At 51.9% G+C, this 70,112-nt stretch overlaps 1 protein-coding gene across 1 annotated transcript; it reads left to right on the top strand.

Moving 5' to 3' along the window:
* Nucleotides 1–15,230: 15,230 nt before the first annotated feature.
* On the top strand, nucleotides 15,231–64,924 carry TCERG1L (transcription elongation regulator 1 like; the record flags this gene model as incomplete). Its single annotated transcript, XM_082286103.1, has 13 exons — nucleotides 15,231–15,500; nucleotides 17,044–17,190; nucleotides 18,052–18,232; nucleotides 27,471–27,635; nucleotides 45,971–46,096; nucleotides 50,126–50,220; nucleotides 51,293–51,381; nucleotides 53,676–53,830; nucleotides 57,047–57,116; nucleotides 57,919–58,054; nucleotides 60,972–61,061; nucleotides 63,201–63,319; nucleotides 64,768–64,924. 13 exons carry the CDS (start codon nucleotides 15,231–15,233, stop codon nucleotides 64,922–64,924), a joined length of 1,800 nt encoding a protein of 599 aa, XP_082142229.1.
* Nucleotides 64,925–70,112: the final 5,188 nt, after the last annotated feature.

Here is a 70,112-nt window from a genome sequence, read left to right as displayed (position 1 = left end):
GCAGAGCTATCAGCACTAATCAGCTCTCTCCTATCAGAGTATGAACATCCTCCCTCCCAGCTCGGCTCCTCAGCGAGCGTGGGCCACAAACCACGGGCTCAGCAGGCTGCTCCCTGCCCCACAAGCAGGCACTGATTACCTGAGTGATGCCTTTCCACAGCCTGCCCCAGTGTCTAATGAACTCCTGGATAATACTGATTGCAATCAGTTCTCTGTCCACAGCTCCCAAAGTGATGGCTCTGTTCTCCTGCAAAACAACCCAAGATGTGAGCATACATCTTCTGCCAACTGTCCAATGAATATTAATCTGCTCATAATAAACTGTCTCATAAATAATTCCAGCTTCACAAAATGAGGGAGTTTAAGATATTGCAAAGTTAAATGAACCATTAGTGATGTGTCTCTTCTAAGTACCAGTGATTGGATGTTGTTTCAGAGAGTTTTCCATCATGTACTTTTATTCGTTTATGAACGTGTGACAAAGAACCCTTAGCTTTTGTTCCTTATCTATCTTTTTATTGTTTCTATTGAAAGGTGAGATGGGTTTATTTGGATTGCAGTGGTTATGGCCCATTCTAAGTATGAAAAGGCTGCAATGCTGCCAGGCAGTGAGGAACACAAAGCAGGAGATGGCAAAGCAGCTTCATAAAATGAGGGCTACGGACGTCTGAGTGGAACTTTTTGGATCTTAAATTCCCTGCCTTAGCCAGGACAAGACTTGCAGCTATCCTCAGTTCCCCATATTACAGACTAAGGATGCCATTCCCTATTATGTTTGAAAAATCCTTTCTTGATGAGAATTCTTGGGCATGCCTGCCCTTTCTGCATGAGTGTGGGAAAACTCAGGGCAGGAAGTTCTGTTGTGTGATTTTGTTAATACCAAAAAGTTGGCCAAGTTTAATCAACTTAAGCTTAGATAAGTAAAAAATGAAATAAAAGCCAGAATGGTTTGGGTTGGAAGGGACCTTCGGGACCATCTCATTCCACCTCTGCCATGGGCAGGGACACCTTCCACTGTCCCAGGCTGCTCCAAACCCCATCCAGCCTGGCCTTGGCTTCCAGGACTCCAGCCCTACCCTGGGCAACTGTGCCAGGCCCGGGCAGCCCTTTCCATGAAGAATCTTTTCCTATTCTTCCCATGTTTCCATTGTTCTCTTATTTTGAAATAGAACACGTTGTTGTAGGTGAGCGTCAGGTGGGCGAGATGAAGATTTGCCTTTGAAATCACAGGAATAGTCAAACCACACGAGCTTAATTATCAATCACAGAGAAAAAATTGTGAAACTGCCTCCTCCAAAATAAAAGGTCTAATAAACTGTGGAAAAAGCAATTTTAAGGGAAATGTTTATCGCAGTGAGATGATTTATTCCCTGGGAACCACTCTCAGCTTGACTTTTTGGAAGCTCTCAGTACAAAACAATAAATTGCTACTTTAAGCCATGAAAAATTTTGAAGTAGACAAAGTCACAGTGACAGTGGCCTACTTTAATCTGCCATTTAAAGCAAATTAAAAGCTACCCTCTTTGTAGGTGTAGGTTTTAAAGCTGTTGCCATGTCTGATTCCAGGAATACCTCCAGGATTGCTGGGATTCTCCCCTTTTCTGCATGGAAGGACATAGTGTCCATGTGGGGAAGGAAATGTTCGGGGTTTTGTTTGCAGGGTCTGATCCCAGGATGGAGAGAGGTTTTCCTTGAGTGAGCATGGAGCAGGAAGGTGCTGTGTCAGCACATTCCCTCCTCTTTCTGTGCTGCCTGGGATTCCCAGGGAATGTCAGAGCCTGGCTCTGTTCTCCTCACACCTGGAGAGTTGATATTGTGGAGAGTTCATCAAACCCAGCTGGCTGAAAACCTCGCACTAATTAGGAGGCAGCTGTACAGTGGCCGTAAATCCATTTCCTCCAGGAAACGAGGTGAGACACGAATCTCTGGGCTCCCAAACTGTGAGTGGTTAAGGAATTCAGTTATTTATAAAAATATGCAAGCTGTACTGAGAGAGATAAGCCTTGCTTATGAATAACATTACCCTAAAGTGCTCAGCTGAGCTCTCATCCCTTCCCTGCCACTGCTACGCAGATTGGAGAGGAGATAACGACCATTTGTAAGCCCAAGGAAAGGGTTTGTATAAATTATTCTAAGATTTCAGCTTGGATTTTCCTTTCCCACGTTGTGTTAATTTGGACCTTCTCCCAGCACTCTTGGTGAGGTGCCCATCTCTTGGTGCCACCTGCCCAGGAGCCCCCAGGTGCCACAGGTTGGGGGTGCCACGTGTCCAGTGGGCTGTTGGGAGTGACCTCTGGAGAATCTGGGCATGAACAGCAGTTCAGGGTCAATCCCTCTTTCCAGAGGATTGGAACTTTATCCTCATTATTCCTCCCTGGGAGGGTGGGCAGGCCCTGGCACAGGGTGCCCAGAGCAGCTGGGGCTGCCCCTGGATCCCTGGCAGTGCCCAAGGCCAGGCTGGACATTGGGGCTGGGAGCAGCCTGGCACAGTGGGAGGTGTCCCTGTCACTGGCACTGGGATGTGAGATGGTCTTCCAGGTCCCTTCCAACCCAAACCATTCCAAGATTGACCTTGGAGGATGCTGGTGCTGGGCCTGAAGAAAGAACAGGTCACAACTCCATAAACTCTGCACAAACCCAAACCCTGCAGCCCAGCTCTGGCCATCTGCCCTGGCCTGGGGTGTTTGTCCATCCTCCCTGAGCGCAGCCGTGGGAATGCTGGGAAGCAGCAAAGATGGACTTGGTTTGTGGAGGTGATTTTTCCACTTTGTTCTCTTACAGAAAATTAATTAGGCCATTATCAGGGCTCAGCAGCAGCAGGTTGCCATGTGGCTCTCGGGTGTGTGGGTGTAGTCCTGGAGGTTTTCTGAATCTTTTAATTACCAGTCATGAGTGTAGCAGAGCCTGGAGGAGATTTGTGCCCATGGAGGGAAATGTTAACGCTGTCTGCATGGGGGGCTGTGGGAATGTCTCCGTGCCTGCAGCCAAACCTGCTCCAAACAGGCTCAGGGAGAAATAAACCCAGAAAGAACAATTCCAGGGCTTTGAATCATCATTACAGAAGCAGTGGGGATATGTACATTCTGCTTTTAATTTTAACAATCCTATCAAATCTGCCTTCCACACAGGGGGGTTCACAGGGCCTTTAGCACTGCCAATATTTTTTCTCCACTAAAAGTAAACTTTTATGTGTTTCTTCCTGAAAAAAACCCCTTCCTGATTTCACTGGGCTCATCTGATTTCTTATACAGATTTTAAAGGTTTGTTGCTTGCTTGGACGGGGCTTGGAGCAGCCTGGGACAGTGGGAGGTGTCCCTGCCCATGGCAGGGGTGACACTGGGTGGGCTTTAGGGACCTTCCCTGCCCAAACCCTCTGGGATTCCATGATTATCCCTTGTAGTGTTCCCTGTGGTGGTGTGGAGTGTCTGGCAAATCCTAAATGCCACAAAGATTGTTGAAGTTGGAGGTTTTGAACAGCATTTGCTGCCCTGAAAACCCCACCGGCTCTTTTTGTTTCTTGGCAATCTCTAGATCATCCCTGTGCAATTGTGGAGAGAAATTGCTGCATATAATTTTGATTCTGAAGACAGGCATTAGTTAACAAAAGAAATGAAAAAAACCTCCTCTAATAGCCTGTAATAACTCATAATGTCAACCCCTAAATTGTGTTTCTGTGGCATTGAGATTGGCATTGAGATTGCACAAAGGTTTTCTCCAACAGAGGCTCTGGGAGACCTGAATATTCCATTGTGTTGATGAAGACAAATCCTCCCCGTGCTCAGTTGCATTAGGTTAATGTCTGAGTGTGTTTCCTCAGCACTATGATGATAAATTAAATGGGTTGGTGTTGGGCAGGCGTGTGCAGCTGATCAGGGCAAGGTTCTGGGATCACACACAGACCTTATCTACCTGTAAATATATTCTGTATTTAACGTGCTGCTGCCATCACCTCTGCTGCTGTTCCTCCCTCTCCCAGTTCAGCTGTGGGGTTGGAGCTTTTCCAGACCTGCCTTTGCCCAGGAGTTGGGCTCAATCCTTGTGGGTCCCTTCAAACTCAGATATCCTGTGATTCACCCCTACTGTGCAGAGCTTCAACTGACTTTGAAGATGCCTCTGGAACTTTCCAGTTCTGTCCAGCCTGGGTTTCCTCATGTAAGAAATGTTCATTTGTGAGATGGTTTAAAACTTGTTTTTCTTTTAATTGAGTTTTCTTGTTCTCTGTGTTTCATTACTTTCTTCCCATCATCTCTTCTCATGTGTTTTATTCATCCATCTTCCCCCATGTTTTACTTATCCTTTCTGTTCCTTACCTCTCTTGATGATAGGACAGGACACAGGGGAATGGCTTTAAGAGAAAGAGGGTGGGACTAGACTGGGTTTTAGGAGGAAACCCAATCTAGGGTGAGGGTGGGCAGGCCCTGGCACAGGGTGCCCAGAGCAGCTGGGGCTGCCCCTGGATCCCTGGCAGTGCCCAAGGCCAGGCTGGACATTGGGGCTGGGAGCAGCCTGGGACAGTGGGAGGTGTCCCTGCCATGGCAGGGCTGGCACTGGGTGGGCTTTGAGGTCCTTTCAAATCCAAACCATTCTGGGATCTCCCAGCAGTCCTCTCTCTCTGCCTTTTCCTATCATTGCTCTCTTTGCATTTCCTTTTGACACCATTTTTCCAGCACTACTTTCTGGATACACAGTTGGAAAAGCTGGGAGAGTGCCAGGGTGGAGGGAAGTCCTTGGAATGAGGTTTCATCCACTCCCTGTTTTCCATCCAAGCAAAAAGCCAGTTTCTGCTTCCAGCCTTGAATCCAGCTGTGCCTTCCACAGCCTTGCAGCCCCCCAGGGTTCGGATTGAGAGGTGAGCCTTGGTGGCAGTGTGGTGACCTTAGTCCCATCCAGGCTCTTGTGGGGTTGGAAGCAGGGAAGGGTGGCCCTGGTGCTGCTCCTCTGCACTGGTCAAGTGCTGGCCAGATGTTCATGGAATAATTTCTCCTAATGTCATCTCCTGCCATCAAAAGGAGGGAGAGAGGGAGAAAAAAGTGATTCAGAATGGGTTTGACTCAAGAGAATGCTGCTCCTGCCTCAAACACAGCTTGACCATCTATGGAAGAATTATGATCTATTTAGTTTAATATTTCAGCCTTCTTCACTTTCAGCAAGTGCAGCAGTAATGAATCACTGACCCTGGAAAAATATCACTGATTTGATTAATTAGCACTTAAAAAGGACTCCTCAGAAAGGCAACTTTCAAAGGTTGGCAATAATGCTGGTATTTTATTTGTCCTTTCATTAGCTGGAGCACTAAGAAATTCTGACAGGAGTTTTATGTGATCACTTTCCAGTTGGTACAGTGCAACCCCTGAAATATTCCTACACGTAGATCAGAAGGAAAATTCAAAGGGAAAAAGGTTTAATGTCTCTTTAAATTCAACTTTTTAAAACAAGGAAGCAGAGGATTATTCAGGGTGTGTAATGGACACTTTTCTGCTCTGCTGCCCCACCAACCCTGGGGTTGGTAACATTATGGGCTGGTTTGGGTGGGAGGGACCCCAAAGCCCATCCAGTGCCAGCCCTGCCATGGCAGGGACACCTCCCACTGTCCCAGGCTGCTCCCAGCCCCAATGTCCAGCCTGGCCTTGGGCACTGCCAGGGATCCAGGGGCAGCCCCAGCTGCTCTGGGCACCCTGTGCCAGGGCCTGCCCACCCTCCTTGTAAAACACTTCCCTGGAGAGTTCCCAGAGTCTCATCAGTGGATCCAATGAATTGATGAGGCAGGAAAAGCTTCCTTTGAGTGCAAGAGCAGCTCTGCTCCGGGGAGCCCGCGGGCCTGGCGTGAGCCCGTCACTGCGTGGCCCGGGAGTGCTGCTGGCAGGGAAGCGTCTCCCGGAGCACCTCGGGCTCTTCCCTGAGGTGGCTGGCCTGGCAGTGAGATTTAGGTTTTTCCTGCTTTCCAGTAGAGCAGAGCAGGATTTTAAAGGGACCAGTGCTGGGGATTTGGTCACCCTTTAGGACACTGGACTTGGATCGGGTCCGATCATCCAAGGGGGATGAGCCAGGGAGGGCCGAGCCCATAACCAGGCCTGGGGAATATTCTCATGTCCAATTCCAAGCACTGGTATCAGCACTCAATGATTCAAGAAGCCCACAGATGGTCTTGGATTAATCAACACCTCTGGATTTCACGAAATCCATAAATTCACCTAATGAATTCTGATTTCCAGCCTTCTGCCTGTGCCTGTTCTTGGAGGCTGCTCGGAAGGAAAGGGAGAAGAGCAGCTTTCCCTTTGGTTCCATCTAGGCCTGGCTGTGCTCTACACTAATTTAGGATTTAATCTGAAAACACTTTACAGCGCTATCATTGCGTGATGTAATGTTATTGCCTGTTAATTAAATTAATTGGAATGTGCTCCCTGGTGATTAGCCAGGCACTCTAATGGGATAGATGGCGTGGGGGCACAGGGGATAACGGGGCACAGGCGTCCTGCAGATCCCCACCTTGGGCTGGCAGTGTGAGCAGGAACAGCCTCGGCATTTGCTGTGCTGAACTTTACCCGAGCGCTCCTGCGCCTCTGGGGCCTCCTTTGATCCGTGCTGTTTATGTTTGATTGGATTAAAACTGCTTTAATAACTGCGCAAAGCCCTGTTTGGATTAAGGAGCGAAATTAATGCTACGAGGAGGGAAATAATGAGACTGATCCCATGCCTCGTGCCTCTGCCTGCAGCCTCCTCGCACGAGGAAAGGGAGCTGTGGGGAGGGAGGGGATGGGGGGGCACCGGGGTGCTGCTGGGTCACGGCTGCTCTTGGAGGGCTCTTCTGAGCTGAACAGCTCCCGGATCCTGTGCAAGGCTGGGCAGGCTTGCCTGGCTCCTGCAGGGTGTCACAAATCAGAAAAACGAGGTGTTTGTTAAAGTTTTCTGAACTCTGCAGAGTTTGTCACTTGTCATCGGGGCAGGAGTCAGGGCAGGGTCTCTGCCTGTCCTGGGCAGCTGGGCCTTCACCCAGCATCGCTCTGTGTTTGGGGAGAATGGGCAATTTCCAGATGCAAACTGTACAAACTTACATTTTCCACAGTGCTTGGGTCCAGCAGGTCCCAGTTCTGTGTGCTGCTTGAGAGTGGAGTTCAACCTGGGGAAGAGAAGGATCCAGGGAGAGCTCAGAGCCCCTTGCAGGGTCTAAAGGGGCTCCAGGAGAGCTGGAGAGGGACTGGGGACAAGGCCTGGAGGGACAGGACACAGGGAATGGCTTCCCAGTGCCAGAGGGCAGGGCTGGATGGGATATTGGGAATTGGGAATTGTTCCCTGGGAGGGTGGGCAGGCCCTGGCACAGGGTGCCCAGAGCAGCTGGGGCTGCCCCTGGATCCCTGGCAGTGCCCAAGGCCAGGCTGGACATTGGGGCTGGGAGCAGCCTGGCACAGTGGGAGGTGTCCCTGCCATGGCAGGGCTGGCACTGGATCCTTCCAACCCAACCCATTCCATGACCCTGTAAGTCTGGAGGAGCAGAGTGAACTGCTGTCCAGCCCAAGGCTGATGTGGGATGCTCCATCACGGGATCCATCAGGATCAGCTGCTCCAGGGGCAGACTGGCCCCACATCGATGCCCACCCAGGACCAGCAGTGGAGCACGGGGGGCTCAGGGAGCTCGGGGGAAATCCTCCTGCTCATCCCCATCCCATGGGAAAAGAAAAATCCCCCATGTCCCCTGTGCTGGCCCATCATGGCACATCCTGCTGCAGCAGATGAAAAGTGTTTTTTTAAAGCTTTTATTGGTATTCAACAAACAATAATAATGTAATCAGAGCGATCAAATCCTCAAGTACTGTCAAATTATTTCTGTGAGATGAAAGCATGAAATGTTCTGTGCTCCTGGCAGTTTGTGCTACAGAAACTGAGCAAACTGGAGAGTTTGATAATGCATTAACGGCACTGGTTTTAAGAGGAGCTGCCTGAAATGCCACACTTCCCTGTCACAGGAGTGCTGGGGGTGTTTTCCTTTCATTTGATGTGTTGGGGGTTTTCTCTCCCATCTCTGACCAACATTCTCAGGCCTGGCACAGGGTCCTGAGTGTTCCCAGCAGTGCAGCAGCATCCCCTGGTCCCCTCGCCCTGCCCTGGGCAGGCTGAGCTTCACTCACAGCCTGGGCAGGCACAGAAACTGCCCCTCATGGGGACACCTGAGAGACCTGGGGAACCAAACCCCGCTGTGGTTGAATGTTTGGGTATTTTTTATATTGAGTTTTCTCTGAAAAAGCCTATGGAAAACCTTAAAGGAACCAAGAAAAAGCCCCAAGCCAAAGCCCAAAAGAGCCCACAAAAGACTGCGATACCTCAGGGACCTTCCCCCCACTTTCTCGAGGGTCACAACAAGGGACAGAGAACTTCATTACTAAGAAGAATTCCCGTGGCAGCTGGAATTGTCATCTGCCAGCAGGATCCTCTGGAATTGATTCCCTTTTCCCTTTAGGATTTTGCTTGTCGATTGAGCTTTGCCTGCATTGAAACACTTCTTTTTTCTTTCCATTTTCATCTGCTCAAAAATACCCTAAAAAGAAACTCAGTTGTTTTTTTCCTCTCTAGTAGAATGGCACTACCAGCAGTTGCTCAGGCTATTTTTAAATTAAACAGAGCAGAGGAATTTTCTAATAGGAAGGGAGGATTTTAGTCATTATTAGTCCCCCTTCCAGCCCAGGCCCAAAGCAGGCAGCTTTCCCCATCCCCAGCTGTTCCATTTGGAGAGGGAAGGGGCAAATCTGTCATGCCAGGCATGGGGTTGGCTTGGGGTGCTTTTTATTGTAAAACTTCTGTGTTAAATTTGCAGAGTTCAAGTCTGGAGAATCCAATGCTTGAGGTCAATCACGAGTCTTTGCTGAGCAGTAACAGCAACTTTTTTAGTGGCTTTAAGGGTATTTCCTCAAAAAAAAAAAAAAAAAAAAAGCAGTAATTGTTTTTTAAAGTTGCTTAAAAATCACAGAACCAGAGAATGGTTTGGGCTGGAATGGACCTTAAACAACATCTCATTCCAGCCCCTGCCAGTTGGGACTTCCAGGGATCCAGGGGCAGCCCCAGCTGCTCTGGGCACCCTGTGCCAGGGCCTGCCCGCCCTCCCAGGGAACAATTCCTGCCCAATCTCCCATCCAGCCCTGCCCTCTGGCACTGGGAAGCCATTCCCTGTGTCCTGTCCCTCCATCCCTTGTCCCCAGTCCCTCTCCAGCTCTCCTGGAGCCCCTTTAGGCCCTGCAAGGGGCTCTGAGCTCTCCCTGGATCCTTCTCCTCTGCAGCCTGAAAGTCCCTTCTCCTCATGGCTGAGCCCCAGCTGCTCTGGAGCCATTTCCTCTGCCCAGCTCGGGGCTGTGCCCTCCTGCCCGTGGCTCTGCACGGCTCCACAGCACTTTGGAGCAGGGGTTTTGATGCAAGTGTTTGTTTCCAGGAGAGCTTTGGGTCCTTCCTAATTCCTTGATGGATGGCTGAGCCCTTCCCAAGGTGCTCAGCCCCGGGCTGGGGCAGGGGACTGCCGTGTCCCTGTGTCCTGCAGCTCATCCGGGAGCCCACCAGCCCCTCCAGGACCAGGAAAGCTCCGGATCAGGGACAGGGAAAAGGCAGTATCCAGCCCTGCTGCAGGGCTTGCCAAGCCTGGATTGCAGGAGAAGGGACTGGGGTGGGATAACTGGCCTAAGCCAGAGCGACTGCAAAGGAAAATCATCCCTGCAGTGGGTAATTAGGCGAGGAGGAAAAGTGGCTGCAGTGAGGAGAGGCCGGGAAGCTCCATCCTGGAAATGCTCCTGCGGGAACAGAGCAGAGCCCATTTCAGCTGAGTGGCTGTGCAGCCATTCCGGGGGTTTAGTGCCGGGGAAATGAAATGGGAAGGGTTCCAGATGGAATAATTAGTTCTTGGTACCTTTTTTTGTAACTTGACACTGCTCTTCCCACATTTGGTTCCTGCAGTGGTTCTGGAGGAAGTGTGGTGTGTGATTTGGGGCCCTGAATCCAGAGTAATGGTGATGTTACTTAACAGCAATAATCTGGGAAGGGAAATAATTAGGAAACAAAAGTGTATTAAAGTTACTGCAAAGAGGATAAAGCCCATAAAACTGTAATTGCTCGGCTGATAAAGTGAAGTTTAAAATTTGCAATCAGCTTTGACATAATCGCGTTAATGTGGGGAGGTAAAAACACCTAATTAAGGAGCCAAAGCCATGTGTTCTACCTTGGGATAATGGATGAACTGCAGAGGTGGGGATGATTCCCCCCCGCTGTGTGAGGCACAAGCGCCCATGAATCCCCTCCCTGCACTCATGGATTTAACTCCTGAGGCTGGGTCTGGGATCCTGGGGCAGCTCTGGGCCCCACCTGCCAGGAGAGCCCTGGAGGGGCTGGAGCGTGTCCAGGGCAGGGAACGGAGCTGGGGAAGGGGCTGGAGCCCCAGGAGCGGCTGAGGGAGCTGGAAAGGGGCTCAGGCTGGAGCAAAGGAGGCTCAGGGGGGACCTTGTGGCTCTGCACAAGTCCCTGACAGGAGGGGGCAGCCGGGGGGGTCGGGCTCTGCTCGCAGGGAACAGGGACAGGAGGAGAGGGAACGGCCTCAGGCTGGGCCAGGGCAGGCTCAGGGTGGATATTGGGGAAATTTTCTATCCAAAAAGGGCTGTCCAGGCCTGGCAAAGCTGCCCAGGGAGGTTTGGAGTGCCCAGCCCTGGAGGTGCCCAAGGAATTCCTGGAGGTGACACTCAGAGCTCTGGGCTGGGGACAAGGTGGGGATGGGGCACAGCTTGGACTCGGTGATCCTGGAGGGCTTTTCCAACCTCAGGGATTCTGGAATTGTGATGACATGACCATGGCTCAAGGAGCAGCAGTCCCTGTCCATATTGGAAACAGCAGGATGTCTGGGGCTTCTCACACAAATATTCTGCTGAAATTCATGAAAGAGTTAATTTCCAGATGAGTTATTTGGAGTGAACTCATTGATCTGACTCTACTGAGAAGCTGCAATGCTCAGAATTTCTTCCTTAGCTCCCTGAGGTTCCTGGAATGCTTATGAGATGAGTGGTGGTGCAGAGGACCAGTTCTCCAGGCTTTCAGGGATGGCTGGAGAATGTAAATGAGGGAAGCATCCCTGGAAACACCCGGGGCTGTAGCAGCTGCAGACCGTCTTTTCCTCTTGATGCCACACTTGTGTCTTGCTGTTTTGGAGGGCTGAAAGGTGCAAGTCTGACTCTGAGAACGCTATGTTTCTGCAGTGTCTCCTTGGAGATCCACAGAGTCCTCCAGACAGTCTGCTGGCTCTGGAAAGATGGGAGGGAATGAGGAAATTTGTCTCTTTCTGCTGTGGGCAGCAGTGCCTGCCAGGAGTGTCTCCCATGGAAAGGAGAAGTGTTGGCCCCAGGGAAGCCCTGGGGGCCCTTCTGGAGCACTGGACCAGCCCCAGGGCAGCAGATCTATGGAATCAGGGAACCCCAGACTGGTTTGGGTGGGAAAGGACCTCAAAGCCCATCCATCCTGCCATGGCAGGGACACCTCCCACTGTCCCAGGCTGCTCCCAGCCCCAATGTCCAGCCTGGCCTTGGGCACTGCCAGGGATCCAGGGGCAGCCCCAGCTGCTCTGGGCACCCTGTGCCAGGGTCACTGGCATCAACAATGCCCGTGTTTGAGGGAGGCACCCACCTCCCTGGCGTCTCCTCCCTGAGGGCATCCCTGGGTGTACTTTGTGAATTCCAGCTGGGAATTCAGGGTGGGTTTAGCCATCTCTGTCTGTAGAGAGGAGCTGAGTTGCTGCATCTACCGATTGCTCAGCTCCCACTTGAGCACGGAAACTTTTCTGGAGTCTTTTAAGTGGATGCCCAGATCCAAAAGATCTGTGTGTGCTCTCAGGAGCGCTCTGGTACAAAGGGGGCAGAGGCAGATATCTTTATCCTGGTTTTCTTTGATCCTTCTGCTGCTGTGGAGTGGCACTGGGACTGCCTCCCCAGAAGGGTTAAATCCCTGGACTGGAGGCGTGTTCCAAGGAGCTGTTACAAAGCAAACCCTCCCTGGATTGACTGTGCTCTTTATTCTCCAATTCACAAAGAGAATGTTTCCAGCCTCTCCGTCTCTCTCTCATGCACACACAAAAGATGTCTTTTCTTTTTTTTGTATTTCTTTTGGTTTGAATGTTTTCTGTTTCTTCTCACAGCTACCTGAAGTGATCTTCCTGTGTGCAAACCCTGCCGAGCCTCACCCTGCGTCTGGACTGGTTTTAAAGAAGAAAGGTGTCTTTGACTTCTGCATCCAACAGGATTAGAAGAAATTCAGGGTCTGAGTGAATGAATTTAGATGTTGCCCAGAGCAGCTGGGGCTGCCCCTGGATCCCTGGCAGTGCCCAAGGCCAGGCTGGACATTGGGGCTGGGAGCAGCCTGGGACAGTGGGAGGTGTCCCTGCCATGGCAGGGGTGGCACTGGGTGGGCTTTGGGGTCCTTTCAAACCCCAACCAATCTGGGATCCTGTATTTGCCTGTGCCCTCTTGTTCTGCCTTCAGCTGGCCAGGAACTGAAGGGCAGTGATCCCTCGATTGTTTTTCCTTCCTAAACTACCAGAGGTTGAAGTTTTGGTATCAATAACTCCGACTTTGGATAAAACCAGCTTGTGAATATTGTATAAATACCAGAAAACAAATTGATTGAAGTCCAATAGAATGGAAACAGATATTTTACAGAAGGAATTTTACAGGAGGAATGCTGCTCCATCCTTTTCTCCACCCAGTTTGCCAGAGGTCACCTCCTGCCAGAGAGGGGGGAGAGGCTCCCGAGGAGCCCAAGGCAATTCCCACCATCCCAGAGACTGAAAAAGGGCTCCTGGGGAGGCTGAAGTCCTGCATCACACAGGTATTCCTGCGGTGATTTTTATTGCATTGAAGCTACTCTTCATTTACCTCCTCTTTTTTTGGTATCTGTTAATGGGGTTGTAACAGGGCTCGTGCAAATCAATGGAATTCAGCAAAAATCACATCAAAGACTGGGTATTTCACATGCCAGGAGCCAAAACAAGGGGTCATTTGATGTCAATCTTTGATTTGATGTGTTTGCCTGGGGCTCTGCTCAGTGGAGGCTTGACTTGTGCTCCGAGGAGCAGCGGGAGCTGCTGCACCACCCACCACGGAGACCCTCAGCAGCCACGGATCCCACGGGAACCCCGGTGCTGGCACCTCCAGGCACCTTCAGAGGCTCAAACGTCCCTGGCCACAGGTGCACCTGCACTCAGGGTGTTCCACGGGATGCCTTTGGAATGCGGGGTGGGATCTGGGCTGTTTGTGCCACCGCACCAAATGACATGGATCCCTGGGGACGGCTGCCGATCTACAGCAGCCCTTCCTTGAAACAGCTCAGTGCACCAACATCAGCAAGTTTGGTCATTACCCGAGACTGTCTCACCACACAACCGCGGCATGAGGAAAAGTGGTTAAGAGTGTCCTCAGGGAGAGAAATCTACAATGCAGATATGAACAAAAAGGATGTCTCTTTGGAGTGCTCAGACCCATTTTTTAGACTTAAAAATGAAGATGGTGGGTCTAAACCTTTTATTTCAGTGCTAAATTGGCTTTTTGGCTGCCTAAAGTGCTCTTTGCAGTATTCAAGGGCCAAGGTGTGCACCAGAGGTGACGCTGATGAACTCTCTCAGGTGCTTTTTCCCCCCATTGCGTTCAAACCCAGCTCCTCAAGCACCAGTGCATTTCATAGGAAGCAGCCCTTTTTCTGTTTGGTGTTTTTTTGCTGTTGATTTTGTCATTGTGTTTCTGTTCCTCTGCTCAGTCCCAATTACCAGGATGTGGTTTTGAGTTGTACAAACAGCCACACACTAAAACATTTAGCAGTGATCCTCTGCTCATCAGATTTCTGCTGCTTTGTGCTTTACTCCAGTCTCCATTTCCCAGTGTCTCTCAGGGTAATTAGAAGCACTGTATTTCCCTGATCTCGTGCTTAGCCACAGATCATCATCATTTGATTCTAAAACTTCTTGGGTATTACCTTTACTGAGGTATTACCTTTACTGAGGTTGTTTGCTGCCATGGGAGATCCAACTCCTCTGCAACGATTTTAAACCGTGAAGCTGAAACATTTGTGAGTTCTGTGAACTCAGGCTCAGCCCATTTTGCTGTTATTCATCCCTTTAATTTTTTGCTGGAGCTGCTGGAAGCTGTGATGCCGTCAGCAGAGGCTTGCTCATCTCCTTCATTTCACAGTAGAGAGGAGATGGCAGCAGAAACAAACCCACAGGTTGTAAGGGAACATTGCTGACCCTGGGGCGCTCAGCCTGGAATCACCTGGGCTGGGCTGGGCTGGGCTGGGCTGGACTGGACAAGACAGGACAAGGGAGGTGCTCTCAGGCAGCAGCAGCAGCACCAGGCTCCTCTCCTCTGGTCTGCCAGGAAATTCCCAGGATCCCGGACTGGTTTGGGTTAGAAAGGACCCCAAAGCCCACCCAGTGCCACCCCTGCCACGGCAGGGACACCTTCCACTGTCCCAGGCTGCTCCCAGCCCCAATGTCCAGCCTGGCCTTGGGCACTGCCAGGGATCCAGGGGCAGCCCCAGCTGCTCTGGGCACCCTGTGCCCCTGCTCACAGGGAAGAATTTCCTCCCACTATCCCACCTAACCCTGTCCTCTGGCAGCTTAAATCCATGTCATTTTCATTGACGGCAGAAGGGTCTCGGCTGAGGGGGCAGCCGTGGGATACCCGACCCTGCTGCTACTCTGACTCCGTGGCACTCGCACGGCCTGGGAAAGGGGGAGATTGGGGGGGTCGGGAAGGTTTGGGGGCTGCGGCTTCTGGGGACGGCGAGGAGGTTGGGGAGCTTTGGGGGTCGGAGGTGTTGAGGGGGTTGGGTGGTCCGGGGGATTTTAGGGGTGAGGGGGGCTCCGGAAGGTTGGGGGTGTCGGCAGTGCCGGCGCACCCCAGCCGTCTCTGCCATCCCCACGCGTCCCCCGCGGGCAGGGGCTGCCTCCCGCACCTGCGGCCGCGGGGGATGACGCCGAAAATCCCACTCGTTCCTCCGCCGACCCCCGGCAGCGGCCGCGCTCCCGCCGGAGCCTGCCCCGGGGCCGGGGCTCCGTCCCTCCGCCCGTCCCTCCCCCATCCCTCCCCTCCCCGGGGCGGCCCCGCCGCGCCCCCGCCCCGCTCCCCCCGCGCCGGGCGGAGCCTGCCCGCGGTGCCGCGGGCTCGGAGTTGCGCCGGGCGGCGGAGGCGAGCGGAGCGCGGCGCTCCTGGCCCGGGCCATGCAGGATGCTCCCGGCCGCCGCCCCGCGCCCGCCGCCGCTGCTGTGGCCGCCGCCCGCCGAGCCCCCCGCTCCCCCCTGGGCCTGGGTGCTGCCCGCGGCCGCGGGGCTGCTCCGGGTGGGCGCTGCCGCCGCCGGGGCCCCCCCTCCGCCGCCGCCGCTGCTGCTGCTGCCGCCCCCCGCGCTGCTGCGGCCCGGGCCGGGCTGGCGCGGCCCCGCCGAGCCCCCGCTGCTGCCGCTGCTGCCCGCGGCCGCGGAGCCGCTCCTGCACGGCCAGGTAAGGGCGGAGCCGCCGTGCGGGGACACAACTTTCCCGGAGCCGCCGGCCACGGCACCGAGACCCCCGCCCGCGGCGAGGACGCGCCGGGCGGGATGGGGGCGGCGGCGGGACAGACCCCGCGGGGCAGGGGGGGCTCCCCGGGCGCTGCATTCTCCCTTTCCGAGCTCTGCATCCTCCCCTTCCCCGGGCGCTGCATCCCCCTTTTCCCGGGCTCTGCATGTCCCCTTCCTGGGTTCTACATCCCCCTTCCCCGGGCGCTGCATCCCCCCCTTCCCAAGCTCTGCGTCCCCCTTTCCCCGGGCGCTGCATTCCCCTTTTCCCGGGTTCTGCATCTCCCTTCCCCGGGCTGTGCACCCCCCCTTCCCAAGCCCTGCATCTCCCCTTCCCCAGGTTTTACACTCCCCTTCCCTGGGCTCTGCATTCTCCCTTCCCCGGGCTCTGCATCCCCTTCCCGATGCTCTGCGCCCCGCGGGCTCGCTCGCCGGTCACGGCCCCGCGCGTGTTGGAGCGCGGCACTTCCAGCGGCTCTGGAAACGTGCGGCGAGGATTTCTCCGGGAGGAGAGGAGCTGCCAGAGGGGCTGGGGGTCCGTTCGGTGCGGCCGGGGGTCCCTCCGGCGGGGCTCGGCTCCTTGCTGGCTGCAGGATGCGCTTTCCGCAGAGGCAGCAGGAACGGGAGGGATGCTCCGGGCGCGCTCCGGCAGCCGGGGCAGCATCGCCGCTGTGCGCTCTGTGAATATTTATAAAGACGAAAGTTTTGAGCCGTGTCACTGGAACCAACGTGTCGCGCCAGTGCTTTCCCTGATGAATATTTCAATTATTAATTGCTGCCATGAGGCTGCTCGCAGTAGCGGAGCCTGCAGCCGCGTGTTCGTCCCGTCACAGCGGAGGGGTCGGAGCTGTGCGCGCAGTTTTGCCTCGGCTTCATGTTTTTTGGTAGACAGAAGTAAAAATAAACGCGAGCTGTGAGCGCTGTGGTGTCCGCTCGATTCGGTGTGATGATTTCCAGCCTTTTCGAGCTCGAGCGTCTCTTGTGGTTCGGGAGAAAACAGTCGGTGCTGCTCTAATGAAACGGGAACATCAATTATTCCCCAGCGGGAGACCACTCGACGAACCTGCAGAGGTGGTTTTGCTGTGGGAACCCACTTGCCAGGCGAATTTAAGTTGAGAAAAAAAACATTTCTGCCGTTCCCTTTGGTTCTCCAGACGCGTTTTAAGGCACTTTACGGTGCTGTTTTGGGTTCGGTGTGAGGTTCAGTGTGAGCAAAGGAAGCCCCGCTTGCCTGGCGGCTGCAGCCATTGCCGGTGCTGCCCTGCTCCAGGTTTTGGGTTCGTGGCTTCCCGAACCGCTCTGTGCCGCCAGTGCCGCTCGCTGCTCACCCTGCGATGCCCAAAGAAACACAAACCCTTGGGCTGAAGGGACATTCCTGACATTCTCCGTGCTCATCCGTCACGTAATTAGGAAATCATGGAAAGCATCGGTTACTCAGGGTAAAATCCTTTTGTTAACTCCTCCTCCTATGGTTTTTTTTCCCTCTGAAGTGGCTATTTGGAGCTCACTCCCCGGTCGTAGGATTTTCCCCTTCTTCCAGCGTGGAGTTTGTTCCGGTTTTGCCGCCCGTGTACACAGCCACGGTGCCGCCTCACGCCGGGAAGAGCTGGATTGATAAAAGGCTGCCCAACTGCAAAGTAAGTGCGGTCCTGGCGTGCTGAAGGGTTTTTAAGGCTGGAGCATATGAAGTACCTAAGCTGAAGAGTGTTGTGGGCTCAGTGAGCTGGGGAGGGCTGTGAGAGGTCGGTGTTTGTCAGGAAAACCCTGCGGGGGAGGAATGTTGGAAGGGGCAGGTGATGGAGCAGCAGTTACAGCCTCACTGTTCCCGAGTTTTAATGAGACTAAAATGTCTTTAGTATTTATTCCTTTGAGTAGAATGTCTTCATTTTCCTACAAGACGTGATTATGGGGGTTTTCCATCTCCCCTTTCTCCCTGGTTTTCCCACTGTTTGTCCCTAAGGGGTGCCACAGTCCAGCGCTGGCAGAGCGGTGTCACCGTGGGCGCTGCCACACCCCCGGTGCTAGGGTGTCCCTCGGGGGGTCCCGTGTCCCCATCCCACCTCCGTTCCCCACATCTGCCCATTTGCCAGCTGTGTGCTGAACACCTGGTTTTGTGCCTTTGTCCCCTGCTGCACCTCAGCTGTTTTGTGCCTTTGTCCTGCCCTGTCCCTCATCCCCATGTCCCGGTTGGGGACGTGACCCTGGAGCTGACGGGGTCGCTCAGAGCGGCTGTGTCAGGACAACGCTGCCCTCAGTGATTCCTTGCCTCCTGTGCTGCTGCAGCAGCTGATGAGTCATGTCAAAGCCAATTAATTTTTAAGTGGTCGCTTCAATTCAGCCTCTGCAGGGAGGGAGCAGAAACCCCCCTGGTCGGGGAAGTTTGTCCCCAGCAGAGGCACTGCCTGCTGTAACATTGAGTTAAAGACACTTCATTCTCACTTGTATTTCTGAATTTTGGATCTCAAACTGTAACATTTTTCTTTCTTTCTGTTGGACAGATCTACTTGAACAATGCCTTTGCCCTGGATTCGGCCTGGATCCAACCTGAGGAGTCCAGGCTGTTCCAGGGGGCTGAGAAACCTCTGCTGCTGAGCAATCAAGTAGCCATGGCTGTAGCCAGGCCAGCTGCTGCCTCCAGGCCACTGCCCACGCTCGTCTTGGCCCCTCAGCTGATCCCAGGTCAGGATATAAGCGCATCAATAATTAAGTACCTGCCTGTTTCTTGGTGTTTTTCCCTTAATGCGTCCCCCAGAGAGGCAAAGCTGCTCTCTAAAGTGAAGGTTTGCTTCCATTCAGCTGAAAATCTCTTGCTTGAGCAGACCCTTGATGGCCAAGTGCAGTTCATCCTCTAAATGACTCCGAGAGAAGGAAAAGGCCATGTGCAATTATGGCAGATTGTGCCAGGCTGTTCTGTAGCTGCTTGGTGACCTCTGCAAGGAGGGGACCAACCACTCCCCATCTACTGAGTTTATTTTTCAAACAAGAAATCGCTGACAGCCTGAAAGATCCTGTGATTCTGTGGCACAGCCCATGTAGGATTCTGCTGTCTGCTCATTTTAAGAGTTTGGTGGGGTCTGTGCAGACAGCCAGCAGGAGAGCAGAGCAGTGGATCCGTCGTCTCATTACAGCTCAGTCATTTGTGAAATAAATTCCATTAATCTGCGTGACTTAACAGAAGAACTAAAAGCTATAAATATAAATATGAACTGTGTAAATATTCTGTGATGCTTTAGGTAACCAAGATTTATACCTGGAAAAGAACATTTACCCTTGGCCAAGAGCAGACCATGCATTCCAGTAGGGTTGGAGCTCTGTTTTGTTGCTGCAGGAGTAAATTAAAATAGCAGTTGTTCTATACAGAAGATTGAGGAGTAAAGTGCCACTGATGCTTCAGCCCCTAAATACACTCTTAAAGTGGGAATTAGAATTACTGATTGCTGCCAGTTGTTCCTGCCCTCCTCAGAGCGAAGGTGCTGTCCCTGGGGTTGAGAGCAGAGGGGTTGAGGCTCCCTTTCCGTGGCCTTTCCCCAAAGTAGTTTGTATTTCAGAGCTGTGCAGCACTCAGGACCTTGTGTTTGCCATCAGTGCTGAGGTTTGGAGTGTGCTGGAATAGATCCTGGCTCCTGGGCTCGTTAGCCAGCCTGATTAATTAGCAGGGAATGCCCTGGAACGTGTTGGCCCATTCAGTCTGGGTCCATGTTTTGGTGTTTTAGCAGAACTGTGGCTCAGCTGTCCTCTCCTCCTGCCAGGACTGCCTGGGGCTCAGCTGGAGGAGGCACTGCTGTGACAGGGGAGACCCTGTCATTAATCCATTTCTATTTATTAGAGTATTTATTGGTATTTATTACCCATAAAAGCATCTGTGTGCCCGGGCTGCCTGGGGAGTCACTGAGCTGTGCTCCCAGGCAGGAGGAGCAGGGGCTGTAAGGATGGGTGTGCTGGTGAGGGAGGGGGTCTGGGCAGGGGACCCACAGCCCCTCCTGTTTCTGCATGTTTAAAAAAGTCAGTATTTTAAAATATTTCTATATTTTAAATGTGCACAAGCATATTTTATCACGTGCGAAGTGTCAGATGTAAGGCAAGAGCATTCCTGGGAGTGGCTCAGGGACAGTGCCAGGCAGAACAGGGACACTGCCAGCCTGGTGCCACGTCTGTGGGCTGCAGGGAGCACTGGGAGGGGAAGGGTTTTATGCCTGTGCCCATGGCTGTTTGCTCAGGAGCCCTGCAGCTGGATCCTGCTCTTCTCCCAGCAGCAGGTTCAGTGCTGGCTTCCACCTCTGAGGTGGGAGAAGGGCAGGGAGAAGCACAAATCCCCCCAGCCATCTCTGTAAATAATGGAATCACAGAATCATGGAATCCCAGACTGGGTTGGGTGGGAGGGGACCCCAAAGCCCACCCAGTGCCAGCCCTGCCATGGCAGGGACACCTCCCACTGTCCCAGGCTGCTCCCAGCCCCAATGTCCAGCCTGGCCTTGGGCACTGCCAGGGATCCAGGGGCAGCCCCAGCTGCTCTGGGCACCCTGTGCCAGGGCCAGTCAAGAATTCCTTCCCATCCTTCTTGAGATCTCCTCTCTGGTTGCTGTGGTTGGTGCCAGTCCAACATCCCAGGCTGTCAGGGGACTCCAGAGCTCGTGAGGGACAAGTGGCCATTCCTGCAGGGTGGTCTGGTCCCTGCCCTGCAGCCACAACCGGGAGCTGCTTCTCCAGGTGTTATGGCAGCACTGGAGGTATTTCCTGTGGAATCCTTGCACTTAATGTGAAGAGTAATAAAAATTGCTCGGTTAAGTGGGATAAAAGGGAAGTTAATCAGGTTTCTGTGCAGGATTCATTTCGGGAGCCGCTCCTACGGCGGCTCTGCCTTCCCCAGTTATCAGTAATGATATAATTGTTTTCTCAATGGAGCTGCAGTGCTCCTCAGATAAAGGAGTGAGCACGGAGGCTGGCGAAGGGTAATGTGCATAATTTAACAGCTGCAGCTCCAGCTACTCCAAGGTGTTATTTACTGCGAGAAGCAGCAGTTATTATTCTCTCACAAACTGCAAAACGTGAATTTATGTACTCTGTGTTGAGTGTTTCTGAGGAGAAGGGTGGCCTTTTCCCTGGCAATGATAGCCTGGTTTATGTGTGCAGGGGGAGGCGCTTTGGGGAGGAAGGCAGCATTTAGATGTTTCTGCAGAGAGAGGACTGTAAGAAAGGATTCAGATTGCTGTGATTGGTATTTCTGTAAAGAAAGGATTCAGATTTCTGTCTCCTGCCCTGCGCTCTCGGCTGTGTGGGTCAGGACTGGCCAGGTGTGTCCCTGTGCCCCCCGTGTGTCCTGCACATCCCTGTGAGCTCAGGGCTGCTGGATGGGGTGAGGGAGCACTGGCAGGACCGCTCGGTGGCACCCATCAGGTGAAAGCAGGAGCGCTGTGGTACAGGACACTCGGTGCTTTCACTGTCCCTGATGTCATTCGGAGGTGTGCTGGTGCAGTTTGGCACTCCTGGCTCTCAGGAGCATCACCACCAGTGCTCCCTTGCCAAGGGGGTGTTCCTGTGCGTGTGTTTGGGAAGGGTTTCACGGAACCATGGAATGGTTTGGGTTGGAATGCACCTTAAAGCTCATCTGGTTCCTTGTCTGTCCTGCTTAGAGACAAGGATGTAGGTGTGGGACGTCCCAAGGATATGGACATTTGGATCCTTCTCATTAATGTCTTTTCTTTCTCTTAATGCCAGTACCCTTTACAGAACCGAGCCAGTGTTTCTTGTAGCCAGTACCAGCGCTTGCTTTGATATGCAGATACACATCCAAACACAGAAAAAACCAGTTTGCTCGGTGATTCCAGTTTGGTAATTCCAGTTTGGTAATTCCAGTTTACAGATCTATGAATTAAATAGGGCTGCTCTGTGTTAGATTGGGGTTCTATTTTCTCATGAAATAAGTGACCCAGGACCTCTGACCTCCTGTATTTCCTAAGCCCAGCTCAGTGTTTGAAGCACATCTGCATTTACAAGCACTCAGATTTTGGCTTCCCAAATTGGATTATCTTGTAGTTAAGTGTGTGTGCTTCTCCCTGTTTGGGGACCAAGAATAGCACAGCAGGACCCCATTCATGTCCCTGCAAAGCCATCAAACCTCTCTTTGTTTGTGGAGCATTCAAGCACAGCCGAGCTGAGCACTTTATTAGCTCTGGGAATGCTTGGCTTTAATCACAGCCTTCACAAAGTTTTTGCTTTGCTTAGAAAGTTTATGGGTTTTTGGTGCTTTTCCTGTTATCTCTTCAAATCAAGAGAAACTTTGAGTGACGGTTGTTTTCCCACTTAAATGACAGAAATAAACCCACGAGCAATGTCTTTATGGGCTGGGCTGGTGGTTCTGACCTTTCCTTAACATCATCCTACCTGACCCTGAGACCTCCTGGTGAATAAATCCAGCTCTCCCGGTGCTTCCAGGGCAGGGGGTGTTTGTGAGGAGCCAGGGATTTGCATTTATTGCCTAGGAGCAGAAAAGTGAGCGGGCTGTTCCTGGGTTTACAATGGCAGTGCCATCAGCTGTTTTCCTCCTTGGAAAGCAGGGATATCCAGAAAGCAGGGATATCGGGGTGTTCTCCTTTGCAGGGATATCGGGGTGTTCTCCTTGCAGGGATATCGGGGTGTTCTCCTTGCAGGGATATCAGGGTGTTCTCCTTGCAGGGATATCGGGGTGTTCTCCTTTGCAGGGATATCGGGGTGTTCTCCTCGCAGGGATATCAGGGTGTTCTCCTTGCAGGGATATCGGGGTGTTCTCCTTGCAGGGATATCGGGGTGTTCTCCTTTGCAGGGATATCGGGGTGTTCTCCTTTGCAGGGATATCAGGGTGTTCTCCTTGCAGGGATATCGGGGTGTTCTCCTTGCAGGGATATCGGGGTGTTCTCCTTTGCAGGGATATCCCTGTGTTCTCCTCGCAGGGATATCGGGGTGTTCTCCTTTGCAGGGATATCGGGGTGTTCTCCTTGCAGGGATATCCCTGTGTTCTCCTTTGCAGGGATATCGGGGTGTTCTCCTTTGCAGGGATATCGGGGTGTTCTCCTTTGCAGGGATATCGGGGTGTTCTCCTCGCAGGGATATCCCTGTGTTCTCCTTGCAGGGATATCCCTGTGTTCTCCTTTGCAGGGATATCGGGGTGTTCTCCTTTGCAGGGATATCGGGGTGTTCTCCTTTGCAGGGATATCCCTGTGTTCTCCTTTGCAGGGATATCCCTGTGTTCTCCTTTGCAGGGATATCGGGGTGTTCTCCTTGCAGGGATATCCCTGTGTTCTCCTTGCAGGGATATCGGGCTGTTCTCCTTTGCAGGGATATCGGGGTGTTCTCCTTTGCAGGGATATCCCTGTGTTCTCCTTGCAGGGATATCGGGGTGTTCTCCTTTGCAGGGATATCCCTGTGTTCTCCTCGCAGGGATATCGGGGTGTTCTCCTTTGCAGGGATATCCCTGTGTTCTCCTTTGCAGGGATATCCCTGTGTTCTCCTTGCAGGGATATCGGGGTGTTCTCCTTTGCAGGGATATCCCTGTGTTCTCCTCGCAGGGATATCGGGGTGTTCTCCTTTGCAGTGGGATGAAAATCCAGATTGATCCATTGAAACTCCGCACACCCTCCTGTCTAATGCATCGTTATTACATCACCTGCAGAATCGTGGCACTGGTACAGCCTCACCTAACGCGTGTCACTGCCCCTGCCCGGGCCCTGTGGGCGTCTCTGGTGTCGTTTGGGAGGTGCCTCCCTCTCAGTTTTGAGCCAGGTTCAGCTCAGAACCCCAGGTCAGTGCAAGGAGGAGGTGCCACGTTCCCTCGGGCTAGTGCCAGGCAGGTTGTGAAGTACAAGAGCTTTCCATAAACATTGAGCACCCCCTGTTTGACACCCCTGGGAACATCTGTTTGCATTCAGAAGGGGGTTGAGGGTGACAGGGGCACCACCAGGCTCCACCTGCAACCAAGGTCAAAGGAAGGGACAGCAAATGCTGCTTTAAGTCCTGGAGCTTAAAAATGCAAAGAATCCTACTTAAAAATACAGAAAATTCTGCTTAAAGCCATCAGGTGGGCTGGGGGGGCTGTGAGGAGCTGGGCTGGATGCTCTGGGAGCTGCTGTTCAGGCAGGACTGCTGTCAGGGGGTGCTGGTGACGTTTGGAACAGAAACACTGGAAGTGCCCAGGGAGCTTTGGAGTGCCCATCCCTGGAGGTGTCCAGGGAAGTCCTGGAGGTGGCACTCAGGGCTCGGGGATGGGGCACAGCTGGGACTCGGTGATCCTGAGGGCGTTTCCAACCTCAGGGACTCTGGGATTCAGAGGACAAGTTTTCACCTCACTGCCAGGAGGTACCATGGCCTGGCAAAACCAGATCTGTGGAAAACACCACTGCTAGAAAAAATCCTGCATTTTCCCCCTCATTGGAATATCAGTGATAGTATTTTACTCCTTTTTTTCATGGCATTTGACTTTTGAAATTCCCCCTGTAAATGCAGGATGATTAATAGTAACTCTCAAATCCTTTCAAAGCCTTTTTGGAAAAAAAAACTTACAGCAAGACCTGGTTTGTTTCTGAGGAGCACTTCTCGCATGGAAGCCCTCAGCTCTCAAGGAGTCCTGGGCCAGCTTCCAGAGGCTTTGGCAAATCCAGCATTGTGTTTGAGTGGATGAGCTGTGGGATGCTGCTGAGCTGAGGCAGAGCAGGAGCGTGGCCCCGCCAAGCCCTGCCCGTGCTCCCTGTCCAGCACTGACAGCCACAGGGATGGTCCTTCCTCCCCAGAATTATTCAGCAGGAGAGAGAACTTCATCAAAGGAGGGGAAACCACCCAAACTTCTCTTTCAACTGAGTGATGAAACTTTAATAAGGGACTGATGAAAGTTTAATAAGGAAGCCCAGCTCCAGGAGCGTTGCTCATCGCAGGCTCCGGCTGGCCAGGCAGCCCAGGCTCACATTATTTTCCTGTTTTCCTGCCCTCTTTGGGGAAATCGCATCCTCCTCTCCAGAATAAAAGAATCAAATGAGAAGTAAACAACCTTTCTGCTCTTGTGCCCTGCAGGAAGCCACAGAAAAGTCGTGTTTGCAGACAGCATTCATTTTCACAAGAGCTACAGGAGATGTTTTGTGGGTTTTTCCCAGCAGCAGACAGCTGGAATTGGGAATGAGCACAGGCTCTGGGAGGGCAGGTGTTTGACCTCACTGAAGGATTGTTCCAGCTCCCAGGTGAATGAACAAGAAGCTTGTATTTAAGCTTGGATTAGTTGGACACTGATCGTATTTTGTTTTTTTAATTTCCATTGTCACTCTGGCAGAAAATCTGTTTTCATTTATCCATTGCTGAATGATGAAAACTTAAATATTTGTGGGGTTTTGTGGCCTGTGTGCCTGTTATTTAGTGCACCTGCAGGTGCTCCTTGGCATGGAGGAATACTGGAGAAATAATGGACTTTTTTGGTGACACTGAAAATATGTTACTTCTGTTTGGCTAATGCAGGGCTTATTGTTGGGAAATAATTGTTTGTAAAGGGTTGTGACAAAGCTGGGAGAGCTGGGGGTGCTCACCTGGAGAAGGGGAGGATCCAGGGAGAGCTCAGAGCCCCTTGCAGGGCCTAAAGGGGCTCCAGGAGAGCTGGAGAGGGACTGGGGACAAGGCCTGGAGGGACAGGACACGGGGAATGGCTTCCCAGTGCCAGAGGGCAGGGCTGGATGGGAGATTGGGCAGGAATTGTTCCCTGGGAGGGTGGGCAGGCCCTGGCACAGGGTGCCCAGAGCAGCTGGGGCTGCCCCTGGATCCCTGGCAGTGCCCAAGGCCAGGCTGGACATTGGGGCTGGGAGCAGCCTGGCACAGTGGGAGGTGTCCCTGCCATGGCAGGGCTGGCACTGGGTGATTTTTAAGGTCCGTCCCAACCCAAACTATTCCCTGACCTTATCCAAGGTCTCTGCTGCACTTCTGCTCCCTGGAGTTGTTGTAGGGGGCTGCATCCCTCACCCCACAGTCACCCTTCCCAAGCAGCCACTCCCTGTGCTCCTTGCCAGGATACACAGGGAAAGAGACACCTCAGGGTGATGAAATGCCTGGAGTGAGGAGTGGGACCAGATGGGGATTTGTGGGGCCACAGTTGTCTCCCGTTGCCTGCAGGATCTGTACCCGAGCTGGGAGCTTTGCTGGATGCCATAATAAGCTGATGATTGCTTAATTTTTGAATCCTGAGCTCGGCGTGGAGGGAGGAACAGCTGCTGTTTGTCAGATCTGCTTTGCTGCTCAAGAGTTTCACAACTCCTGTTCTTGTTTATTTAAATATTTAGCTCTGAAGGTCTTCCCTGCCAGTGTCAGACTGGGGAGTGAATGGGGCAGGGCCTGAAGGGTGATTGAGCTTTGAATTGGGAGATTCCTGGGTTCCATTGGCAGGGGCTGCCCAGGGAGGTTTGGAGTGCCCATCCCTGGAGGTGTCCAGTGAAGGTCTGGACGTGGCACTCAGAGCTCTGGGCTGTGGACAAGGTGGGGATGGGGCACAGGCTGACTTGATGATCCTGAAGGTCTTTTCCAGCCTCAGCAATTCCATGAAGTGCCCTGTTGTGTTTTTGGGATGAAGGAGATGAGATGTAGAGCTTGGTTTGTGTGCAGGACACGGGAGAGCAGCCAGGCAGGTGAGGGAAGAGTGGGTGCCTAATACAGCAAGGAGTAAATTCAGATTTGACATCAGACAGTTACACTTAGGAAAGTTGAGAATATTTGTGTTCCATGTGTTCAAATATTTGGCTTTTTTATTAAGTTTTTTCATTTAAATTTAATAATCCTGCACAGTTTGTGTGTGAGTCACTGCTGCCTCGTCCCTCAGGGTTGTGGTGATGTGTTCACATCTGTGGGGTTTAATGGCTGAAAATGCTCCAGCCACGAGCTGGGGCTTTGGAATCACAATTGGCAAAGGGGCTCTGGGAGTCCTTCAGAAATATCTCAGTGACACAATAGCTGGGGTTGGAAGGGACCTCTGGAGATCACCCAGTTCAGGGCGCTGCCCAGGCAGGGTCACCTGGAGCAGGGTGACACAGGAACGTGTCCAGGAGGGTTTGGGATGTCTCTGGAGAGGGAGACTCCAGCCCCTCCCTGGGCAGCTGTTCCAGGGCTCTGCCCCTCCATGGAAAGAAGTTTTTTCTCATGTGGGGCTGGAACTTGCTGTGGTTTAGTTTCTGGCCGTTGCTCCTTGTCCTGTCTCTGGCACCGCTGAACAGAGTCTGGCACCATCCTCTGGCAGCCCTTGAGGATATTTGTATGGATTGATGGGATCCCCTCTCAGCTTCCCTTCTGCAGACTGACCAGGCCCAGCTCCCACAGTCTCTCCTCATCTCAGAGATGCTCCAGTCCCAAAATCATCTCTGTGGCCTCTGCTGGACCCTCTCCAGTAGCTGCTTGACTTCCTTTCTTCGTTTCTTCTCCCAGGCAACCAGTGACAGGATGAGAGGAAACAGCCTCAAGACGGGGGCCTTCAAGGGAAGGTTTAGGTTGGACATCAGCAGGAATTTCCCCATGGAAAGGGAGGTCGGGCCTTGGCAGGGGCTGCCCAGGGAGGTTTGGAGTGCCCATCCCTGGAGGTGTCCAAGGAAGGGCTGGAGGTGGCACTCAGAGCTCTGGGCTGGGGATAAGGTGGGGATTGGTCAAGATTTAGACTCAATGATCCTGGAGGTCTTTTCCAACGTAAATGATTCTGTGGTTCTGTGGTTCTTGAGCTCTGGAGACCAGAACCGAGCCCAAAATACAGCTATATTCTATATAACCCCAGCTCAGGCTCTGGTGTCTCTCTGAGGGGGTGCACAGGCCAGGTGGGACGTGCTGCATCTTGTTCCATTTGGTGCCAAAATTCAGCGTGCTGAGCACATCATTCTCCCCAAGCCTTTGCTCTCCCCTCCAGCTCACGCTCACTGTGTCTCTCTCTCTCCCACAGGTGGTTGCCAGAACAGCCTTAAAGCAGCGGCTGGCACTCAGAGCCTGGCACTGGTGTCCCTGGAGCCCGAGGCCCCCCAGGGCCCCCTGGGGCCGAGCCTCCAGCCCTGCCACCTCCTCACCTTGTCCCCCATCAAAGTCCCGCTCCTGGCCTCGCCCTTCCCAGGTAAGGTCCCTGCCGTGGCCCTGAGGAGCAGCTCTGGGCTGCTGTGTGTGGCTGTTGCTGGGTGCTGAGGGCTCGGCTGGCAGCGCTGCAGCCCAGGGTGGAGCTGGGGTTTTGGAGGGGTTTGGAGGCGTTCTCTGGGATTGGGTGTCAGGAGTGGGTTCCGTGGATGTTTGTCATGGTCGTGTCCCGGTCGCATTTTGGGGCAGTCAGTGAACTGAGCTGGTTCCTCCCTCATCTCAGGGGGTTCTGTGGGAAAACCATCTCTGAGCCCCAGCAGCACATCCTGAGCTGCATTGGGCACTCACAGGCTGGCTGTTCAGCGTGGTGAAGTCCCAAGCAGATTCTCTGGGTGTTTGGTGTTACAAACGTGCTGGGAGAGCGCAGCCTGGGTCTTTTCCCAGAGGCTGAGGTGTGGTTGCTGCCTGGAAAAATCGCTCTTTTCTGGATGTTGAGTGAAAACTTCCTGGAGGTGGCAGCTGAGGAGGCACTGGGGCATCCCTGCCTGGCTGGGCAGGTCTGGCTGACTGGAAGCCGTTAGGGTGATGTTTGTAACTGTGCTTGGAATGCTTGAGGCTATTTTTAGAACAGTTATATGCCAATTAAGTTAAAAATGTAAATGAGGGTGCTTGTTCCATCTTTTTGGTAATTGAAGCGTAGCACAGCAAGACACAGGGAGAGTGAATTCTGCAGAAGGTGCAGTTCTGGCTTGGTGTTCATGGGAGAGCTTTTAATGAGAAATGGGTCTCAGGGATTCTTGTTCCTGCTGAGGAGCCACCCGGAGAAATCCCAGGGGTGTGAGCAGGGCTTTGGGATCAGGGCTGGGAAGAGCAAACTGACCCACAGGAGTGAGGGGCAGGAAAAGGAGCTCAGGGGGGACCTTGTGGCTCTGCACAAGCCCCTGACAGGAGGGGGCAGCCGGGGGGGTCGGGCTCTGCTGCCAGGGAACAGGGACAGGAGGAGAGGGAACGGCCTCAGGCTGGGCCAGGGCAGGCTCAGGGTGGGCAGCAGCAGGAATTTCCCCATGGAAAGGGAGCTCAGGCCTTGGCAGGGGCTGCCCAGGGAGGTTTGGAGTGCCCATCCCTGGAGGTGTCCAGGGAATTCCTGGAGGTGGCACTCAGGGCTCTGGGCTGGGGACAAGGTGGGGATGGGGCACAGGCTGGACTCGGTGACCCTGGAGGGCTTTTCCAGCCTCAGGGATTCTGTGGAATGGCTGAAAATGTTTTGTACTTAGTCCAAAAAAGGCTGGTGCTGAACTTAGAGCAGAAAGCAGGATTAATGCTGCTGTGGGACAGGGAGTTGGTGCTGCTTCCCAAAGAATATCCTGTTTGACCCCTAGAAAACATTTTGCCTGTTTAGGAGTATTTTAGAGGGGAAACCAAAGGAGGACAAAATCCCTGTTTATCTGGAAAGCAGGATTCCATGTGAGACAAGTTCTCAGTGTGGGGAGGAGCTGATGTGCAGCTGGGGGAGCTGGGCACAGTGGGCATGGTGATTCCAGGAATCTCTGTCCCTCCAGAACCTCCTGGGCTCTGGGACAACAAACGTGCCCGGCCAGGAGATTGTCCCGGTGCTGTCCCTGGGTGTGCGATGGGCCATCACACACCGCACCCTGAGTGCCTCAGCAGCCGTCCCATTCTCAGTCACTCACAGCAAACCCACCCTGGGGGTGTTCTGTCCTGCACGATGGAGAGCAGCTTTTTAGGAAAGAAAGCTTGGGAGCGCCTGATCCACGAGCAATAAACCTGAGACTCGGCTCCTGGTTTTTCTCTCTTATCCCATCTCTGGAGGGAAGGCTGGGGCCTTTGCAGAGCTGCCATAAAACAATTTTATAGGATTCATTTTGCTGTGCTGGAGGAGGACAGGATGAAAGGTGTTAGGGTTGGATTTTGTCACCACCAGCCTGAGGCACAGCTGCCCTGGGAAGGAGCCTTGGGGTGCCCTCGGGGCAGGGACCTCTCTGTGGTGTCCTTGGCCTGGGCAGGTCCAGCCACAGGGCCTGGCAAAAAGGGCTGAGGGTTCAGAAGGTCTGGGGAAGGGACCAGGCTTGGGACAGGGAGGGAAAGCAGGGGAAAAGCAGGTGCAGAAAGCCTAAATCCAGCCTGGGCTGCATCCCACACCCACAGTTTGGGACAGTGCTGAGGCCAGGTGTGATGGGACGAGGGGGATGGTTTTAAACTGCAGGATGGTCCGTGTAGATGGGAGACTGGGAAGGAATTCCTCCCTGTGAGGGAGGAGAGGCTGCATTTTCCTCATCCACGTGTGACCCAGAATGTGACATTGGGGTTAATGATCTGTGGAATTGGGGTTAACGACCTTCCCACATTCCCCTAGCCTAAAGTTTATGAAAGGCCATGTTCACACAGTAGCAATGAACTTCAAAACCCCAAAATTAAATTATTTCCAACTTCAGCCTCCATGTTTATGGGTGCCTGGAAGGCTGAACGTTGTGTGTGTGATTATCCCCAGTTAATTGATTCCATTAGAGACCAGTGTCCCATTCCTACCTTGTATAGTCCAGTGTCCCTAATCACAGGGATTTGCTCGATCAATAGTCTTAGAAGTGAATACTTGTTTTTTAGACCTTTGATTATGGTCAGTTTTGCAGCCTTACAATTAATTTCTGGCAGCCTAATTAGTAACCCTGGGAACAGCAGGGCAGTGCCACAAGGGGGGAGGTGTGGGAAGGGCCCTGGGCAGGTGAGGCTCTGCTGCTTTGCCCCCTCACAGAGGAAATTCCTTGGAGCTCCCTTGAAGCACATCACCAGGAATTCAGGGGAACTGAGAGTGTGCACAATGCAGTGGTCATTTTTATAAGTTCATTTTAATACAATTTATTTTACATTTTGTGAAGGAGAATCAGAAGAAAGCTCTATGAGAGAGCACAGGATATTTAGGGAATTTAAAGCCACGTGCAGCCTTTCCCTGGCAGGATGCTGTGAAGGATCCCAGCTGGATTCCTGGGAAATGGGGCTGAGCAGGCAGGGATGGGATGTGCTGGCTGGTGCAGGTTGCTGTGCCTTGGCTCTGCAGTCAGTTGTGCTCCTGGGGATTATTTTGTCGCTGTGCTGATCTTAGAAAAACCTGTAATGATGAAATAAACGTATGGGAAAGAAGCAGCATAAAAACCCCGGCTTTAATGGCAACATAAAACACTGTTTTATATGGAATAAAACATTGAAGCTTGAGGAACCTGTCCATGGAGTGATGTGTGGCTGGACATTGGAAGGCTCCAGCTCAGGCTCTGTGCAGTGAGAGGGCCCTTGGCCCAACACTTCTGTGCTCTCTGCTCTCCCACCAGTGAGGCGAATGGAGAAGGTTCCAGCACTGCTATTTCAGCCCCATTTTGGGTTGGTATCGCTTTTATTTCCTTTCTTCATTTTGCATCTACTGGTGGTGCTGCTTGTGCATCTCCCAGGCAAATGTTCCCTTAAATATTTAATGACAGCCTGGCCGTGAGTGTGGATTTTGTGCCAGGTTTAACATAAAGACTAAAGAGGAGCTCGTGGAGCTGCAGCTCCTCACTGTGCTGCATCTTCCTGCGCTCTGCTGGGGGAGGAAACTGCATTTCCCAGCACTGCCACGCCAAGGCTTTGAAAGCGGTCTCAAAGAACCCCTAAATGCATTAAACTTTGCGAAGGCGAGCACTTACCTGCAGTAATTAAGGAATGGAGTGTCTGGTAATCGCTAATACCACTTTGCAGCTACTGCAGAAAGAAGTGGGTATTTATTTTGTTCACATGCAGGTTTTTAGTGATAGGAGTGAAGAAGGTAAGAGATGAGTCTGTGGTTATGAACTCTGTAAATTAGCAGTGAGCACAAATATTAAAAAAGGCACCATCTGCCATATAATCCATTTGCCACCTGTTCCCTGGCTCTCAGCATTATTTAAGGGTTTAAATGTAGCAGTTTAGGCTGCCACAGAACAGCTGGGAAGTGGCTGAGCCTTTTTCCTCTCAGCACCTTAATGCTGTGTGTTGACCCCAGCTCTCGGTGCCAGGGTTGTGTCCGAGCTCTGTCTGGTGACTGTCAGTCCCTCGTTAGCAGGAGCTGCTGATTGAACCACGGCTCAGAGCACAATTAGCGATGGTTCAGGTGGGGCTGGGAGGAAACAGCAAAGAGAAGCAGAGGCTGTCCCAGAGTGGCCACAGAAGCTGGGAAGGGGTCGGTGCTGCGGGAGGGTAACGGAGCAGTGGAGTTCCTCCCATGAAATCCTTGAGCTCAGCCTGGGATCCTCCTGGAATCACAAAATCCCAGGATGGATTGGTTTGGAGGGACCTTGAATCCCATCCAGTGCCACCCCTGCCATGGTGGGGACACCTCCCACTGCCCCAGGCTGCTCCCAGCCCCAATGTCCCACCTGGCCTTGATGTTCCAGCATTTTCCCAGATGTTTCCTGGCCAACCTCTTCCCTGCCAGTTCATTACTGGGAGGGCTGTGCTGAGGACATTTTTCCAGCCTCTGTGGGAACTCCAAGCTCTTTCCTTCCTTCCTTCTCTTAATGAGATTAATTAAAAGCTGGAATCCAGTAAGTGCTTGGGAAGCTGGTGCAGCTCTGGGCACTGGGATGGTTCCTGCTGGCTCTGCCAGGCCGGTCTCTCTGCTGGGCTCACTCCCATCCTTTAAGGATGCACTCTGTGGGAATTCTCCTGGTGCAGTTCTCAGTTCAGATTAGTCCAGCCTGTACACCAGAATTCCAAGATATTAGGGGAGCAAAAAATAACAATTTTGGAAAGATCACCAGTGTTCCGAGCAGGAATGTGATGTTCTCTCCTGAGGAGGCTTCTCCTTTGCCTTGCTGGGTGTCCCACGTGCCTGGCACTGAAACAGCTCGCCTTGGAATGCTGAGTAGCTGTAACAGGCTCGTTGTAAATGATCTGCCCAGCTCTAATGCTGGGTAACGAAGCAAGTAAATGAATGTTTATAGTTATTAAAGTGATAACTTCCTACCCCAGCTAATACTCAGCACAGAATCACTTTTTGGTTCCCTATCTGTGTTGGCATGTGTGAGGGAAGATGAGCTCGTACAGGGGGCTCAGATCATGCCCAGAACCACACTGAAATGGCACCAATCCCCTCCTCCCTGCACAGAGAGTCTCTGCTGGAAGCTGCAAGTGCTCAGCTGCCCAACTAAGACCCTGTAAGGAATGGGATGATGGTTCTCAGAGTGTGAAAACTCAGCTGTTTCTGGGTTACCCAGGCAAAGTGCAGGAGCAGGACGGGCAGGGTGAGATCAGGCACAGCTTTGTGATATTGCACATTTTTGCACCATCCACGTTGGAAACTCATCATGGAGAGTTTACTGATGCAAATGCATGGATGGACCAGACTGGATTTATGGATCATGGTGCACTTCCTACAAACAGGGGCTTTGGGATGTCTGAGGAGCAGGGACAGGACCTGAGGGTCGGGCTGGACATCAGGAGAAGGTCACACCTCAGTCCTGCTTCGTTTGGGCCACGCTCATGGTTAAAGAGCTGCTTTTGTGGTGTGCACCCCAGGAGCCTCTCAGTGCTGGGATGTAATAGCAAGGTATTGACAAAGGGAAAAATATCAATACTTCAGTGGCAGTTACAGAAGACAAACAGCCCAAATCCTTTCAGTCGTGCCCAGCTCTTGGTAAATGTCATGAAAGTCAGAGTTAATTTACTGTATCCTTAACTGCTTGTTAAAACACTGTGGTGGGTTTTTCTGTGGGAAGTGCAGTGCTGTGCAGTGCTTAAATCAGGTTTCACTGTTAGGAGCAGCAATTCCACTGTTAAAATCCCTGCCAGGTGGGTTTTCCCCAGCCAGGAGCCAGGCCAGGTGTGCAGGCTGGGGCTGTCATCACTGCTGGGACTTGGGGGGGTAACACTGATATGGGAGTTTATCATTTTCCCGGTGTCCCTTTGAGGAGCTTGGGCTGGATTGGGCAGATCAGGCTCTTTCCCTTTCTGTTGCAGACTTAAATTTAGTTGAGATTTGTGTAGCTTAAAAAGTCTTCACTAGACTGGATATATTTCCTGTTAATGGAGCAGAAGTCTTAGAAGGAAAAACCAAATTGAGTGAAACAAAGGAATAAGCCTTGGAAGGATGATGGGATCATTCCAGGAAGAGTCCTTGCTTGTCCCTCTCCAGGAGAAGACGAATGAATGAGAATTCCCGTGAGAATTCCATGAGGTTTAAATCAGAGCTGAGGGAACACCTTGTTTTGGTGGCTGCTGCTGCTGTGTCCTTAAATTTATCTGTGCAATTCAACCCTTAGGAGCTCTGCATGTGTGGCCAAGGCTCAATGGAATGGTGCTGGGGTGCAGAGTAATTCCCAGTGGATGGTCAGACCCAGCTTTTGTGTCCTCCTTGGGGGTGCCCACAGGAGTACTGGGGGACTTGGAGAGGGGAACAAGGGAGCTGAGGTCCCTGTAAAAGATGGGAGTGGCGTTGCTTTGTGTGCATTTGTCTTGCTTGTTACCAGGGAGGAAAAAAGCATCTTTTATAATTATTTTCTGTGTGTTCAGCCAAGTTTGTGTTTCAGCTATTTGGGGGCTGGTGTTGAAACTGTAAAACAAAGCCACAGAGTGGATTTCAACCAGTATATTCCCAATGTTTGGCCTGAATTTTCAGTCCTGAATCAGGGCTGGATATGAGGTGGATTCAGTGCAAAACTAAACCTGATGGAGGAAGAAATTCCCCAATCTCCACTTTCTGGATTTGCATCTGCAGGGTCCTGTATGTCCTGGTGACAGCTCTCAGTGTGGTGTCTTAGGCAAGGGAATCATCTCAGCATTCCCTGGAATGGAAGGGGACCCTGGAAGGCTGAGGGCTCAGTTTTCTCCAAATGTTTCGTCAAGGGGGCTGAGAGCTGAGCAAACCCTGTGCCGCAAAACATCCTTGGAATCATTCAAAAACACTGCTACACTTCATCTTGGACATTAAAATGGATATAGAAATACCTGATTGGGAGTTTATTATGCAGGAATGGAAATTCCAGGGCACCATGGCACAACATGGGGGGGCCTGCAATGCTGAGAGCTCAGGGTTTGTAATATTATTATTATTATTATTATTATTATTATTATTATTATTATTCCAGTCAAAAGCTATTTCTGCTCAGCTCCTTGGATGGTGGGAACCAAATTCACAGGGATTTTCCTGGTGTTTGTGCCCAGTTTTGCTTTGGAGGCTGTGGATGTTTCCTGGGTTCCTCAATCAGGCCCCACTAAAGTGTAAATAAATGTAACGAGGTAAAATGAACCTTCCTTCTTGGCCAGAATATAAATAAGGGAAATTAATTACATTTCCCAATTTTAAGTGTGCCGTAGATGCTCCCCAGAGCACTAAATGGAATTTCTTGGATTTTATTGCAATTGCAGCTCTGTTGGCACATGCAGGACATGGTGATGGTGGAAGGGGGGAAAGGAGAAGCACTTGGGGGTGTTGGTGGCTGCCCCATCCCTGGAAGTGACCAAGGCCAGCTTGGAGCACCCTGGGATAGTGGGAGGTGTTGGGGGGGGAATGGGAGGTGCTTTAAGGTCCTTCCAACCCAAACCAGTCTGGGATTCTGTCATTCTCAGAAAATCCCTCCTGCCAGCCCCTGTTCCACATTGAGTCCCCTCTGTGGTTTCAAGACCCCAGGACCTTAGACCTCCACTCAGAAACCACCATAAAAATTGAGCACGAGAGGCACATTCCTGGTTTCTGCTTGAGTGGGTTCAAAATTCCACCTCTAATTTCTGGCTCAAATCCTCCCAGAAATGAGCATGTGAAGATTTCACTCTGAAACACAAAGGATTGGTTCATGCAGAAATAATTACTCTGCTACGATGGGGAGTGAGGGGGGGTTCTGAGGGTTTGATACTGCATAATTCAGTGTATTCTCTCAGAATTACGTCCCATCCAGAGAGGAGATTGAAATTTGGTGCTGGAGCCTGCATGAGGCTGGAAACGAATCATAAAAGTTTGGGAAATGGGACTGGATGGAGCAGTGAGAAGGGCTGTGGGAGATGAAGGGTGTGGGGTCATCATCACCATCATCCCCTTTTCTCCTGGTGGGGGCAGAGGCTCGCTGGCCCCGTGGTACCCTCGGGTGCAGGGTGGTCCCACCTCCCCCTCCCTGGGCTTGGGGAACTTCTGCTACAGCCCAGGAGAGTCCCAGCCGCTGCCAAACGTGCCCAGCCACACCCAGCATCAATTCCTGCTGTGGCTTTGGGGCCCTCCATCCTTATTTTCCAATTTTCTGTGATGGCTACATGAATAATTCAAGAGGAGTCTTCTACCCGGCGCTGGCTGCCCCCTTCCCTGCTCAGGAGGTCCCTGTGTCTGGGAGGTCTCCCGGGTCAGGCGCTGCTGCTCTCAGGAACTGGCCAAAAATCCAATACCAGCTTTTTTCCCCCAATTTGGAGACTCCATTAAGGTCTGTAATGCAGCAGGGCCTGAGGAGAGCTCGGTGGAGTTTTCCACACCCAGAAACCATGGCTGGAGAAATGCTGCAGTCCCTGCTCCGAGCGTGGGCTGTGTCCTGCTTGGGATTTACTGGAGAGGGAATGCCACAGCTGTGCCTGGGAAAACGGGAATGGGGAGGGAGGGATCCTCCAAATGAGATCCCAGAAAAATTGGAATTGTTGAGACTTTAATACAATATTAATAATGACTTCTATTGCTCTGCTCCCTGGGCCAGGGACAGCACCCAGGGAGTGGCTGGAGCTGTGCCAGGGAAGGTTTAGGTTGGATATCAGGGAAAGGCTCTTCCCCAGAGGGTGCTGGGCACTGCCCAGGCTCCCCAGGGAATGGGCACGGCCCCGAGGCTGCCAGAGCTCCAGGAGCGTTGGGACAGCGCTGCCAGGGATGCCCAGGGTGGGATTGTTGGGGGGTCTGGGCAGGGCCAGGGGCTGGAATGGATGATCCTGTGGGTCCCAGCTCAGGGTATTCCATGATCCCATAGCATTTAACACAAAGCCCAGAAGAGGATCAGAGTTTTTAGGAAGCAGGATAAATAATCCCAGGATTTTTCCTTCAGTGAACACCAGAGCTTGGCTTTGCTTCACCCGGTGCTCCTGTGGGTGGTAAATCCAGGGGATGATGGAATGCCATGGGCTCTGCCAACCCCACACCCTGAGCAGCCTGGATCACTCCCTGGACCAAGGGAGGGCTCTCCCTGTCCGTGCAGTGTCCCAAATCCAGCTCCAGTGTTTCCATGCCTGGCAGGAGCTGTCTGTCCTGCTCTGTTTGTGGAGGCAGAGGCTGGAGAACAGTGGGCTTTGGTTTATTTTTTCTGAATTGCCACGGCGTTTGCTTTCCAGAGGATCAGATGCACTGCACTCTTGGCTTTCGAAGGCTGCAGGGGCTTTGGGAAGGACAGAGCCCAGTGACCTTTGCTTTGAGGGAGTCGCTGCCATGGTGAACATTTCCTCTGCAGTGTTCCCAGGGAACTGAGTAATTAATTGATTAACTATTACTTGGTGGTGATCTCGTCCCATTTGTGGAGATAACTCAGGGAGTGAGGCAGGGACCTTGGTTTGACCTTGTGTGGTGCAGATCCAGGAGATGTCCAGGCTCTTCCCATTCCTGGACCTCAGGGACATGATGGGCTCTGTCCTGCTGAGGGGGATTTCTTCCTGCTGGAGACTTTCCATCATTTTCCCTCTTCCTTTCTTCCTTTTCTTGTGCCTTTGCCCTCTCCAGCCCAGGTCAGCTGGGGGAGGTTTCAGTGTGTTTTGTTTCAGTACTGGTTCATAGTGTGCAAAATGTCACTGTCATTGTCATCTGGGCATGGGATCCAGGCCTCAGGTGGAGAGATTTGCCTCCTTTTTGGGCACAGTTCTGGCAAGATTTCTTTTTAATGAGTAAAACCACCCTGATACTTCTTTCTCAGTGCAGACTTTTGAAAATCAGGAGCATATTCACTAGAAAGGTGCTGATGCAAGAGGAGCAGCAGATGCGAGGCAGGGGCTGTGTGGTGATAACTGGTGAAAACTGGTTTATCCTGGGAAGTGATGGATCCCATTGAGGGAGCGCCATTCCCACCTTGCCAAAGCAGCTCAGTAACTCAGAGAAACTTGTTGTAATTCCAAATAATCCCAGAAGCGTGCCCAAAGGAATGGTTTCTTTGTGCTTCCCAGTGTATATTCTGGTGTCTGCTGCTATCCAGTCCCTCTTTCCACAAACCAGGCTCGAGGAGAAGCCATCCCTGGGGGCTCTCTGCTTTTCCCTGGGCTCCCAGTGTAGGAAGGGTCTCACAGTTCAGCTTAGTATCTGTGCAGGAAAAAATCAGTGAGTAAAGGTGAGTTTTACTCTGGGATCACAGAATCACAGAACATCCTGAGCTGGAAGGGACCCACAGGGGTCGAGCCCAGCTCCTGGCCTGGCACAGACGCCTCGGGAATCCCCCCACGCCTGAGAGTGTTGTCCAAACACTCCTTGCCTGTTTATCTTTCAGAATAAGAGCAGTGAGAGAGGGCTGCCAGCAGGAGTTGTATTTGCAGCCTGAAGCTGTGGGATCTGAGCCCAGGCAGAGTCTGGGGCAGGGGGAGCAGGGCTGAGGCAGCTCAGCAGCCACCCAGGGACACGAGCTGAGCCTGTGAGGATTTGCATCGTTTGCTCTTCCAAGCAAGGCTTGGATGGTGTTTAATAATCCTGCTCTTCTTGTTATTAAATGTGTCGGGTTTAATTCCGTCACTGTGAGCCCTGCTCTTACAGCTCTTGTCATCGGAAATCTCACTGAAAGCAGGGAAATGCTTTCTGTTGGCTTTTGCTGGTCACAGAGCTGCAGAGTTCTCGTGGCACTTTGGGCTTTTTTTCCAGTCAAAGCCAACGCTGGGGTTTGGCACAAAGGGGGGAGTTCCTGCCTGGCATCTCTGGGCTGCAAGGGCAGCACCAGGGAAGGTGCAGCACGGTCAGGGCTGGGCAAGGGCTGTGCTGGGGTGGGCACAGGGGCTTGAACAACCATTTCCCCCCAAAAGGGAAGAGATGAGGATGCTAAACCCCATCTACAATAATTCCTCTGAGGAATCTTTTCGATTGAGACTCGGCAGGTTTCCCAAATGCAGCAGCAAGGCATTGAAGAGCAATCAGAGCCGTGGCTCCCCGTGATTGTCCCTGTCTGAAGGCAGAGGGGAGCAGGAGACTTCACGGGGTTTTGGGGGATATTTTGTGCCCCTGAACCCAGCAGGTTTGGGGTGTGGGGCTGTCACTGTCATGGAATCACTGAATAGTTTGGGGCTGAGGGACCTTCAAAGGTCGATCCTGTCCAACCCCTGCAATATCTCCCCCCCCCAGGGAGCGTTTCTCTGGCTGATTTTGATGTTTCAAGCATCAGTAGCACAGGACAGAACTGTAAAACGTGGCTGAATGTGACACTTCAGCTTTCAGGGGCTTTGATTTGTTTTGATTTCACTTTGCTTTTCAAGCTGCTGTGACTTTCCTCGTTTTGCTGCTCATTTGGTGGAAATTGCAAAAGACCAGGTTGTTAAGAGAAGAGAAAGTGGAGAGGGAAATTTTCCCCCAGCACAGCTCATTGCAGAAGGTGCTCGTTGTCACTTAGTCCTGACTCTGCAGATTTTCAGGAATTCTTGCTGACTTCCTATCTCCTGTCTTCCCTTCCCGCTCCAATAAGCAATTTACTCCCAACATTTACCAGTTCCTGAAGTGGTTATGGCAATGCATATTGAAATGAAAGCTCCAAATTATCCTGCAGAAACAAAAGTGCAGCTCCTGCTTGTGCTGGGGAGGGTGCAGGGTCGGGCTCGGAGCCAGCAGGATTTGGGATTTGCTGGAGATCGAGAATCATGAAGTGGTTTGGGTGGGGATGACCTCAAAGCCCATCCCAGTGCCAGCCCTGCCATGGCAGGGACACCTCCCACTGTGCCAGGCTGCTCCCAGCCCCAGTGTCCAGCCTGGCCTTGGGCACTGCCAGGGTGGGAAGTATCCTGTGGAAGAGAGAGGTGATGTCTCTCCGTATTGCTGTTCTGCTCTGCACTGATTTATCTGTGCATATAGCCCTACCCAGCTGTAGTTCTGTGTCTCATGCTTTCATTTTTCATTTCACCAAAGACAGAAGACCCTTCACTAATTTTCTGACCTCCTTCTAGGGCAATTTATTCCTCTGATGGATGGTGTGACTTGGCTTCTACACCATCAGTTTTAAACTAAAAACACAAAGCATTTCCGTGCCAAAACCCAGAAGCAGCTCCTGCTTCTCCCAGTCCCTGTGATGGCCTCGAGTCTCCTGTGCCAGTGCCAGGCTGTGCCATCCCTGCTGAGAGCTCTGCCTTTCTAGGAACGAACATCCACGCTGGTGTCACCCCTCACCTTCCAGCTCATTGTCATTCTCCTGTGCTCCACCCCAGGTCACAAATGGATTATTTTTGTTACTTTCCAGTGCAGTAGAAAAGGAGCTCTTCAGTAGAAATTCACATACTCTTTTTTCAATTTATAAATGAAAAAAAGCCCAAACAAAAATAAACCACGGGAAACATGGATGAGGAAGTGCAAAGCAGTTGGGGTGATTCTGCCAAAACCAGTGATGCTGCCAAAATTTTGAGGGTTGTTTCTGTTTGGGTTTGGAAACCAGAGAAGTCTGATTTATAAAATTCTCCTCCTCTTTCCCACTGTTGATGGAAGTGGTCCATGGGACTCCCCTGGATTCCTGGCAGTGCCCAAGGCCAGGCTGGACATTGGGGCTGGGAGCAGCCTGGGACAGTGGGAGGTGTCCCTGCCATGGCAGGGGTGGGATTTAAGGTCCCCCCAACCCACACCAATCTGGGACTCTGTGGTGTAAATGCTGTTTGTGTCTGGTGTGTCCTTCTCTCTAAGCAGCCCAAACCACCCCTGTCTGCCCCTGCCACGTTTGTTTCCCGTTTCCAGCTGGGATCGAGGGGCTGTTGGCAGGTGCCAGCTGGGACAGAGCTGTGCCCACCCATCACCCCTGCCCTGTGACCCCCTCTGGGGTGGGTCCCAGGAGAAAGGGCAAGCAGGGATTGCCTTTCCCAGCCCCAGTTTGGGCTGAGAGGTCACAGGGCATCCCAAAGCACTGCAGGGTGCTGGGCTCTCTCCATCACCCCGGGAGCACCAGCTGAGCTCCAGCTCACCCAGTGAGCCTGGGGCTGAGTTTGGGGTGGCAGCGAGGGCAGGGCAGCTGTGCTGAGCCCTGCAGCAGCTGTGCCAGCTGTGCCAGCTGTGCTGGGCTGTTCTCCCCAGCAGCCCCTGTGCAGGCAGCCAAGGGCAGCTGCTGCTCAGGAAACACCACACGTTCCCAGGTCTGAGGCAGAGGGAAGGGCATAATCAGATTCAGAAAGTGCTGAATATTTTTAATGAACGTGTCTGGGCCTTACAAAGAAACAGAGGAAGGAAGGAAGATTTCTCAGAGGTGGCTCCTGGGCAGCCTTGTGTTTACCCAACAAGAACTGCCTTGAGGAGGAGTGTGCTGTGTCCTTGAGGGGAAGGGGGAGCAGAGCTCGGGGGCTGTGTGTAGCTGAAGGAGGCTGCCTGCCTAGTAAAAAGTCGATTCTTTTTTTTTATATAACTTCTCAATTCTTCCTTTTTATTTAAGCAAAGAGACCTCTCCTGTCCTTTGCAGATAGGCAGGAACGCCCCAAATTATCTCATCAGGACAGACAGTGCTTCTAAACGAAGCAAGTCCCTGGGCCCTGATCTCCAGTAACTTCTGGGGTCAGGAAATGCTGGCAATAGCAAAAATGATGGGGTGCATTTCTGGGCTGGGCTGTTGGACACGGTGGCTGCAGCTGCTGATTTCACTGCTCTTTTCCATTAAACAGCCTGCTCATGGCCCAGGATGTCACAAACTCCTCCCTGGGGCTGCGAACACTTTGGTTGCACCAGGATGAGCACAGGGGGCTCCTCACGAGGGGCAGGGCACCCACAGCAGGGGAGGTTTAGATCAGATATTAGGGATGTTTTTTCATGGAAGGGGATGTAAAGCTCTGGAACAGGGAATGGTGTAATCACCACCTCTGGAGGGGTTTCAGAGTCCTGTGATGTGGCACTTGGGGACGTGGTTTAATGGTGACCATGGGGGTGGTGCTGGTTGGATTTGATGGTCTGAAAGGTCTTTTCCAGCCTTAGTGACTCTGGGACTCCCTGATCCCAGCTGGTGCCAGTGTCATCCACCTTGGGCTGGGAACGGGCAAATTCCTCCAGAGTAATGTTCCAGTGGTGACAGAATTGGATGAGATCTGGATTTACTCTGATTCCTTCTCCCCACACCATCCTGCATCCCGGTCTCTTCTGCCTGGAACGTCCCTCACCAGCACAGAGCTGGATTTCTCTGCTGGGCTTGGCTCACCTCGGGCAGGAGCTTTGTGCTGGTGCTTCTGCCCGACCTGCATCACCCTCATCACACAGTGCTTAAGGTTATTATCTTCTCTGGCAACAGCTCTGAACTCTACCCCTGGTTCTTTCTCTCAGTTCAAGTCCAAATCCCACGGGAGATGTGGAGAGGCAGCAGGAGTGAGTTAAGTGGGAAATGCTGGCAGTGGTTTTTATGAGGAGCTGTGGTTTCCCTGCAGCACCGGGCAGGGGACTTTCACTCCCGGCGCTGGCTCCCGGAGCTCCCCACGCAGAGCTGGGAATTGCAGGCATTCCTCACATCCCACGGGGGCTGGGGGAAGTGCCCAGGAGCAGATCCCTCTCAGACATTTTAATGCCTTGAGCTCAGTGCCAGCGGTGGCTGAGCGGGGTTGGAAAACAGGGCAGACACAGGAGTGACCGGGGGATAAATCTGTGTCAGGCATGGAGCACCCTCCCCTCCTACCCTTTCCTGGCTCTGCTCACCCCTGTCCCTGTCACCTTCTCCTGGCCCTGATAACCCCTGTCCCTGTCATCTTCTCCTGGCTCTGCTCACCCCTGTCCCTGTCACCTTTCCCAGCTCTGCTCACCCCTGTCACCTTCTCCTGGCTCTGCTCACCCCTGTTCCTGTCACCTTTCCCAGCCCTGCTCACCCCCGTCCCTCTGACCTCTCCCATCTCTGTGTTCCCAAGGCTGCTCCCACAGGGCAGGGCAGCATCCTGCAGCTCTGGGATGAGGCTGGTGTGTGCCTGCCCTGCAGCCCAGCCGTGCTCATTACCCGCTGCTGGGAGCTGATTAGTGCCTGGCTCCACTCCTCTCCTCAAGGTTCTGTTCCTTCCAGCAGTCTCCAGGCATTTGGGGGAGATTCCTCTGCAGAGGAACGCGTTTCTTTATCCCAGTTTTGTAATTTGGTGTTAAAATGGAGTCTCAGAATCCCAGAGTGGTCTGGGCTGGGAATGACCTTAAAGCCCATCCATCCTTGAATCACACTGAGAAAAGCTGGGCTTAAACCCTTGCTGAGCTGAGCTTTACTATGAGGATGAAGTGCCTTGGCTTAGTTGGGAAAGGCACGAACTGAAATTAACTGCAGGAGCAGGAGCTCTCCATGGCTGGAGTCAGCTGCGGTGCAGTCCAGGACCAGCAGCCCATTGTTTTTCCTGTGCAGTGATTCCTGTTAGCAAAGGTGGGAATGTTGGTTTTCTGTTCTGGGAAAACTCTACTGTCCAGTTTAATTTGTGGGATTTGGCTCCTGGTTCCTGCTGGAGCTGAGGTACATCCAGTCATTTACAGGATGGGGAATTCCCCATTTTCTTCGTCAAGTGCTGAAGCAACTGTGCAAAAATGCCACTTCAGCTGCTGGGGGCTGGGTGTGTCCACTGCACCCTTCCCAGTCCAGCCAGTGTGGCTGTGGCCATGCCCAGCTTGGCAAGAGCGCCATCCCCGAGCTGCCCTTTCCCGGGAGCAGGGAGGGGACATTCCCTGGGGCTCCAGCAGCCCCTTGGCTGAGCCCCCTGTCCCTGTGGAAGGTTTTTGCTGCCAGAGGGACAGAGGAGGTGGGGCTGTGGGGCCCCAGTGCCCCGGGCAGAGGGGCTGGGGGTGCCAGTCCAGCCTTGGATCTCCCCTCTGGATTCCATCATCAGACACCAATCAGGGCAGTGGATCATTTGCAGTAGGATCCCCAGATTTCTTGCCCTTCCCCTTCTGCCTTCGTCTCCTTTGTCCCTGTGTCAGTTAATGGCAGTGTGGGTGGCTCTGTGTTTGGAAAATGCTGGGAGATGACTGAAATCATCTCAAGAATGGGCAGATGCTCTCCAAAGGCCCTGTGCTCGTCAGGCCTCTCGAGCTCTGCATCTTCCAAAACTTCAGAGGGAAGAACTTTCCTCCTCCCTCCCCTCCTCAGGATTGTTTTAGAGTAAAATTGGCTGGAATTTAATCATGAAGCACTCGGAGTGTGGGTTCATACTCAGGTGTAATTCCAGCCCAGGTTATGTTCAGTTCAGACCAGGGGCTGATATTGCATCGTGACATTCAACTCCATCCAGGCTTTATCTGTATTCCAAAGCCATCCGTTGCAAAGACTGCTCTTTATAAGCACAAAGAACTCCAAAGCATAAATATTTATTCCTTAAAGGTTAAGATTGCCTTAAATCATTCCAGCTTATTTGGTGAGCAGCAGTTATAATTAAAATAAGCAGTTGAACTCAATCTGCATGTATGAAATGCATATATATGTGTATATAAATATATATTTATATATACTTGACTCCGATGCGGATGGAAGCCGTGGGATAATTGCTTCCATCACATCAAAAGATGCACTGATATTGTTCCTGGATTGGATAATAAATCAACATAAAGAAGCAGCTGAAATTATATAATGGCAAGTCACGTTTGAACAGGCGGCAGAAGCCGAGGAGGGGATGAGCAGAGCTCGTCTCGAGTGCTGGCTGGGATTGCGGGAGATAATTATGCAAGTTATGGAAATGATTCCAGTTCTGGGTGCAGAGAATTCATAGAACCCAGACTGCTTTGGGTTGGAAGGCACATTCGAGTTTATCCCATCCCACCCCTGCCATGGCAGGGACACCTCCCACTGTCCCAGGCTGCTCCCAGCCCCAGTGCCCAGCCTGGCCTTGGGCACTGCCAGGGATCCAGGGGCAGCCCCAGCTGCACGGGAACTTCTCTGATGCTGGATTAGTGTTGGGGGGAAAAAAAAAAAAGTAATAACAAAATTATTTTCTGATCATCCTTATCTCATGTTTTTCCTGCAGAACTGCTTGTAGTTAATCTCCCCCTACCCCAAGGAAATCCTCACCTGGCAGGGTGGGCAGGCCCTGGCACAGGGTGCCCAGAGCAGCTGGGGCTACCCCTGGATCCCTGGTAGTGCCCAAGGCCAGGCTGGACACTGGGGCTGGGAGCAGCCTGGGACAGTGGGAGGTGTCCCTGTCATGGCAGGGGTGGCACTGGATGGGCTTTGAGCTCCCTTCCACCCAAACCCTTCTGGGATTCCATGGTTCTGTGCTGGAATATTGTGCTTTGGCACCTGGAATTGTAGGGACACAGATCTGTGAAGGGGTTCCGAGTGTGTGAGTTTTTTTAACAGACTGAACATTTCAGAAATGATCCATATTATTCTGAAATGTGGAGAAGTTGGGGTGGGAACTGTTTGACAGCTCATGAATAGCTCATGAAAGGAAGGGGCAGGAAATCCTGCAGCTTGGATTGTGCTTGGGAATTGTGTTACTGCCAGAGTCTGCTTTAAAGCAGGGATGTGTCTGCACAGTTTGGCAGTGGAGGCTTGTAAATGGGCCATGGGGACTGCTGCTGGGACACCTGGACTTCCCCTGGCAGGAGACGGTGTTGGGTGGCTGAGCTTCTGAAAAACTTGTGCCCAGTTAGTTGGAAACGAAGGCTCCAGGTGTGACCTCGGATGTGGCGCCAGCCAGGAATTGTGCAGACTGAGGAGCCTGGTGTAACTGGCCTGGTCCTATAATGCACATGAGCAGAGCAGTGCGTTTCTGCTCTGGGCCTTGTCCGAGCAGACTGTGAGCCCCTGGGTAAAGCTGCACTTTGAAATTACTGGCAAAATCATTTCCCATGGACAGAGTGGGACACAAAGAAGTTGTGATGAATAACAGTGGAAACCAGAGGGGTGTTATTTAAAATGAGAACACTGATCTTGCTGTGACCTGCTGGGAGGGCATTGATCTGTCCTGGCAAATTCTTATTTTGAGGGCCGCAATTTAATTAATTTTAAGTTTCTGGGACAGTTTATTGGCTGAGAATCCGTGGGCATTGTGGCCAGGAACTGAGCTGAACACAAACCTTGTTTTAACCCTGCAGTGGGGGCAGGGAGCTGTGTTAACAGATGAATTCACTGAATCATTCAGGCTGGAAAAGCTCCCTGAGATCCCCAAGTGCAGCTGCCAGTGCAGCACCACCGTGTTCACCACTGACCACGGCCTCGAGTGCCGAGAGCCGGGGCAAAAAAGCTGAGGCTTTTAAGGGAATTTTTATTTGCTTGGGAAAAACGCCATTCTTTCCTTGTGGTTTGCTCCCAGGTTCTGCCTCCAGGCTGGACACTGCCGTGGGCCCCTTGGTGCCAGCACAGGTCACCCGTGTCACCGCCGTGTCCGCGCCCGCCGTCACCTTCATGGCCACCAACCTGATGGATCAGGCACGAGCAGGTGGGTCCTGGCCCCATGTCCTGCTTCCGTGGCTGGGGGGTCTGTGGCGTGTCTGTGTCCTGCAGGGATGGGGTCTCCGAGGAATCACCCTGGGTTTGATGGGTTTGCTGTGCTGGGGTTGTGCTGGTGCTTCTTTTGCCTGACCTGGGGCCACTCAGCCAAGGAGGGGCTGCCACCCTTGTCGCCTTTGAGGCACCATGGGGCCCTGAGGGCACCTTCCTGGCACTGTTCTGTGGAAAAAAATGGTGTTTATGAGGAATTGCTAGGGATCAGTTCAGACATGACCTATCTGATCCTTCACCCCGGGGATTACACTTTGTTACCCAGAGAAGCTGTGGCTGCCCCAGCCCTGGAAGGGTCCAGGGGTTGGATGGGGTGTGGAGCAGCCTGGGATAGTGGAAGGGGTGGCACTGGATGGGCTTTGAGGTCCCTCCCAACCCAAACCAGGCTGTGGTTCCATGATTTCCAGGGCAGTGGCAAACAGCACCTCTTGGGCAGTGCTGGATGTGTGCCTGGAACACCCAACCATGGAATAAGTTTGTCCTTGAATCCACACCAACAAAGAATTTGTCTGTGTTGCTCTCCTGTTCCCATTACAAATCCCCTGAACAATAATAGGGAGGGTGGGGAGTGATTGTTACAGGGAGGAGAAAAGCTCAGCTCAAGAGTTGTTCTGAGAGGGGAAAGGAGCACTTGGAGGGCAGCAAAAGTGGTCAGAGCAGCAGACAAACACCAGTTACAGGGGAAAGCAGCATGAGAAGGCAGGGGCTGGAGTGGGAGCTGTGTCCCTGGAGCCGTGGTGAGGGGGGAAGGTGGGACCCCACTGCCTGGAGCAGGGCAGGGGCTGGCTGATGGGGCCAGCACTGGAGTGCCTCCCTTGGATTGAGTAAGAGCCAGCAGAGGATGAGCTGGGGACCAGCCAGGGAAGGTTTTAGCCTGATCTCCAACACCAGAGCAATGAGGTTGTGGGGAGAGACAGAACTGACCTGTGGAGATTCTGGGGGAGGGTAAACCCCACAGTGTGGGATGTGTGCACTGAATAAATCCAGTTCTCAGGAGCACTTAAATCAAAAATTTAAACTTTTTTGAGATTAGTGGAGGTTTGGCCTCTACATATTTTTACAAAACAAATTTTATTATGCCTTGTCCACAGCTCCTCATGGCATGAATCCATCTTCCCTCTTCCCCTCCCTCTCTAATTCTGCTTTTATTGAGGTGTTTGTGATCACACCAAACATCCTCTGTGCTATACCCAAGGTAGCTTTGCTGCTTCACCTTTCCTTGCCATGCTGTGAATTATTCATGTCCCTGCACCTGCCGTGGAGCCTGGGAGAAGCCTCTTTAATCAGGAGCCTTTATCTCCATCTCCTGCTCATCCTCCGGCAGCCGAGCAGGAACTCACCAGTGCTGACTGAGCTGCTGAGTTTGGGGGCAAAAAAGGGCTTGGGAATGTGTCGTGGTGGCTTCACTGTTGGGCTGCAGCTTCATTGTGCACTTAAGAGGGGGGGAAAGGTTAATTAATGAACGAAGAGTAAATCTGGGTGAAGGTGTGCCCCAGTGAACGCCTCGTGTTGGTCCTGCCCAGCGTGGGCAGAGGAGGGGAGGTTTCCCCTGGGGCTCCACGGCCCCGTGGCACAGCCAGCCCCACTCCAGGGCCAGGAGCTCCTGCCCTGGCCTCACTGGGAATTCCTGAGTCTGGGGAAGGAGAAACAACCTTGGATTATTTTCCTCTTTACATTGTATTTAGGGAAAGCACTCAGTGTTCAACTGCAGGTGTAAAACTAAATGGCTCCTGCTGTGCACAGGGGCTTTCAGGACTTTCCTTTGTTATTTTATTTTATTTGGGGTTTTTTTTTATTCCCATCTTCTTTTATATGTGCTGACTGCCCAAAATGCTGTGGCAGTGTGTTCCACGTGGGAATGCCCAGGGAGCTGCCTGCTGCAGGAGCTCACCCACGGGTGCAGCGAGGGCTGCAGCACCCAAGGGTCTCCCTGGGGCCTTGGCTTTGCTGGGAGGGTGCTGGGAGGGAGCTTTCACAGGAGGGGAAAGGAGAGGAGCTTTCAGGAGGGATCAGAGACCGCCTCGGGTGCTGCAGCACAGTGTCTGTCTCCCTCAGGAGCTGTGGGAGGTTCAGGGGCAGAGAGGCTCTGTGCCCACACCAGCACCTCCCCACCCTGAGCCTCAACCTCATCTTCATTAATAAATGACCAAGGCAATTACCTTGTGCTGAACCCTCCTTTCCACAGTCCAGAGCTCCTGGAGTGTGCTTTGGGGTCTCCTCCTATTTCAGTTTAAATCTGGCTGTTTACATCTGTGTATTATTGGCTGGGAGGGTGGGCAGGCCCTGGCACAGGGTGCCCAGAGCAGCTGGGGCTGCCCCTGGATCCCTGGCAGTGCCCAAGGCCAGGCTGGACATTGGGGCTGGGAGCAGCCTGGGACAGTGGGAGGTGTCCCTGCCATGGCAGGGCTGGCACTGGGTGGGCTTTGGGGTCCCTTCCCACCCAAACCATTCCAGGATTCCATGGTTTGTATTAATGCTTCCAAAGCCAGGGAATGTTTTCCTGTTCCTCATGCCTGTGTGCCTGTGCCTGCATGTGGATGAAATATCTTGGCTGCTTCTCAAACCAGCAACCAGTGACGACTGTAAAAGTACCAACATCACCTCTGGCCATTGCCTGTGGCCTCTGCAGGTGCTGGTCCCGGGGCTGGCCCTGGCAGTGGCCCTGTGCCACCCCTCTGTGCCAGGCCTTGCTGAGTGCTGTCCTTCCCTTCCCAGGGGCCAGGCAGGGGCAGGCCAAGGTGGGCACTGACACCGAGTGTGGCTTCCCTGTGTTCAAGGACCAAGGTGCCCGAAAAGCTTTGATTCCCAATTACCAGATATCCAGGGAAGGAAGATGAATTTAGAGCCCCTTTTGATGTGCATCAGCAGCTCCCTGCTCCTGGCTCCTTTAATGTGGAAATTAATGGCTCTGGTTTGTAAATCTTCTTTTTTGCTCCCCATAAAAAGGGAGAAGTCATCTTCTGAGCAAAATGCCATGGATTTAATGTTTTATTATTCTGAGATATTCAAGGGAAGCAGAGTCAAATGGGGGCCTGTTCTGTACCCGGAGTGAAGTTAATGGAGTAGCATTTAGAGATGAATCTTCCCCACAGAACCACAAAATCCCAGACTGGTTTGGGCTGGAAGCTCCTCCCATTTCCTCCCTGCCATGGCAGGGACACCTCCCACTGTCCCAGGCTGCTCCAAGCCCCAATGTCCAGCCTGGCCTTGGGCACTGCCAGGGATGTCCAAATTAAGAAAATGCCGTATTTCTTAATGTCTTGCTGTGCAAACTCCTTTTTTGGGATGGTTGGGTCTCTGTCTCACACCTGCTGCCTTCTTGCCTTTCCCTGTTGTCCCTCAAGGCCTCTCTGTTATCGACACACAGTTTTTGTAGGCAGCAGACATTTCAGGGTTTAGGATTTCAGGATGGTTTAGGGTTTAGGATTTCAGGATGGAGACAGCCGTCTGTAACAGAGAGGGAAATGTGCTTTCCCTGCTTCCAGTGGGAATCAATCCAGCGTTCCCTGGGGATTCCCACAGAGGTTACCTGGAGCACAGCAGGATCTGGGGGCTGGGAGCAAGGGGATGTCTGGGGGTCGTGGTCCCTGGGGGGAAGAGGATCAGAGAATTGGGGAATCCTTTAGGCTGGGAAAACCCTCTGAGATCCCTGAGTCCAACCATGAACCCAGCCCTGCCCAGCCACCTCTGCCCGTGTGCCCGAGGGTGTCCCGTGGGGGCTCTGGGAAGGCAGGACACCACACTCAGTGCAGTAAAAGCCTCTCCCTGAGCTCTGGGAATGGCTTCCACTAAAATGTGGTGTTTGGAGAGGAGATGCATCCCGGGCACAAGGGGTGTGTGAATAAAGGAGGAAGAGGTGGCAGGAGGAGGCTCAGAGCCACAGGCAGCAGTTTGGGTTTTCTTCACCAGTTTTGGCTTGTTGTGGGTTTATTTATTTCACATTAAAAGAGCTCCTTTCCCCTCACAGATCATGGCAAGGAATCGAGCAGAGCCTCCTGCCCCCCGACGCTGATTCTGCACACGGAGAGGAAGAGTGTCCCCACGGGCAGTGACAGTGACAAGGTCTGTGCTGGAGCTTCTTCCAGAGCCTCCTGGGACCTGTGAGCTGCACAAATCTGGGTCAGGGTCAGGACTGGCCTGGCTGGAGCTGTGCAGGAGCCCTGTCACTGTCAGAGGACCAGGGGAGGGATGCTCAGGGCTGGTTTGCTCCCCATGGAATCTCAGACTGGTTTGGGTTGGGAGGGGACCTCAAAGCCCACCCAGTGCCAGCCCTGCCATGGCAGGGACACCTCCCACTGTCCCAGGCTGCTCCAGCCCCAATGTCCAGCCTGGCCTTGGGCACTGCCAGGGATCCAGGGGCAGCCCCAGCTGCTCTGGGCACCCTGTGCCAGGGCCTGCCCACCCTCCCAGGGAACAATTCCTGCCCAATCTCCCATCCAGCCCTGCCCTCTGGCACTGGGAAGCCATTCCCTGTGTCCTGTCCCTCCATCCCTTGTCCCCAGCCCCTCTCCAGCTCTCCTGGAGCCCCTTTAGGCCCTGCAAGGGGCTCTGAGCTCTCCCTGGATCCTTCTCCTCTCCAGGTTGAACCCCCCCAGCTCTCCCAGCCTGGCTCCAGAGGGGCTCCAGCTCTGGGAGCAGCTCTGTGGCCTCGTCTGGACTCTCCAGCAGCTCCAAACGTGTTTTTGCTGTTTGATGGGGACAGAGGTGCAGCTGGGGGACAATCAGTCACCCTGGCAGTGGTGATGTCCCTGAGAGTCCCAGAGGAGCAGGGAAGGAGCAGAGCTGGCACAGGGCCCTCCCTGGGCTCTGGGGAGCCCCCGCTGCTCCCAGGCTCATTCCTGTCCTGGTCAGAGCCACACTTGGAGTTATCCCTCATCCCACTCTCCCAAGGGACCCGTTGGTGTGGACAGAAGGTGTTGGCTGCTTTGTCCCTTACACTGCTCTAAGTGGGGAGGCATTTTTAGCCCTTCCTGTTTATCTGGGCTGCTCCAGAGGCAGCTGGCTGTCCATAAAGCCTCTCCTGGAATTCTGGCCCTGAGGTGACCCACTCCAGGCCGAGGGGTGATTTGTACACCAGGAACAGTTCTCTGCTCCAGCTTTATTTGTTAACTCATCCCTCTCTGTGTCTCTCCAGGATCACTCCTTCAAACTCGTGAGCGAGGCTGACAGCGCTTCCAACGGGAACAAGCCCGTGGCGTCCACCCCAGTGCCGGGATCCCCATGGTGAGGAGGTGCCAGAGCCCTTCCCCAGTGCCACCCCCTTCCCACTGTGCCTTCCTGGGCTGGGGCATGGGCAAAACACTGCCAGGGCTTCAGCAGCAACGCTGGGTTCCTGGTGCAGCGCCTGGCAGAGCTTTTCCTCGTTAATCACAGCCTTAGGGAGACTGGGGCGGGGGAGCCACGACCACCAGCCAGATCCCTGGGATCTGCAGGCTGGGCTCTGCCTCGCTGTGTCTCAGCTTGGGTGGTGCTTGGATTGAGCAGAGAGGAAAACCAGGATTTAAAAGAAAAGGTTGCTTTTTGGGGCCAGATCCTCTCTCTCCCAGTTCTTTCAGTGGCAGGGGTGACTCTGCCTGTCTTGCAGAGCTGGTGTTGGCTGCAGGCTGTGTCTGACACAGGCTGTGTCTCATGGTCCAGGTTCCCTGAGCACGTTCCCCATCAGGTGACAACATGAGCTGTTGTCATGTCACCAAAGCTCTTGTGACATTTCTAAGCAGATAAACCCTTCTGCACTTTCTGCCCTGAGAGGTTGACAGAAGGATTTTCGTCTCCTTCACCCCTATAATAATTAGTTTCTATTTAGGGGCTGACATCCATGGGATCTTTGCTCCCAGCCCCAATGTCCAGCCTGGCCTTGGGCACTGCCAGGGATCCAGGGGCAGCCCCAGCTGCTCTGGGCACCCTGTGCCAGGGCCTGCCCACCCTCCCAGGGAACAATTCCCAATTCCCAATATCCCATCTATCCCTACCAGCCAAGTCTGTCTCTTCACCTAAATGCCTGGATTTTTCCCTTCCTTCTGGAACAGCTGTGGTATTTCTGGAGCCTTGGTTTGGGACTGTTCCTGTCCACCCCCCTTGGTGTTCTCCAGGGCCTGCTGGGTCGGGGTTTCTGGGAGAACAGAGCTTCTCACAGTCCCATAACTCTTCCAAATCATTCCAACTCGAGGAAGAACCTCTCTTGTGAGGTAGATACCCAGTGGTTTGTGATCCACACCATTGCGCATGAAGAGACGTGGAGTATTCATGTAGTGTTTATAGGATGTGTACTATATATTACATAGTTACATAGGCAATATGTCAGAAAGGTTAGTAAAGATATTTATCATGTGCATGTCACTGAATCAAGGATGCCAAAACTTCCATGGGTTTGTGCAGCCAATTTTATGGGATCTTCCCTGCCCTACACGGGGTGTGTTGGGTTATTTTATGGCAGTACCCTGCAGTGATGGAGCACTTTTCCTGTTTCCAGTCTTTTACCTGGACCAGACCCTTTTAAACCCAGCTTTGAACCCTGCTTTTAATAACAATTAAGCATCAGAGCTTGTAATTATGAGGTTGGTTCCTTCCAGGTAATTTTGCTTCAGAGACAGCAGCATTTTCCTCCCAGCAGTGTGTGTGTCTCAGAATGGGTTTAGTTCTCATTGGGATTCAGGAAGCACCAGCCTGAGATGGAAATTCTGTTTGTTTATTTACATATAAATTTAGGGACGTACATCTCCAGGTTTTTGAATGTCTGTTAAGGATGGTGCAATAGTTATTTTCATATTATTTTGGCTGATTCCAAATGAATGTCAGGACAAGGAGCTGAACTGCTGCCGTGCATATTTCCCTGGCCAAGCCCAGGGACCGTGGCTGCTGCTGCAGAGCTGGGTCACGTTCGGCAGATCCCAAACAGAGCCCTAAAAATCATCCTAAAGATTTGGGGTGGCAGGGGGACCTGTCAGAGCAGGTGGGAGCTGGCTGGGATGCCATGGGGGCAGCACAGGGATGCTGTGGGGATGCCATGGGGAAGCTGTTGGGATGCCATTGGGATGCCATGGGGTTGGCACAGGGATGGCACAGGGATGCTGTGGTTGCACCTCTCCCCGCCAGTGCAGCAGGTGAGGCTCCCATGGCCACCTGCCAACCTGTGGCATCGAGGCAAGGGCCACACAGCCCCACAGCCAGAGCTCCTGCCCCTGGCTGCTCTCAGCCATGGCTCCAAAACCTGGAATGTCCTTCCCTGGGGCTGCTCCTGCTGGGAGCACCACGGCCTTCTCCTCACCTGGTCCTGTTGCCCTTCCCTGACAGACTGTTTCACCTGCTGCTTTTGGGGCTGTTTCAGCCCTGTCTGTGCCCGTGTGTGGGTGAGAACAGCATTCCCTGCCCGGGGTGCTGGGGGGCTGGCAGGGCAGGGCAGGGCAGGGCTGGGCTCCCCGCGGTGTCCCCGGGGTGCCCCTCAGGGCTGCAGTGCCCCTGCTGCGGGCACGGTTCCTGTCGCTGGACACGCTCTAAGGCTGGTTTATCGCTTGGAGCAGGTGTGTAGTCTGGACTGGAGATGACCGCGTGTTCTTCTTCAACCCCACCATGCAGCTGTCAGTGTGGGAGCGGCCGCTGGACCTGAGGCACCGCGGGGACATCAAGCGGCTGCTCGAGGACCCCCCGCACAAGCGCAAGCTGGAGGCTGCAGCAAGTAACTAAACCCTGGCACTGGGGGCCTCTCCCTAAACTCCAGTAGCCCCTGGAACCTGGAGCTGAGTGTGGAGGTGGAGGTTTGAGACCCGGAGTGAGAGTGGGTGTCCCGGGGAGATTCCCGATGGAGGATTGCGTGGAAATTGATGTGCATTGCAAAATCCTTGTTTTCACTGGAGTGCTGAGCTGGGGATTGAACCTTCTCCTTCCTGGCAGTGAAGAAGCAGGTGGCTTCCTTTAGGAGATGAATCTTTGATGGATACAATCCCTCTCAGAAGGCACAGTGTGTTTTATTGCCCGAGTCAGGGTGTACATTAGGAATGCATTAGCAGTGCATTACTCAGCTGCTCCCAGAGCACACACTCCATGGCTAATGATCATCCAGCCAAGCTGTGGAGGAGGGAAAATCCCAGCAGTGAATCTCTAATGGGCACTGAGAGGCTTGGTGCAAAGGCTCCCCTGCTCCTGGGAGCTGCTCTGTCCTGTGTCAGTGCTCCTGAGGCTTCACACTGGCTTTACTGGGACTGCTGTCCCTTACTGGGGGACATCAGTCACAGCAGTCTTTGGAATTGCTCCTGGCCTTGGCTGGCTGCTTGGAATTCTTCAGTATTCTGGTTTTGGTGGAGAAAGAACAGTCACCATCCTTCAGCTGCTGCTTGGAATTCTCTAGTGGTGAGGGAGAAGAGCGGAGGGGGAAAGAAGCGAGACTTTTCTCATTGTTTGCAAGGGCAGTGTTTCATAACTGAATCAGGGTGGTGGCACTGCCAGGCAGCATGCTGCAGGACCTGCCTGTCCCCTCAGGCCAGCAGGGCTGGGCACTGGCTGTGAGCTACAGGCACTGCTGCCAGTGAACTGCTGTAAACCCCTAAAGAACCACTGCAAACTCCTAATTAACCCCTGCAAACCCCAAAGAACCACTGCAAACCCCAGTGAACCACTGCAAACCCCAGTGAACCACTGCAAACTCCTAATTAACCACTGCAAACTCCTAATTAACCACTGCAAACCCCAAAGAACCCCTGCAAACCCCAGTGAACCCCTGCAAACCCCAAAGAACCACTGCAAACTCCTAATTAACCACTGCAAACCCCAAATTACCACTCCAAACCCCAATGAACCCCTGAAAACCCCAAAGAACCCCTGCAAACCCCCAGTTAACCATTACAACCCCATGCCTGCAGGGAGATAAAAGTGAGCCATTATCAGCTTTTCTGTCAGAGAAAAGCAGCTCCAAGGAGGGTTCTCTGTCTGTGTCCTCCTTATCCACACAGCCTGTAATTCCATTTTTCTCTAGGAATTTCCATCAGCAGGTGCCTGTGTATATATTGCTGTACAATTTTTGTGCATGGCTGGAAGAACTTTAGCTGTGTATCTATTTCCTCCAAAGCCTACCTGCTGGAATTCATTCTGCAGGGTGGAAACAGAGCTTTTATTGCAGGATCTATTGAAAGCACAGTGAATTCCTGCCAAGGCATGGCCAGAGACAAAGCTGAGGGTCATTGTTCCTGCTCTGTAATTAATTAACTGAGGAGTCTAAAATCGGGGCTGATAGGTGCCACTTCAAAAATCTATTTTTTGCTGTGTTCCATCCTTCTTATTTATTATCTCTACCACAAAGATTTGATTCATGCTCCTGGTTTTTTATGGCCATGACTTTCATTGTTGTTAAGTAGTCTTAATCTTCCCTGCTGTAATTGGGCCTTGTGGTTGCTGAGTGCTGGAGCAGGTTATAATTAGTGTAGATCAGCTCTGAGGTGAGGGGGATTATTTGTTACCTCTCCTCTGAGCTTGTAATCTTCAGTAAATAAATAACACCAACGAGCTGAGTGTGCCCAGCAATGCTTCCCACATTTATTTAGCTGAGTGGCTGCTGCTGAGTTTTAATTAGAATTTTCAAATCAAACATCTGAAAATAAAAGATGTCAAGCAAAGTTATCCATGGGATGCTCTGGGCTGTCTCCGCTGAAGGATCAAGTGCTTTTTAAATTTGGGCATAAATGAAAAATTACTCATTTATCAATTACTCCTCCTGCACCAAGTGTTTGTTCCAGGAGGTTGATGTGGCTCTTCCCTAATGGGTTCCCATCAGGCCATCCCATGGGGCTGGAGGGGAGGAGCAGCTCCTCCCAGGGCCCAGAGCAATTTATCTGCTTTGATCTCTTCCTTCAGCTGCTCCTGGCCTGTCTGGGTGCTCAGGCTGAGGAAGTTTTTCCAGCTAATTAAAGAAAACGGACATTATGGAGTCATCAAATCATGGAATGCTTGGGTTGGGAGGGGCCTCAAAACCCACCCGGTGCCAGCCCTGCCATGGCAGGGACACCTCCCACTGTCCCAGGCTGCTCCAAGCCCCAATGTCCAGCCTGGCCCTGGACACAGTTGGTAGAATTCCTACTGAAAACCAGTGATGATGTCATTTACTGAATTCCTGCAGATCCTTTGGACCCTTTGGCATTCAGACGAGAGTCTGAAGCCCATCCCTAGAAACAGCACATGAATATTTCCCAGCCCAGGTGCTGGGGACCCTTCAGTGCAGGCACTGCAGGGATGTGACTGCTGGTGCTGGGTCCCTTGGGCTTTGGTGAGAGCTGCCGCTGGTGGAGGTGAGGAGAAGCCATTTCAGAATTCAGTGTTTGTTCCCCTTGTCTGTGACTGCAGATCCAGGCTCTGAGTCCCTCAGGGACGCGTGGTCAGGTCAGACCAGGGGGTGACACTGCCTTGGAGCTGCTCTGCAGCCTCAGGAGTGTGGAGGGTGTTGGATCTCCCCAGGTGCTGCTGGAATTCCTGGGAAAGCAGCCTTAGATTGGCTGATAGGAGGAAGAGAAGTGGGAAAGGAGGGAAGCTCTGCTGGGAGTCACCTCCAGTGAATCCTTCAGTGCCAGCATGGAAATGATCTTGCAGGAATGTCTTTAGCTGCTGTTTGTAGGGAAGGGAGGAGAGAGGATCAGGTGAAACAATAACAAGATTTAAAGCAATCATGTCATGAATGAAGAATGAGGAATTTTGCTGACTGAAAATGGTCACTTTATTGCTGTTGCTTCCATTTGGATGAAGGCAATTCCGAGGATTTTATAAAATACTTGTTATTTTAAAAACCCTCTGTGGGGAGTGAAAGCCAGGAAATACCAGAGCCGAAAAGACAAGGGAAGAGAAGTCAATTTGAGGAATTTGTACTTCCATTTATCTTGTTCAAATCTTATAATGACTTACTTCTTTTCAGCAGACAAGTGTGTTAGCTCCTGTCCAGGGGATGAAAACGATGATCTGAGCATCAAAACTAAGAGAAATAAGTAAGTTCTGAAGTTTTCTTGTCTCTGTCTAATGGTGAGAAGGGTTGGTACAAAGAAGGGCAATTTAAATGCAGATTTTCTTCTGTGTGGGTAAATGATGGGAGCCATTTTCAGGTGCCCAGTCCTCACCAGAGCCAGGATTCTCTGTAACCTCTGTTTCTCATTTTTGTCTGGGTAACTCTTCCTTTGCAATGGTTACAGACAAGGCTACCAGGCTGTGGAGTTACTCCAAAGGCACTGGAGAAAAGCTTTCCCTCACTGAAGTGCAGCAGTTTTTTCCCTGCTCCCAGGTTTGCAGGCCCAGAACCAGCCCCAGGTGCTGCTGTTACTGACCTTTATTACCACGTGTGCTTCAGTTCTCCTGAAGTCACGACTGAAAAAGCAATTTTGAGGAGTGCAGACTTCCCAGATCCATTCCGGGTGTCCTTCCGAGTGGGCAGGCACAGGGTTTGTGGTGGATTATTGCAGATGTGCAGAATTGAATTCTTTATTGTCATCTCTGGCATGAGAAAAAGAGCCCTTTACAGTCTGCCCTCCTTGCCAAGGGCTGTATGAAGCTGTGGCTTCGCTGCACCTTCAGTTACGGTGTCAGAGCCCTCCGATGGCCCTGGTGACCCTCCTCCCTCAGCAGGAGCTGCCTCCAGCCCACGGTTGGTACCCAGCCGCAGCTCTGGGGCCTTTCCCATCTGCGAGCGTCCACTCCACGTGGGGGAGGCTCTGCGAGGGCCCGGGGAGGATTAAAAGGAGTAACCCCATCCCCCAGTGACCACTGCTGGCCTCTCGTGTGTGTTGCCCCGCACAGGACAGAGGAGTGCCCGGCCGTGGGCCCGGGCGGCGCCGAGGCGCGGCACGGAGAGGAGCAGGGCCCGGCCGCGCGGAGCTCGCCGCCGCTGGAGGAGCGCATCACGCACTTCAGGGACATGCTGCTGGAGAGGGGGGTAAGGAAGGTGCCCTTCCCGGGACACGCCGTGCTCCTGCAGCCAGCCCCCGTGAGGAGGCGGCGGTGGGGATCCCGTCCCCGGGCCCTGGGCCTTGCTGGCGCTGCCGGTGGCGTTTCCCCCGCTGCCACCCGCGGGAACTGGGAGCCCTTTCCAGACGGATTCCCAGAGACACACCCAGGGATACCCAGCAGCAGGCAGTGGCTCAGCAGGGCACGGGGCTGTGGGCACAGCCCATCCCAGGGCTCCACAGGAACCCCAAAGAGCAAAGGACGTGTCCTGGTCAGCACCTCACACATCAGGAGTGGTCCTGGGCAGCTCCTGAGTGTCCAGCACCACAAATTCCAGTGATTCCAGCAGTGGGGAGCCAGTTTCACTTACTGGCTGTCCAAAGTCATGGAATCATGAATGGTTTGGGTTGGAAAGGATCTTAAAAGCCATCCAGTGCCACCCCTGCCATGGCAGGGACACCTCCCACTGTCCCAGGCTGCTCCCAGCCCCAATGTCCAGCCTGGCCTTGGGCACTGCCAGGGATCCAGGGGCAGCCCCAGCTGCTCTGAGTTTTCTTCTTCTGTGCCAGGGCCTCACCTCCCTCCCAGGGAAGAATTCCTTGCCAGTGTCACATGCATCCCTGCCCTCTGGCAGCGTAAAGCCATTAATGTTTACAAAAATCCTTGGGAAAGGATGTTCTGCAGATGGTTCCAGCTGTGCTGAGCTACAGGAACAGGGAGCGCTCTGCGTTTGGGCTCAGTGAGGACAGGGAGGTGTAAAATGAGCAGTGGGTGCAGATTTTTTGCCTCCCCCCACGTTGCCACGTGTATTCCATAAAGGGAATGTCATTCCTGTAAGGAAATACAGCCCAAGGTGGCTGTTGTCAGGCAGTAAAGCCTACGAAATTTATCCCAGTAATCAGCAGGCTTTAAAGGGGGATAATTAGAGCTTCAGCAGCAAATTATCTCCACGCCAGAGCTGCTTTATTAATACATCTTGTTATTTGTGCTTCAGAAATGCAGAAGGGCCATAAATGAGCCCTGGGTGCAGACTTTGCTGGCAGATTTGAACTCGGGGACAGTAAGTCAATATTTGGCAGAATTAGGGATGGTCTAGAACAGGATCCCCAGGTGTTTCTATGTAAGATTTGCTCCTAAAATTAAGAAATTTGGGAAATTCAGTGTTTGGCTTTGCTGTTGTTTAAAAATGGGGAGAGAGGAGGTTACTTTGCTCTTGCCCTGGGCATTTTTGAGCTGTCCAGCTCAGCATCAGCTGCTTGGCATGGCTGAAGCACAGGGAGACCATTAATGCCACTTTAATCTCATTATTTAATGACCATCCCCTGCCCTTTCCTCCTCCGTGCTGTTGTCTCTCAAGGAGTTGCTGGATGGAATCGCAAAGAGCCTGGAGCAGATGGAGTTTGCCAGTGGAGTTCTGCAGCTTCCTACAGAAATTATGTCAACAGAAGAATATTGATTGTAACATTTTAAAAAGAGATGAGGGTTTGGGGGAGCTCCAAGAGACAGGCACTCTTTATTCTGAAGTCTGGGGCAAGTTTTCCTGGGTCAAAATGTAATCTGGATATTCTTCTGGAAGTTTCAAAGTTTCTACACAATTCTAAGAGAAAGAGGAAAATTTAAAGTTCTTCCTGGCTCCCTCCCCTCACAGCATCAAAATATCCACGTTCTAAGCCAGCATTTCCAGGAAAGTCTCCTCCCTGCTGGGCTGCTCTCCAGACTTTTGAAAGGATTCCATGGGGTGTTTTTCTCAAGGTTTTCCCTTCTCAGTCCCGGGGAGAGAGGGGGATTTGTGTGTGAAGTGTAACTGGAATTCAATCAGAAATACCAGGTTATTTTAGGTGATGTCTGCCAAATGTGCAATGTAATAATTGCTGAACACAAAATCATCAGCTGAAACGGTTATGTGATGAATTAGTCTGAGCTTAATTAGCTTGGAGCTCAGAGTTGGGGTGTGGGAACAAAACTGATGTCCAGGAGAGCGTAAAAGACACCAGGAAAAGAGGATTCCTGGTGCTGGGGACTCCAGAGCTCAGGACAAGGAGGGCACCAGGAGGGGACCTCAGGCTGTGGGAAGGGGATGTTGGGGGGACATGGCCTCAAATCCCCAGAGGCAGCTGGAGCTTTGGATTTTCCAATCTCAAACCACTCTGAGAGGAAAACGAGTCCACTTAAAGTCACTTTGCTTCATCAGAGCTTTCCTGCTGGAGTGTTAATTACTCTGTTTAATTATACTTCACATCCTTGTTTTTCTAGTGAATTCACTCTTTTGTAATTAGATGGAGTAATTAGAATATTTTATTTCCTTCAGATTTTTCTGTAGCCAGCAAATTACCAGAGATGCTGTAGAAGCCTCTGAAATGGTGGGAATTGTCCCTGCCCAGGCAGGGGATGGGTCTGGGTGGTCTTTGGGGTCCCTTCCAAGCCAAACCGTTCCACGATTCCATGACTCCACGAAGCTGGCAGCAACCCTGCAGGATGTGCTGTTCCCATGCCAGTGGCTGTGGGGATGTGGTGCTTTGCAGATGTTCACTGCCAGCTTTCCCCGGGTGCCTCAGCTGGGTCACAATTCCAGCTCTGGAGTGAACGTTCCTTTAGTGGGAATCGGTGTCTCTGCTGCACAAGCAGCACCCCAAACTGGCATTTCCCTGCCTGCTGCGGCTTCCTTCCACCACAGATGTGGGGGGACCTCTCCCGGAGCCTCGCTGAGGTGTCCTGGAGCGAATCACTCCTGGTGCTGTGGGGGCGACCAGAGCTCTGCCACAGACATTCACATTCACCTTCAGCCGCGCCGAGAGCCCTGCCCAGGGTTCCTCAGCTCTCGGAGCTCCTCTCTGTGCTCACCTCGGAGCATTTGCTCCTTCCCCACCCTCATTAAAACTCCGTGACGCCGCTGTCTGTGCTCCCAGGTGTCGGCGTTCTCCACGTGGGAGAAGGAGCTGCACAAGATCGTGTTTGACCCACGGTACCTCCTGCTCAACCCCGAGGAGAGGAAGCAGGTGAGTGAGTGCTGCCCAGCCCAGCCCTGTCTGCAGCAAATGATTTACCAGGATATGAATATTGATCTAGTATCGATATCCAACTGAGACGGACAGAAACTCTCTAACAGTTTAGAGTTAGAAAGTGAATGTTTTATTTGGCACCGGGCACTGCGTGGGATAGCTCCCTAAGATGCAGGGCCCCGATCCAAGCAAACATGACACTTTTTATTTCCAAATATGATGAATATCCAAAATACAAATGCATATTCGTAACATTAACACCTCCCATTCTCCGCTTCATATGGAAATGAGCTTAAATGTCATTAAGCATGCATAGTGTGTGTCCTGAATGGAGTCAGTGGTCTTGAATTGGGTCAGTGGTCCTAAAAAAGATGAAGTAACTCATCTTCCTCATTTTGACCTTTTTGCCTCTCTGAACTTTAACAATCCTAATTACTTTAGTGACCTCTAAGTTTCCTCTTGCGTGACTTTTGAACAGGTTCCCACCAAGGGAGGAAATTGGTAATTGTCCTTGTTCCCTACACCAACTTCTCAATGTTTCTATTCCTCGTTCTAAGCACAGCTAAGCAAACATGCAAATGACAGATCATCAGTTATTTGGCAATCAGTTACTAACATCTTAAAACCCATTTCAGGTCCAGCTCTCCTAACTATTTTAATTAACTCTCACTGGGCCCAAGTTCTTTCCTAGTCCAACTAATCTCAACACGTAGCTAGCCTATAACTAAAATCTTTATGTTTCTTCTAAATCTCTGTTTCACAAACACCTCCCACACTGCCCAGGATCCCAGAGCAGTTGTCTCGGGAGGATGAAAGAATTCCATAAAATCAGGACTCCCTGGGGACACCCATAGGTTTGGCTCTGGCCAGCGGGAGTGATGCTCAGCAGGCACAGGGTGGGATTTTGGGGTGTCTGGGAGTTGGGCTCCAGGACCCCTGTGGGTCCCTTCCCACTCGGGCTATCCTGGGATTCCCAGTGCTGTCTCCTTGGACAAGCAAGTGCTACGAGGAGGTTGGAACACAGGGATCCTGTTCTTTGGGATGCAGGAACAACTCCTGAGCCTGGGAAACCTGGAAGTAGGGAGGGAAATGGCCTCAAGGTAACGGTTCTACCCTGAATTACTGGAATATTGTAGAGACACTGCTGAATTTTCATTGTTCAGGACATTTTCCAGGAGTCTGGCAGGATTTAGGGCTGCGGTTTGCAATAGCAGACCCCACTGGACAGAGCACTGGGGCCTGGCCGGGGGCTCTGTGCAAGGCTTGGGTTTTTCTGGGGAGCTCCAAAGGGATGTGGAGTTCTGCTGCCTGGATAATTTGGGCATTAATTTTCACCAGGGATCCCAAAGTCTGCAGATGAGGCTACAAAATTCAGGGGAGATGCAGGGATCTTGCAGTGAACACTGCTGTTCTGTGGTTATTTCTCTCCCTTAAAAGTCTTTTGTCATCCTGCAGGAAGAATAATTTTGAATACGGAATTGTCCATTTTTTAAATAAACAGGATGAAAAATGGACTTATTCCATATTGTCCTGTGGTTCTCCAGAGAGCTTCCTGTAGGTATTTACCAGAGGACTGGGCACATACATCTTCATTTACTTCCTTTCCAATATTTTCCTTCCTAAGGAAAAAAAAAGTGAAATGAAATAATAAGGAAATACAGGAATGAAAATGTATGAGGAGCTGCCAGGATGGAAAGTGCTGCTAAAGAGCCTGAACAGGGAGTTTGGGATTTATGTCAGGGAATGGGCAAGGACAACACCTGGACCATGATGAGTCAATCAAGACACATTTCTTGGAATCGTGGAATCATTTTATCAGCCTTGGAGCAGCCTGGGCCCATGGGCCATGGCAGGGGTGAGACTGCGTGGGCTTTAAGGTTCTTCCAACCCAAACCAGTCTGGAATTCTGGGATTCTGGGGCTAATATAAACAGTGTTACCATTTAATTAAGTGCCCAATTACAGGCAGGACACAGACCCCATCCTGCCTTGGAGGTGATGGAATGAAAACACCTCCTGGACACGTGGGGAGGGCAGGTGAGGACTGCAGGCGCTGGGGTTGCAGCTCTTTGGTGAGGCAGGAGCAGCCCAAAGGCTTTGTCAGTAACTCCTTGTCTTGTGTCCCTTCCTTGGCCAGATTTTTGAGCAGTTTGTCAAGACTCGGATCAGGGAGGAGTACAAAGAGAAGAAGAACAAGTTGCTGTTGGCCAAGGAAGAATTCAAGAAGCTTCTGGAAGAATCCAAGTTATCCCCAAGGTGGGCATTGCCTTAGGAAGGGTTGGGAAGCTCAGCTTTGTCATTTAGGCTGAGCTTTTCAGCCCGGAACGCTTCACAGCAAGTGCAACATGCCTGTTCTAATGCTGGGATGGCATTTCTTCCCTGATATTCCCCAATATTTTGTTGTATTCCTGGGAGAGGAAATGTTCCATCTCTCTGTCCATCTCTCCCTCTTTCTGTCCCTCTCCCTCTCCTCTCTCCCTCAGGATGTGCAGTACTTGGCACAGCAGGTTTATTTTGTGTTCCTCTGTATGCTGTGGTCATAGAACACACATTACTTATGGAAAATCAGTACCACGATGTTCAATCTCATCTATATCACATGTGCAGGTGAAGTTACCCAGAGATTATATTTAGTCCTGGGGTTTGGTGGAAGAGAAACACAATTTTACAAAGTTCCTGTTAATGCCACCGCTTTAAATTCATGGGATGTGTCCCTGCCCATGGCAGGAGGTTGGAACAAGATGATCTGTGAGGTCTCTCCTGACCCAAACCCTTCTGTGACTCTACAGCTCTGTGATTAAATTAAAATACAGCGTGCAAGGCACAACTTATTTTTCACTTTGTTTTTCAAGTGACGGATCCAGACTCACACAGGGGCAGGGGCAGTGCTTAGAGCAGTGCTTTCTCATTTGTAAATCACATGAAAATAAGGGGTGCATATTATAAACATTGTTAAATTGCTGGAACAAAGAAATTACTGTTTTCCCTACTAAAACATGCAGATAATTACTCAGCATGAGCTGTGTGGGCACATGGATACAAACAGCACGTGTTGTAATGGGAAGAAGCATTTTACAACAAAACCAGGAATATTCTGGGCTGATGGCCCACCCGAACACTGCTTCCAGCACTCATGCTCCCAGTCCCCAAGGGAAAAGCTGTGCTGGCCCAGAGGCCAGGGAGCGTTTCACCCCTGAAGGGTTTTGGGAGCTGCCCGTGGCACCAAAGCACCGATGAAGCTCCTTTCCCTGCCTTGATTGAGGCACACGATGAGAGAAATAAATCCCAAATATTTCCAATAAAAAGCAAAGAGTCACCTTGGGGAAAGGAGCTGGGAATGCAGCCTGAAAGGAAATGAAGGTAGAAAACCCTTCTAGGAGAGAGCTTACCTTGGAAATACAAAATATCCAGGAGTTCAAATAAAAACTCCTTGTCACTGGTCTGTGAGCATGGTGTTAATGGCTCAGCAGCCTCCTGCCAACCATCAACCCATTTCCAAATCCCAAAGGTAATCCTTGCTCACTGCAGGCTTCTCCAGGTGTCCAAAGCCCTGGCGTGGTCTGGCCCTTCTTCATCCCAGATTTACCATCCCACTCCTGTCAAACATTCCCAGAGCCCCCCCCAGTTCTGGTGTGGATCCAGCTCCAGGAGCCTGGGGGTGGCCTGGCCGAGTCCCAGCTTCCCAACGTCTCTGTTTCCCACAGGACAACCTTCAAGGAATTCGCAGAGAAGTACGGCCGCGATCAGCGCTTCCGCCTCGTCCAGAAGAAGAAGGACCAGGAGCATTTTTTCAACCAGTTCATTCTTATTCTCAAAAAGAGGGACAAGGAAAACAGGATAAGGCTACGGAAAATGAGATAAAAGCAACTGAAACTGGCAATAAAGACACGAGCCCGGGCTGTGGCTGTGGGAAGGGATTCCGAGGAAGGATGAAGCGCTCGGGGTCCAACAGCACCACCAGGAGTGGGGGATCCCAAGGGAAAATGCCTCTAAATGGAGTTTATGGGCCATCCATTGGATTTGGGAAGGCTGTTCTGCAGGAATGGGAAGGATATTTTGTTCTCAAAGAATTAATGTTTCATATTGAAGCTCTCTTTTGTACAACATCCAGAGTTTGATGCATTTCTAATTGCCATGATACGTCGATCCCTTAATTGTTTTAATTATGCAAATTACTTGTAATATACACAAGTTATGACTCCAATGCAGGTTTCTAATTAAGCAGAAGCAGATGCCATCCAGAGCAATCTCAAGGCATTTCCATCATTTAGGGGAATTATCTCAAGCAATCTTTTGGCAACTCTGCATTTCCAAGTGTGTGGGGTCTGGTGGTCTGCAGGATCCACTCCCGCTGCTCATCTGTCTCTGTCCAGTCCTCTGAGTAGTAGTAATCAGCTATTAATTGTTAATCTTGGTGAAGAGTGTGAAAATCTTGGCACATGTTCCATAGGAGAGCTCTCCGATCCAGAACTTCCCGTGGGCGGTGCTCCAGGACAGCGCCACGGCCCCCTCAGCCTTCCAACCCCAGTTCTTTGGTGAAGCCATCCCAGTCGGATTTGGGTTCTGTTCCTGTGTGTGAAGAGTCTGCATGAGATTTTTCTCATCATATTTGTATAAATAAATATTTAACTTTTGTAATTAAGGAGCATTTCAAACCTATTTTCAGGGGGATCTCAGGGGCGAAACTTTTTGAAGAGGTTTTTTTGCCAGAGCTCAAGTGGAAAACGCTCTCAGGGACAGGGTGGGATTGTCAGGGTGTGTGTGCAGGGTCAGGGGTTGGACTGGATCCTTGTGGGTCCCTTCCAGCTCAGGATACTCTGGGATTCCATGAAATAATGGGTAAAATAACACAGGGTTTGTGATTTTTACTGGAGAGATGGAAAACCAGAGGGGGCTCCTTCCACTCAGGATTTGAGTGCAAATTCCATTGACATCCATCAGAAATCCGAGGATGCTGGGAGCAAAAGAGTCATGCTGGCTACACAGGTAGGATGTCATGGCTGGAGGAACATCAGGACATCTCTGCCTTTGTGCTGCTCCAAATGTGCTCTGTCTGTGGTTGTCATGTTTTTCTCAGGAGACCTAAATTTTAAGTTATTGCTCCTTAAATCTATGGGTTTCTGCTTCCTTGGAGTGAGGGGGATATTTTCTCTAACTCACAGTAATTTTTATTTAGGTGTGTGCTGGGTGTTTTTATAGTCACAGAGATAAAGGAACTTCCTGCTGCTGTGGAAAAATGAACTCGGAATAATTCACAGTGCCAGGACACAGGGAATGGCTTCCCAGTGCCAGAGGGCAGGGTTACTGGGATATTGGGAAGAATTCCTGGCTGTGAGGGTGGGGAGGTGCAAGGAGAAGGGTTGACCCAGGCCTTGCCACCTGTCACAGGCCAGGTTCAGGTGCTGCTTTCCTTGCTTCCCGCTGGAGTCTCCAGTTGCTCCGTGTTTTCCATCGGTTGCTCCATGATTTCATACCCTGACGGATCTCCTGGATGTTCTCCTGCTCAGGTAAGTGCCTTGGGCGTTTTGGACATCTGCTCTTTTACCATTTTCAAGGTGGAAAAAGATAACATTTCAAAGACTGGGATGTTTTTAATGGTTTTCAGTTCAACCAAGAGCACAGGGAGAACAGCCCTGAAACCTCTGCAAACACCCAGGACAGGGCACGGAGGGCGGCTCTGTCTGCAGCTGCTGGGATCACTGGGAAGGAGAATGAGCCCCAGATGGAGCTCGGGGTTTGCCTGCCCGAGAAAAGACACTGGAAATGAGGGGAGTTGTAATTAAAAGCTAAATTAAGGTGGAAAGGGCTGCCAAGGGCTCGAGCTTGTTCATTTTAGCTTCATGTGCCAATAAAATGCTGATAATGACTTTGCTTGGGTAACGCTGGGTGAGTGAGGAGCAATTTGTGTGCTTACATCCTTAGCTGGATTATATTGGCCTGAACCCAAGATAAATAGGAGGAAAAATCAAAGCTGATAATGTTATGTGGCTTTGTTTATTTAGGAAAAAGGCAAAATCCTTAGGGAGCAAATTCCAAACAATGTGGGCAATGTGAAGATGTACTAAAGATGATTTTTGGGAGGGTTTGGTGAGTTTGGGGTGGCTTTTTCTCTCCTTTTCAGTCTCCCAACAAGGCAACAGATTTTTTAGTGGTTCAGCAAGAGTTAAAGCCATTTTGGTTCTCTTTTTTAAGTAGGTTGTGACTGGGTTTAACTTAGTTCTTCATATTTTGATTTCTTTGCTTGGGCTTACTTTGGTAAATATTGCTTTCATCCCATCCCCTGGGAGCAGGTTTCCCTATTGCTGTGATCATTGTTGGGGGAGCTAATCCCGAGCAGAAATGAAGAGAAGTCAGAGAAATGAAAACAAATGATGGCAAAGTTCCCAGGAGGCTCTGAATTTACTCTTCTGGATTCACAGCGAGATGCTTTGGGTTTGCTTCTGTGAGCAATTTCACTTGATTTATGCCCCGAGTGTCAATGGAATATCCATCCATTGCATCTCCTCAGCAGTGCTGCTGGCACCTGGAATTGTTGCCTCTCCCCTGGCTTTTCCCACTGAATTCACTTCTGGCAACTTGGCTTTTCTCAGAGCTCTCTTGGATCTCGACAGTTTTCCATGGGTTTCTTCCACGTGCTTGTCTTGAGGCTGTTGTGTTTAAAGTCTCCACACAGGGAGGGAAAACAGGGAGAAACTGGGAATGCAGAAATGATGTTTTTCCTTGGAAAGGGGACGGAGTTTTTCTGCAGGGAGAGATCTGGAGCTGGCTGGGAACTGGGCACTGGGTTCAGCCCTGGCTGGATGCTTCATATTTGTCAAAATTGCTCTAAATTGGACTTTTTTTCCCTCCTCTCCTGTGTGGGAGGGAGGAGCCTACAACTGCTTTCTGATCCACTGTATTTCCTTATCCAGGTGCTCAGCAGGGTTTGGCTTTGGGAGAAAAATCAAGAATATATTTTTTGTTGTTTTTTTTACAGCTAGAGAGCTGATCCTGTCCTCTCACCTTCATTGCAGACCACAGCCCCATTCCCTTTCCTTCTCCTTCTCAATGTAAGTGAATAATTTGCCAATATTTAACTCTGAGAACAATTTCCAAGGTAAATCATCGAATGGTCTGGCTTGGAAGGGCCTTAAATATCATCTCCTTCCCCCCAGTGCCTTCTGTAGCTGGTAATTCTGGAGGTAGTTGCTGGTAAAAATGAAAGGTTTGATTAAAAAAAGGCGAAGAAATCTTTGCTGATTCCCTGAACATCCTCTGAACACTCCTCTTCTTCCTGAGCTTGTTATTTATTTAGAGAGGAAAAACCCCTGTCTTTGTAAATTCTCCTGCTTGTTTGAGGTGCACATTTCAGGCAACTTTTCAAGGACACTGGAGTCCCCAGTCCTACTGGAAAGTTTCTGAGCTGGAAGGACTCATCTAAATCTTTCTAAATGAATTTTTCCACATTTTCCTGTTGGAATCAATTTGGCCATCATTGGTTTGGAACCAATGACACCAGCTGGGATTAACCATCAAAATGCCCAGAGCCCTGGGGCTGCCCCTGGATCCCTGGCAGTGTCCAAGGCCAGGCTGGACACTGGGGTTGGGAGCAGCCTGGCACAGTGGGAGGTGTTGGGTTGGAACTGGATGGGCTTAAAATCCCTCCAACCCAAAACACTCAGTTCTCAGGTCAGGCTTTATCCCATGAAACAAAATATCTTTTAAATGTATTTCTCCTTTTTCTCCTTTGAAGAGAGAAGTCTTTCCCTGGAATCACAGCAAAGCTGTGCTTCTGCTTGGAACAGGCACTGCCTGCAAAACAAGAATATATTTAACTTTAAAGAGCATTTTTAATAAAGACCTTCTCCATCTGAGGAGCTGTCATTGTAGGCACAGTAGGCTGAGACTTTCAAGGCCCGTGTTTTGTTTGTATTAAAAATAATTTTCCCCTCAGATGTGATGTTTTTCCTCCTAAAAGAATAAAATATTGATTTAATAATTCAAACACAGTCAGCTGGAGGTTGATGTGTCTGGATTTTCTGCACAGATCTTACAAATTGCAGCCGTGTGTTTTTATGGCTTTATTTTGAAACAAAAGCTGCCCCTATGTTGTCTAAAATATCCAGTGTAGCTGAGGTGTTACAAACCCAGGGCAAATCCTCTTCCTGCAGCAGCCACTGGTGATTCCCAGAGCGAGGAGAGCTGGGAGTGGAGGGAGCTGTGCCCAAAGCTGCCCGTGGCCAAAGGAAGCAGGTCTGCATGGTTTGTGGTGAGTGCCCATCCCTGGAGGGCTGTGACAGCCCTGGGGGGGTGGCACCTGGGGACACACTCGGGGCAGGGGTGGCCTGGGCAGTGCTGGTTGGACTCGATGGCTCCGAGGGCTTTTCCAGCCTCGCCAGTTCTGGGATTCCCTGGCTCTAAGCAGCTCCCAGCCCTGGCCCTCCCCGGCTGTTACTCTGGCCCCACAGCAGTCCCTTTAAGGGACACTGCAACTCTTCTCCCCTGGGATAATTCCCACCCCCACATTGTCCAGGATGGGGCTGGCTCAGGGCTGTGGGCGCTGGGGAAGAGCTGCTCTGCCCTTTCCTTTGCAGGGCAACCTCAGCACATCTGAACGCAGCCCTGAGCCTTCCTTGGGTCTCTGGCGCCCTTGGAGCGGGATCTGCTGACGTGGAGCACTTGGTCCAGGCTGGGGAACCCCCCTTGGTGAAGGTGAGGTGACATTGGGAGTGCTGCCACTGGGGCTGCTGCTCCTGCCACCCCTGCTGGGCTCTCACCAACACCTGGGGCTGCTACCCTGGAAATAAAGGGAATTGCTGGAAATAAAGGGAGTTTCTGGGTGCTGCAGTCCCTGGGTGGGTGTGGGCTCTCAGTGATGAGTTGAAGAGCCAGGAATGGTCTCAGCACAGCAGAATTGATGGTCCCTCTTTTCTGGCACTGATAGGAGAGAAGCCCAGGTGAGGCACTGATGGGACTTTGGCTTCTCACTAATTAAAAATGAGGAAATCTTTCAAATCACTGCTGCTGCTTTCTGTTGCTGAGGTCTCAGCAGTGAACAGTGAGTTTGCTC

Source organism: Coloeus monedula (assembly GCF_965178545.1).
Source record: "Coloeus monedula genome assembly, chromosome: 8".
Classification (NCBI taxonomy): Eukaryota; Metazoa; Chordata; class Aves; order Passeriformes; family Corvidae; genus Coloeus; species Coloeus monedula.
Note: the sequence above shows the minus strand (reverse complement) of the source record. Positions and strands in the feature narration are given on the sequence as shown.